The 72,089-nt window shown below is 37.0% G+C and overlaps 2 protein-coding genes and 1 pseudogene across 4 annotated transcripts; 1 reads left to right on the top strand and 2 right to left on the bottom strand.

Annotated features, from left to right (window-relative positions):
* Positions 1–21,962: 21,962 nt before the first annotated feature.
* LOC145063197 (septum-promoting GTP-binding protein 1-like) lies at positions 21,963–24,135 on the bottom strand. Its single transcript, XM_079010783.1, has 6 exons — positions 23,679–24,135; positions 23,369–23,507; positions 23,171–23,264; positions 23,048–23,087; positions 22,884–22,967; positions 21,963–22,416 (listed from the first exon to the last, which is right to left on the bottom strand). The coding sequence occupies exons 1-6, from the start codon at positions 24,030–24,032 to the stop codon at positions 22,252–22,254; spliced, it is 876 nt and encodes a 291-aa protein (XP_078866909.1). The 5' UTR covers positions 24,033–24,135; the 3' UTR covers positions 21,963–22,251.
* A 12,553-nt stretch (positions 24,136–36,688) lies between these two features.
* On the bottom strand, positions 36,689–42,804 carry LOC145063613 (glutamate receptor 3.5-like). 3 transcript variants are annotated; one of them, XM_079011210.1, is made up of 6 exons: positions 42,699–42,804; positions 41,905–42,288; positions 40,457–41,799; positions 40,002–40,311; positions 38,721–39,130; positions 36,689–37,368 (listed from the first exon to the last, which is right to left on the bottom strand). In XM_079011210.1, the coding sequence occupies exons 2-6, from the start codon at positions 42,212–42,214 to the stop codon at positions 36,928–36,930; spliced, it is 2,814 nt and encodes a 937-aa protein (XP_078867336.1). In that variant the 5' UTR covers positions 42,215–42,288; positions 42,699–42,804; the 3' UTR covers positions 36,689–36,927. The 3 variants fall into 3 exon arrangements, with proteins under 3 accessions (XP_078867336.1, XP_078867337.1, XP_078867338.1); XM_079011211.1 differs by having other exon boundaries at positions 41,905–42,356; positions 42,699–42,783; XM_079011212.1 differs by lacking the exon at positions 42,699–42,804 and adding an exon at positions 42,390–42,605.
* A 1,936-nt stretch (positions 42,805–44,740) lies between these two features.
* On the top strand, positions 44,741–44,853 carry LOC145065234 (small nucleolar RNA R71; annotated as a pseudogene).
* Positions 44,854–72,089: the final 27,236 nt, after the last annotated feature.

Genomic DNA, 72,089 nt, shown 5'->3' on the forward strand with positions numbered 1-72,089 from the left:
GGTGAGGTGTGCTCTGAACCTGTTGAGGCTCGGGGCGAAGGATTGGTGGAGATTGACCACGGGGTCATATTCAGATGCGCAGAGGGCTGCGGTATCATGGGATCAGTTCCGAGAGATGTTCATCACTCGCTATGTTCCGCAGGATGAGAGGGAGAGATTGGCTCAGGAGTTTCTCGAGCTGAAGCAGGATTCAGAGTCGGTGACTGAGATCACCAGGATGTTCACTGAGAGGGCGATGTTTTGCCCTGAGTTCGCTTCAGAGCAGGCTCAGATGTCCCGATATCTGAGCACGCTCAAGGAGGATATCAGACATTTCGTGTCCGCGCAGAGGTGCGAGATCTTGTTGGAGTTGCAGGAGGCCGCCATGCGGCGTGAGTTAGAGGTTGAGTTGTAGTTGCGTGAGCTGAGGCAGGCTCCGATGCAGTCGCAGCCGGCGTCGAAACGGTCCAGGACCGTTGATGTTAGAGTGAGGGATCTGAGCGGCCACACTTGTGGGAAGTGTGGGAGGGGTCACGCCGGAGTTTGTTGGTCCGGTGGTGCATGCCGCAAGTGCGGAAAGGAGGGGCGTTACAAGTTTTGTGAAACAAAGACATGATACAATGACATTTTATGTATTTTGATATTGGGAGATGTTTTGTGAAACAAAGATATGATACAATGACATTTTATGAATGAATGAGTTTGTAGGAATGTGTTTGAAAATGCGAAAAATTGTTTTAATTTTTACGGCGTTACAAGTTGGTATCAGAGCCTTGGTTTGAGGGATTCGGGTGCACCTTCAGGCACATTTGAACTCAAACTGAGGATTTGAGGAAATTTTGATAATAAAATAAGTTTTCAAAAGAAGAACTTACGAGACAAACAGAGCAGAGTCATGTGTACGAACAGCCAGCGCCCGAACGGTGACTTCCCAAAATACCATTACGATAAGTGTTATAAGATATCATGTGATATGTTATATGATGAGCTATGCTACGCATGCTAGAGTAGAATAGGTATTCTTATTAGGACTAGAGTGGCCTGATATGTGATGCCTGAGTCTAGGAGTCTTGCTGCTAGGAATACTTCAGAGTGTTTAGGTAGCAGCGAGGAGGTTACGAGAGATCTGCTAGCGAGTATCATATGATTAGAGAGAGTAGAGTACTTGGGATTTGGGACTCTGGGAGGAGGACTTGGGGTGAATGCTGATGCGGCGTGGACGGTAGTATTGGGCCCATACTACTGAAGACACCGGGTCAGTGCACAGTCCAAGTAAGAATCCTTGGAGTACCAAGGGACAAGTAGGGTGGAGTGTTAGAGTGTGAGCATACTCGAGCGAGTCCCTGATAATTATTCTTGTGTTGTATTTCAGAGAGACGGAGATCATGGTTGGGACGCGCCACACACCAGGGACCAGCGGTACGAGTGATGAGGAGATCCGTAGGATCATCGAGGAGGAGGTGGCTGCGACCATCAGGGCAGAGATACCAGAGATGTTCGGGTCTATCAAGACCACGCTGATAGAGACATTTGATGAGAAGTACGCTGATCTTTCTGAGGCTGCTGTTGCTGCGGCCACTGCAGCTATAGCTGCGATTAGGCCGCAGGGTGGTGATGTGTTGCTATTCCGAGAGTTCAGCAACACAAAACCACCGGAGTTTGACGGGACCCAGGATCCAATTGCGGCGATGAGGTGGATTTCAGATATAGAGGGGTGTTTCTTTACTTGCTCATCTCCAGAGCATTTGAGAGTTCGGTTCGCGCTGAACCAACTTCCCTTGGGAGCGAAGGATTGATGGAAGTTTGTGACGGCACACTATACGCCTGCTGAGCTTGCTGCAGTGACCTGGGAGAGGTTCACTGCTATGTTCCGAGATGAGTACGTTCCCCAGGTGGAGAGGGAGCGTTTGGCCCAGGAGTTTCTGACCCTCAAGCAGGGTATTGAGTCTGTTACGGTGATTACGAGGATGTTTCATGACGGACGATGTTCTGCCCAGAGCACGTGTCCTCCGAGCAGGCACGTATGAGCCGATATCTAAGCATTTTGAGGAGGGATATACGAGAGTTCGTGGCGAACTCGACGTACCAGACATTTGCCGAGCTTCAGGAAAATGCTCGGAAGAGGGAGATAGAGCTGGAGACCCACGCTAGGGAGGAGGCTGAGTCTCAGGGGAGGGATCGACGACCGGTACAGTCTTAGCCGGTAGCCAAGCGGGCCAAGCCCGCTGATTCGAGATCAGGGAACCAGAGGGGCCGCACTTGTGGCAAGTGCGGCAAGAGCCACGATGGGGTGTGCAGAGCAGGGTCTTGCTAGAAATGTGGCAGGGAGGGGAATATGGCCAAGGATTGCCCTAAGGGGTTTGCAGTATGTTTTCACTGCAACCAGACCAGACACCAGAAGGCAGAGTGTCCACAGCTGCGGGGATCAGCACAGGGAGCCTCTCAGGGATCTACCCCTGCTACTATAAGAGCTACTGAGAGCCGGCCAGTGAAGGCCGAGGCACCGAAGGCACGAGGGAGAGCCTTTCAGTTGACCGCGGAGGAGGTCCGCGCAGCGTCCGATGTCGTGGCTGGTATGTATTCTTTCGTGTATTTATTTTGATGTTGAGATATTGTGTTTATATTATGTTATGTGTAGGTACTTTTCTTGTTAGTTCTGTACCTGCCTTGGTGTTATTTGACTCGGGTGCGAGTCGGTCTTTTGTATCTTTGGCTTTTAGTCAGCACATCAGTGTTAGTCGTGAGGCGTTGAGTCGACCTTTGAGAGTTTCCATAGCTGATGAGAGGGCAGTATATGCCACAGAGGTGATCCGAGGGTGTGTACTCGAGATTTTCGGTGTTGAGTTACCGATTGATTTAGTTCCTATTATGATGGGAGATGTCTGTGTCATCGTGGGCATGGACTGGTTGAACAAATTCAGAGCGGTTATCGACTGCGAGCGACAATTGGTGACCGTACGAGACCCTAGTGGGGGAGTTCTTACGGTGTACGGAGAGGGTACACGTTCTGGGTCAGCATTTTGTTCGGCCGCTAGAGCGAGACAGTGTCTACAGCAGGGCTGTAAGGGCTTTGTAGCGTATGTGATGGATACGCGGGTTGATTCAGAGAGACCGAGGTCATTTGATAAGGTTCCGATAGTGCGTGAGTTCCCGGACGTATTTCCAGAGGAGTTGTCGGGCGTGCCTCCTGTGAGGCAAGTGGAGTTCAGTATCGATTTGGTTTCGGGGGCCGCGCCTATCGCCAAGGTGCCCTATCGCCTTGCACCTCCAGAGATGCGGGAGTTATCTTCGCAGCTTCAGGAGTTGCTAGGGAAGGGATTTATTCAGCCGAGCAGCTCGCCGTGGGGAGCGCCTATCCTTTTTGTCAAGAAAAAGGACGGTTCACACCGGATGTGCATTGATTACTGGGAGTTGAACAAGCTGACGGTCAAGAACCGTTACCCATTGCCGAGGATCGACGATTTGTTTGATCATTTGCAGGGAGCATCTTGGTTCTCCAAGATTAATTTGAGGTCTGGGTATCATCAGGTAAGGGTGCGACATGAGGACATCCAGAAGACAGCGTTCAGGACTCGTTATGGGCATTACGAGTTAGTGGTGATGCCCTTCGGACTCACTAATGCCCCGACAGTGTTCATGGATCTCATGAACAGAGTGTGCAGGCCGATGTTGGATCGCTCGGTGATCGTATTCATCGACGACATTTTGGTGTATTCGAGATCTAGAAAGCAGCATGAGGAGCATTTGAGGGAGATCCTTGGAGTTCTGAGATCGGAGAGGCTTTATGCCAAATTCTCCAAGTGTGATTTTTGGTTGCGAGAGGTCCAGTTCCAAGGGCACCTCGTTAACCATAAAGGGATATTGGTTGACCCGGCCAAAGTTGAGGCAGTGATGAGTTGGGAGGTGCCGAGGTCACCCACCGAGATCAGGAGTTTCTTAGGGCTGGCAGGCTATTACCGGAGATTTATCAGGGATTTCTCCAAGATCATCGTGCCACTCACCAGGTTGACCCGGAAGGGTGTTGCTTTTTCTTGGGGCCCAGAGCAGCAAGCCTCCTTCGAGACACTTCGCCAGAGACTATGCGAAGCCCCGGTGTTAGCCCTTCCGGAGGGAATGGAGGGCTTTGTGTTGTATTGTGATGCATCAATATCAGGGTTGGGAGCGGTGTTGATGCAGATAGGGCATGTGATAGCATACGCATCGAGGCAGCTGAAGCCTCATGAGACGAGGTATCCCACCCACGATCTAGAGTTGGGGGCAGTGGTGTTCGCCCTCAAGATCTAGCGTCACTATTTGTATGGGGTTCGGTGTACCATATAGACAGACCACAAGAGCTTGAAATACTTGATGGATCAGTCCAACCTGAATATGCGCCAGAGGAGATTGTTGGATGTGGTAAAGGATTACGACTGCGAGATCCTGTATCACCCGGGTAAAGCTAATGTTGTAGCCGATGCACTGAGCCGAAGGGCGGAGAGCGCCCCGATGCGAGATGTTTGTTTGAGATTGACAGTGATGAATCCGGTGTTGGACACCATTTGTGGGGCCCAGGCTGAGGCTGTGAGATCAGAAAAACAGAAGAGAGAGCTAGTTGTCGGGTTGGTATTGGAGTTCGTTACCGATAGTCGGGGGCTTATGACATTTTAGGGTCGTATCTGGGTACTGTTTGTCGGCGGGACGCGTACCATTTTGATGGAAGAGGCTCATCGGTCTAAGTTCTCGATCCATCCGGGGCCACTAAGATGTATTTGGACCTGAAGAGGGAGTATTGGTGGCCCTGTATGAAGAGGGATGTCGCGTGGTTTGTTGAGAGGTGCTTAACCTGTCGTAGGGTTAAGGCCGAGCACCAGAGACCGCATGGTAAGTTGCAGTCGTTGGAGGTTCCCGAGTAGAAGTGGGAACAAATTACCATGGATTTTATCACCAAATTGCCAAGGACTGCTAGGGGAGTCGATGCAATTTGGGTGATTGTGGACAGGTTGACAAAGAGCGCCCACTTCCTTGCTATCAGTGAGAGCTCTTCCACGGAGAAGTTGGCATAGATGTACGTGCGGGAGGTGGTATCGCGGCATGGAGTGCCGATCTCGATTGTCTCAGACCGAGATGTGCGTTTCACTTCCAGATTCTGGAAGAAATTTCATGAGGAATTGGGTACTAAGCTACATTTTAGTATCGCATACCACCCCCACACTGACGGACAGAGCGAGCGGACGATTCAGACACTCAAGGATATGCTCTGGGCATGTGTGTTGGATTTCGGCGGAAGTTGGGACACGTATTTGCCCTTGGCAGAGTTTTCCTACAACAACAGCCATCATTTAAGCATTGGTATGCCACCCTTTGAGCTGTTGTATGGGAGAAGGTGTCAAACCCCCATTTGCTGGGGAGAGGTCGGGCAGCGTGTTATGGGTAGTATCGAGATCGTGCTTCAGACGAATGAGTAGATACAGCAGTTCAGGCAGAGGTTATTGACCGCTCAGAGTCGTCAGAAGAGTTATGCGGACAGGCGCCGGTCTGAGCTCGAGTTCCAGGTCGGCGACTTTGTACTCCTGAAGGTCTCTCCTTGGAAAGGAGTGATCTGATTCAGGAAGAGGGGCAAGTTGGGGCCCCGATATATCGGTCCTTTTCGGGTGATCGCGAGGGGAGGCATGGTAGCCTACCGGTTGGAGCTACCTGCAGATCTAGGTCAGATTCATGACACTTTCCATGTGTCGCAGTTGCGAAAGTGTGTAGCCGATGAGTCGGCAGTAGTGCCATTAGAGGATATTCAGGTGGATGTGGGCCTGAACTACATTGAGAGACCGGTGGCTATTCGGGATCGAAAGATCAAGGTTTCGAGGAACAAGGAGGTGCCTCTGGTGCAGGTCCAGTGGCAACACCGGAAAGGGTCAGAGCTTACTTGGGAGCCGGAGCGTGAGATGCGTGAGCAGCATCCGGAGTTGTTTCCAGAGTGAGACTTCGAGGGCGAAGTCTGATTCTAGTGGGGAGAATTGTAACATCCTGATTTCCCAGGTACATTATTTTATTTAATTATTTTGGAGTTTGTGGAGGAACTCGGCGAGTTGGAGCCAAGACTCGCCGAGTAGGGTCGCGGATGTTCATCCGGGTTCACGTCCGGACTCAGCGAGTCCATTAGTGGACTCAGCGAGTCCACGCTATTTAATGAAACCCTAATCCCCCGGGTTTGGAGCCTATTTAAGGGCACTTATAGCCTCCTATTGCGGCTACCAATCCCTTGAGAGAACCCTAAGTGAGCCAAATCGCTGTGAGGAAGAAGAAGTCACTTTTGATCCTTGTATCTTTGGTTTAGCAAGAAGGAGGTGACCAAGAGCAAAGAGGGGGTGTGATTCTAGCAGTTCCAGACTTTAGAGACTTCATTTTGAGGTAATAGTTCGAACCTCCTTCAATTTTGGTGTTGATCATTAGAGTTAGGGTTTTCTAACCCCCTTTGGAGAGTGATTATGTGGAGCAAATGGTCCCTCTTCGAGTTTGTGCCTTGGATCTGGACTCAAAGAGGTCCAGAGACCTTAACCCTTGGAGCTTTATGGACCCGTTTGGGGTTATTGGGCTTAGGTTGCCTTTTTGGGACTAAATCTCCTTTTGATGCCTTGTTGTGGTTATACAAGCATCAAGTTTCGGACTTTACGTGACATTCATGCTTGGGGAGGCCAGATCTATGGTTTGGGGAAACAGATCTGACCTCAAGAGGTCAGTAGAGTTTGTGCATGGCATGAACTCGCCGAGTTGTTCTTGTGACTCGGCGAGTAGGGTTAGGGTTTCACGTAAATTGCTCAGTGAGTAAACTTGCCGAGTTAGGGGATGACTCAGTGAGTCAGTAGGGGGTTAAAGTACTGGAGTTCAAGGAGGTACTCGCCGAGTTGTTCTTGAGACTCAGCGAGTTGAGTCGGGGTGGCCCCGCGATTCGTGCCTGGTATGACTCGTCGAGCATAGGGAGGGACTCGGCGTGCCAAGCGGGACAAAGAGTTAGAGGACATGTGTGAACTCACCGAGTCACCAGAGTGCACTCGGCGAGTAGGGTCAAAGTGTGACCGTTGACTTTTGTTGACTTTTAGGGTTTGGTCAACAATGGAGTACTTGTGTCAAGAGGGGGGTAAAATAGTATTTTACCATTCTGAGGGTGCCAATGGTAGGTTGAGTCTAGTCTCGAGGGTTATATTTATAAGAGTATTTATTTATGTGAATAGGCGGAGGCTAGGCAATATCTTCCACCGAGTCAGAGATTTACCGAGACGCCTGAGGTGAGTCTTCTCACTATACTTTACCTAGTGTGGTAACAGAGTTATGTGATAGAGTACTATAGAGTTATATGCCAGTGTATTTGCATGTTATTTATGTGTTGTGATTTATTGTGATATGTGATATGCATGATTCAGAGTTACATAGTTGGGACTTTCGGGTCCATAGAGTTAGGGCTAGAGGGCCCACAGAGAGTTGGGGCTGGAGGGCCCCACTGAGACACATTGACCAGAGGGTCGACAGAGTTACAACATCGAGTGGCTATTATGTGTTAGAGTGGTATTTTAGGGAACTCACTAAGCTTATGCTTACAGTGTTACGTGTTATGTGTTTCAGGTACCGGTGATGACCGCGGGAAGGCGCCGACTTGATTCGTACACACACATGGGATTTTATGTATTTTGATATCGGGAGATGTTTTGTGAAACAAAGACATGATACAATGACATTTTATGTATGAATGAGTTTGTAAGAATGTGTTTGAAAATGCGAAAAATTGTTTTAATTTTTACAGCGTTACAGATTTCCTCCACGCGAGAGGGCGGAGGGTCCTAGGCACTACTCGTCGGTAACGGGGTGGACGAAGTGCCTGAGTAGTGCGAACATCTTCAGCAACTACTCTTCCGAAGGTTCTGAGTTTTCTCGATCAAGGTCAAATATAGTGAGTATAGGGTTCCATCACTCGGAACTTTAATCTCCTCATCCACTCTTCTCAGGGTTTAGCTTATCGTGGGTTCCAGGGTTCCGAGATATTCGCTGAGATGCCCAATTCGTGGGGTTAAGCGTGAGTGGATGGTCGTAGTCAATGTCCTTGACTCTTATCACTCAGATTTCTTTACCAACTGAGGGTGTTAGCTACTATGTTGGCTTAACCGGGATGACAACAAACTTCAGATTTGTGGTCATTATAGTAGCTCAACCCGCAGGGATTCTCTTGACTCTAGCTCCTATTCCGCGGGGTAGGATGAAGGGTTTTACTATGAGGTTCGTGGTAGAGCTCATACTTGGCTTAACCACTAATACTTGGTGTATGCAAGCCGTATATAATTGAGTTCGGCAGGATGTTCAGTTGTGCGACTCCTCCCCAGACCCACAACCCAACGAGGAACAGGGAGTAGGGAGGAAGCACACATTTTAAATATTTTTGATCTCAATTATATACCACCCTTATGCATATACTCAATTATAGTGGTCAGTCCCATGAGTTCTATCCTCTTGATTCACGAACCTGATTGCGAGGTGCGAAGGGTCTTTCTGGGGGATCTACAGAGTATGCTACGGGTGGTTATCGTCTTCTGGAATACCTGCAGTGTCTTTCACTTCGGTTTCTATCTGTCTAAGAAGGGTTGGTTAACAGCGCGCGGTACCCTTCTCCTGGGTACTTCGGAAGGTTTGAAATAAGAGTGACGACTGAAGGATCGCATTAGTCTTTATTATATTTTATTATGTTTAGGTTCGGAAGAACCTTTATTTGCCGAAATGGCTACGGTGAAAGTTCTTTTTACACAGCACTAAGGGTTTACACATGGTTGCACGAAGTCGAACCATGATTGATAGAGGCGTCGAAGTTGGCATACTTCGACATGACATAGAATGAGGGTCGATAGAGTCATGTGCCGAACGGGCACACAAGTTCTAGGTGTCTCGGGTTTCGTCCAGTGTATCACTGTCGCGGATACTTGGACCGATAGAGTCGACGCGGAACTATAGAGGGTCCTGAGTGTTTCTGAGTAAAGTACCTTTTCATGAATGGATTCTCACGAGGCATTTCTATAATCGCCTAATATATACTAGTCATGTATAATTAAGGTGGGGAGGACTGTTGACTGAGCGACTCTGCCCTAAATCCACAACCAAACGAGGAACAGGAAATAAGGCGACATTCACTCATTCTAGGTCTATCCATCTCAATTATACATGGCCGTAACGTATATATTTAGCCATTATAGTTTTACCTGATGAAATTTTAAATTTTATAACCGTGCTGCGACTTTCGCCTTAACGGGGAAGTAATTACATTTTGAATTAGCCTTTTAATGTTTTTGGTTAGTTATCTGAGATTAAGAGACGTACCAAAAATCTACCGAGTTCCTTGATGCTTCTCCCTAAGCATTAGAGTTAGACTCCTCCTGTGTCCTTGTCTTTTCTTTCCGTTGGGTAATCTCGCTTTAGGTGCCCAATCTCACCACATAGGCGGCAAACTGTATTGATCGCCACATTGGTGGTTGATGTAATAAACTCGACCGGGGTTCTGCAGACGCGAGCAATATGCCCATTCATGTGGAACCTAGCACAATAGAGTTCTCGATAGATACCATGATGATGGTAGCTACATTTGCTGTAGTGGGGAAGGTTTCCTAGGTATGATCTTCTTGAAGTCGGGATGTAGGGGCTGGCAGGGGTATTGACTGTCTCAGCTCGTTGCCCTTCGGAAGGTCCTTGAGCTGAGGTACTTCCCTCCTCGTTCTTGAACTTTCTCTTAAGTGGATTTGGTTGAGGTTCTTGGGTGGCTGGGTACACAGAGTTTGGTTGCTGCTGTCCATTACTTGGATCGGAATTCTCGATAGGGCTCTTGCTAACCTTGGCGTTGTTAGCATTCAGTTGAGCCATGACAGCTGCTACGGCTTCCGAGACTACAACTTGGAACGTAGCTTCATCGAATAGGAGAGTCGGTTTCTTGCCAGTGGATTGGTTACGCTTCTTCGGAGGCATGGTTTTCCTACACGGACAAGAATCACAGCTGGTGAGAGACGATGGTTAACCCTTAGACGTATCTATCCTTACTATATTAGGCATAAATTTTTCCCGTGCTTCAGATATTGGTTGTCTGAGTGTCGACCTACATCCCTATGATGTAGTCCGGGTATTCAAGGTAGAACTATGAGTATCGGAAAAGCCATAAGATGGGATTCGTTCCTACTAAGTTACCTTTATACTGGGAAAGGTTCACTCTCCGACTTGGAAAGATCTGAGAACAGTTCGGAACGAAGACCGCGGGAAGAAAGGCTCATGAAGACTTATGGCTAAACACTCTCAATAGAGGTGTGGGGATCCACTCTAATTGTATTACTTGCAACGGGAAAAGACGATTTACCTAACACATAGCGTGAGTAGTGTAATCACTAACTCACTAAATTGTATTATTTTATAGGCGTATTAGCATGACGAAAACGGGGAAAAGACACTTCTCGGGTTCCATGTACTGGCTCCCTCTGTCTACCTCATATCCTTGACTGGGACCGGCGTTGGTTTCCTTCGGGTAGTTACCTAGGGTTTTCTTCTCCTATAGACATATTGAATTTCTACTCCGCCTTACTTCCGAATCCGACTCTGGGTGTCGTCACTTCATGATGGATGACTGGAAATCTCGGAAGTTTAGGCGAATTTCTCACCGATGCCCCTAAAAAGATATAGGCACTTGGTGATTTCAATAGTCTAGACCTAGTTCATTTATTTCCGACTGGAAATCTTCTCAATGAACCTCTTCGGGGTCTGAATCAACTCTTATGTCGAGTATTGAAGTGGATAGGGTTTTCTACAGGGTTCGTGCGAGAATGGAAATGTATAAAGAATCCTAAGAGATTATTAACATTTCATTGGGTGATCCATATCGAGTCCTGCTACGATTACATAGGGTATACAAATCATATATAGCTTAGATCCGATAGGCCTTCGAATATGTGATACTACTCTATATCCACATCCCAATGAGGAAAAGGAAGTAGAGCGAAACCACACATTCTTAGCCTATGGGATCCTTATTATATATAACCTTGAGAGTATACCCTCTTGTAATTGTAGGTATATCAATAAGGATCTTTTTAGTTCTTCACACATGGTTATCTATGGTTCCTAAAATACCCCTATGGTTTTTTTTTTATTTCTTGTTTGTTTCTTATCTTCTGAATATGATTATGGGATTAATGTGAGTCTTTTAGTATTCCAAAATACTCCCATAGTATTTTAATCTTTATGCTTGGCTCTAACATTCCTAGTTGGTAAGTTTCAGACCTGTTGCAACACCACTATCACTCCCAAGCACACGTTCATCGCATCTCGAATAAATGTAGTTGATCAGGTTACATTTATTCCAGCTTACGATTACATAACTGCCCAGGTTTGACGGTAATGCTCAACATCCTAAGACTTTTATTCTTGTTCTTCTTGTGATACTTTTGTTCGAGTGTTTAGATTCTAGATGTTCTTATACTTTGGTAAAATATGGTTATATTTTAAAGTATAATTCTTGGTCAGAGTGTTTTATCCCTATGTATTTATAGGCTGTATATCTTTTATGAATTGACATACTTAGCTCACTATAAACAATGCTCCGATACCAATCTGTCACACCCCAAAACCGGAACGGCGGAAACGTTCTAGGGTGGATGACGTCATGTCAAGTATCACAACATATGCAGTATAATAATCAAAGTACAACAACCATTGCATTAATAGTAATAGTTTTACATGGTTTACATTTCATAGAGACATTAAAGTAATACAAGTAATAATATAGGTGCAGCTTGGTACTAACTGTCTTCACCAAAAGCTCCTGGGATGTACCTGTCTATTGCTGACCTGAGTATACAAGTTATTTTGAAAGCGAGTATCAGCATTATTATAAATGCTGGTGAGTTCATAAGTATTTAGTGTCATTTGTGTAAGTAAGCATTTTATTCAAAATAACTTTATAAAAGTAGTAGTTTAGAGTCTACAGTGTATTAGAGTCCTTTCCAGAAAATCTTATATTTTCTAATTAAAAGTAGTCTTCTACCAAGACTCGACAGTGTTATGTTTTAAAGAGAAATTTTCCCTGAAATACTATCATTACCCAAAATACGGTATTTGACTTTAAAGAAAGTAGGATAATATCACTAGTAAAATACAAGGGAAAATAACATATTCCTCAGCAGAAAATACTGCTGACTAAGGCAAAGAAATCATAGACTCCAGGAGAGTATCAAGTGAACGACACGCCTGGCTCAGTCTAACAAAAGGAGACACAGACCCCAGACGGTATCAAATGTACGATACGGCTAGCAAGGTCTAAAACAAAGAAACACAGACCCCAGACAATATCAAATGAAAGATACCGCTAGCAAGGTCTAAAACAAAGAGAAATTCTAAGAGTGTGTTCCCAGCATACAGTGTTAATTACTGTTACCTTAAGGCCATGAATTATAAGGTAAACATGGATATACTTGTAACCAGACTGATCGACACTAGATTACTTGACGCCCTGCAAGCGTCGATGTAAATATGACATTTGTCACCCTTTAGCTTGGTAGGCTATGGACTGTAGCTAGCAGTCAGGGTGCGGGAGTGTCAGTCCCGTATAGATCTATACACACAATGCCCGCTCTCCCTACAGGAGACTTTGGTTACCAACTCGATGACAGGGAGATCCGTGTCTTGAAGATGCATCTCGTAATCTGAATTCTATTAGAGGCACTGGAGAGATGATATAGACTCGCGTGTGAGCTGACCCTTATAAACCTTTATGTCTATACATGTACACATGATATATAATTAATGTTTAAACAACCCTCGGACGGATATCCGATACCCACCAGACCACATCCCAACGAGGAAAAGGAAATAGGGCGAACTAGCCTTCCTAAGTCCTTTAAACATCATTTATATAACTATACAGGTACAGGCATGCATTTAACGACATAGTAGCATTTAAATAAGTAGAAGCGTTTAACGAAGTAAAAGCGTTAACAAAGTAGAAGCGTTAACAACAAAGTAGAAGCATTTCACGAAGTAGAAGCGTTAACAAAGTAGAAGCGTTTCACGAAGTAGAAGCGTTTAACGAAGTAGTAGCATTTAACGAAGTAGAGGCATAACGAAGTAGTAGTATCTAACGAAGTAGAAGTATAAAAACATGGAAGAAAACTTTGGAAAACCTTTACACTTAAGAAAATCATGACTTGGTATTCTTTGGTAAAATAAGTTTGAAAACCTTTAGAAACCCTTGAAAATCTTTCATAAACAAGTTTTGATTATAACTTTGATAAAACAATATAAGTAAAGAAAACCTTTGTTTAAAATACTGCTATAACTGAATTTGAAGTAAAACATACAGCGCGAGAGACAATTTGAGAAAAAAATTTGAACAAGTAAAGACGTTTTGGAAAACCATTTACAGTATCATACTTGGTAAAACAATTGACAGTGTAATAAATCCTTGTGCATGCGGGTTATCAATCACATGTGATTGATATGATAACTGGCATGTTTTAACTGATGGGTTTTAGCCATAAGAACTTTCCTATGTGCGCATGCAAAACCCTAATGCTTGGATCTAGGTTTCTCTAATTAAACATGCTTTGAATCCAAGACTTCTAATAACTAATTAGGTATAAGAACAATACAAAATCAGATCTAGAAGTTTACCTTTGAATCTCTTGTTTGATCTTGTTGTCTTGGAGCTCTAGAGTCACAATTGTCACTCCTCTAATGGCTTACAAACACCAACTAGCAAAGAGGATGATTTGAGAGAGAGGTTAGGAAGAAATCGGCTAGGGGTTCTCTTTTTTTGAAGTGATGCCGATTTCCCTTGCTCAAGGGATCTATTTATACTTGTAGACTCCTTAGGGTTTCACCTTTAAACCCTAGTTGGATAATATTTCCTTAAAGCAAACCAAATCCTTACCTTAGATAAGCCTTGGACGATTTTGAGCTATCCTAAGCCCTAGAATCCGTCCATCCCTTATCCCTTAAGGATTTACAGTCTAAAGTGTAACTATCAAACAATTGACAGTTTATACCCTCTTATTTAATTAATCTTTTTAAGTCACCAAATTAATACTAATTAATTTATGACTTATATTAATCAAATAACAATATTATTATTCCTTATATTATTCTCATAATATATTAATAATATTTATTCTCTCATAATAAATCATCCTGTCAAGTTGCTATGGTGAAGGCAACCCAAAAGGACCATGCACAATCGGATCAAATACTTGCCTAATATAGTTGCAGCCTTAGACACTATTCCAACATTAACTTGTATTCCCCCTCCCATAAAAGCATGTAAAAACATTTAAAAGGTTAATTCAGGGGCATGAACTCACCTGTTGTAAGCGGATCGAACGAAAGTGCCGGTTGGGTGCTCGGTGTCAAGTAAAGACTTGAACACACTTAGTGACTTATTAACATATGATGACATATGTTTACATACAATTAGTAAATATAATACTAATTAAACACGTATACGCATCCTAAAATGCGGACAACACTTTGGTCAAGTGCTAGGAGTGTCCCGGGTAACATCTAAGGATGTGCATGGCCTAGTTAGGGAGTTTACTCTTCAAGAGTAAACTCTTTATAGAGTTTAAAATCTTTAAGACCTTATACCCATGAGTTTACGGCCGTAAAATCATGGATGGTGTGTTCTTTGATGCATTAAGGTCTTATAACACTTGTGGAACTAGGCTAGGTTCAATTCTAGGGATTATGAAAGGTTTAAGGCTTCAAAATGGACCATTTAAGGAGTTTACGGCCCATGACTACCCCTTGAGGAGTTTAAAACCGTAAACACATGAGTTTACGGTAGTAAACTCATGTTGGTCCATTTCTTTTGTTGTTTGGTGGTTCTAACTCATGCATGTAAGGTTCTAGTCACTTTTAGGAGCTTAGGAAGGTGTTTAGGGCACTTAAACACCTTGGAAAGGTGTCTACGGTCTAAGAAGATGTTCTTGGGGAGTTTACTACCTTAAACACATGAGTTTACGGTAGTAAACTCATTTTTTCCGTGAATCCTATGTTTTGGTGGTTGTAGGTTAAGCATACAAAGTTCTAGTTCCAATTCCAAGCCATACAAAGTGTTAAGGGCACTTTAACACCCTTTGGGGGTGTTTATGGTCTAAGAATAGGTGTTTACGGTCCAAGAACCTTCTTGGGCCGTAAACTCAAGTGTGACATGTTTTTGTATGCTTTGGTGCATATCATGAAGGAAAATAAGGTTCTATGCACTCAAGGAAGTTCATGGAAGCTCTTAGGGGTGTTTGAGGGGTAGTTTAACACTTAAACAAGTGTTTATGGTCCATGCATATGGGTTTACGGTCTAAGGATGTTCTTAGACCGTAAACTCATGTTTACTCCCCATTTGGTCCGATTTTGGTGTTCTAAGTCCTTTCGTGTAAGCCTCTACGCCATTGCTAAGCATGAGAAGTGTTTGGGAGGGTTTTTGGGCATCAAACCCACTTCCAAAGGGGTTTACGGTTTTGGGAGGCTCCCAAGACCGTAAACTCATGTTCTTGAGGTTTTTGGATGATTAGGTCACAAATTTGCAAGCTAGATAAGTTAGATAACAAGCTAGGAAGGTTTACTTACCGATTTGAGGCTCGGAGGGGTGATTTTTGACCAAAACCCGTTTGTAGAGAGAGAAAGTAGAGAGAGAGAGAGAGAGAGTTTAAGGTGGGAAAAGGCTTCTAAGGAGTGTCCACCCACCCTTATATAGGGCTTGGATGTTGTACCCGGTATACGACTACCCGATACTTATGTTTAACGAGGTTTAAAATTTTACCCGGTTAAATGGCCGCAAATATAAATAAACTTTTTCCAAATAAATGGAAAGATAATTTACGTGTTTTTATTTTCGCTTGACGAATATTAATTTAAATATTCCAACGGGTTTAAATCTGGTCAAAAATATTTTCGGGATAAATTTGGCTAATTTTTGACGTAATTAATTTCGACGTTAAAACTAACGGAAATTTTTGGGTTGTCACAAAAGCCCCTTGCTCCAAGCCTGTTAATCTTCAAAGATCTCCTCAACAAACACTCCTTCAAGATCCAAATGCTCTCTAATTCTCTCACAAACGAATATTAGGGTTTCTGGACTTCAAGGGAGAGCAAAGAGGTTGGGGAAAGGGTATTATGTTCTTTATATAGGGCTCAACCCCCGGGATTAGGGTCTTCTCCATACAACACCAACTCGCCGAGTCTAGCCACCGACTCACCGAGTTGGCCACTTAACACGCGACCAGAATCACGACCCTACTCGCCGAGTTGACCATCCACATTTTCACTTTGAACCCTTAACTTGCACTCCTGAACTCGGGATGTTACAAAAATAGAAAACCCTAGCTAGATCTAGTGATTAAGATGGAAAGGTTCAAACTTTATACCTCCAGAAGCTCCTTAAGGTCGACAATATGTAGATTCTTGAAGCCAAAAGACACTCCAAGCTTCCTTGACAACTTCTCCTTCTTGAATGAACTCTAAAATGACCACAAAACCCACTCCTTAAGCTCAAAAAAACCTCTCACACAATATCTCAGCTGTAGGTGGACGAAATGAGGCTAGAGAGGCTGATAGGGTTTGGTCCAAGAGGCTAAATGGTTTTTAAATAGGGTTCAAATATGATATTTAGGGTTTTAGCCCTGTGTTGCGTACGACCGACATACCCTTACGTACGCCCCGCGTACACAAGGCTCCTTCACGACCCTTTTCCCATAGTATGTTAAGCGTACCCTTAGGTACGCCCAACATACGAGAGGGACCATTTTTCCAGTTAATTCATTTTCAAGGGTTTCAAAGGTGTACCTGATTTAGAGTGTTACACCCATAACTATAAATGGGATGTACTTAACCCGATAGTAGCATTGTCCTTTTGGGTTGCCTTCACACCGGTGATTGGACAGGATGACTGTTGAGGAGAGAGGCTGATTTATTATTAAGAATAATAAATTGGGGTATAAATATGATTTTTTTAATATATTATATGAATAATATATTAATTTGGAATCATATTATTAATTAGTATTTAATCAGAAATTAATTTGGAATTAATTTTGGGATTAAAGGAATTGATTAAAAGTACAGGGGTTGTTTTGTAGTTATTTGATAGTTGAGGCTTTCGGCCATTGGATCCCCCTTATTAGGGCTAGTCCGAAAATCCTAGAAGGATCTAGGAGGTTTCGTCCAAGGCCTAATGCAAGGAGGTCCATGGACTTGCTTAGGCCCTAAGCTAAGGGATTAGGGTTTCCACCCCGAAACCCTAGCTGTCCTCAACTATAAATAGGACCCATATGCTTAAGAATTCGTCCCACCCCCTTGAGAATCTCTAGAAGAGACGATTTCTAGTGCTAGTTACATTCCATCCTCTCTGTCATATTTATCCTTTCACTCTTGTGTGTTTGTGAGCCATTAGAGGTACTACATTTGTGGTACTTGTTCTCAAGAGCAAAGGAACTTCAAGATTTAGTTGTTATTACTATATAGCAACAAAGGTATGTATTCTAATCCCTTTTGTTTTTGATTTTCGAAATATTAGATGCATGCTAGCGTTTCCTTTTTGTGTTCATTTCTTGTATGTCTAATAGTGAAAACATAGATCCAAATTAGGGTTGCATGCACACATATGATTGTTTGTATAAAACCCAACAGTTATGAAAACATTTGCTTTAGCCGATTCTATAGCTAGTATAAACTTGATGCTCTATTCGTTTTATTAGAAGCTCAACCTTCCAGAATTGAATGCTACTAGAATGACAATTGATATGGCTAATCGTTCAGTGACTCATCCTCGACGCATAGCTGAGGATATTTTGGTAAAAATTGGGAAATTTATTTTTCCAATAAACTTTGTGGTACTTGATATGAAGGAGGATAAAGATGTACCAATCATCCTTGGACGTCCTTTACTCAATACCGCATGAGCCTTGGTTGATATACGCGAGTCTAAACATACCTTACGAGTGGAAGATGATGAAATGACTTTTGGAGTGGAAGATGGATTCAAGAAAGACTATGCTCAAAGTGAAGTATTTTTCATGAATGAAGAAAACGAACTTGATGAGTTGGAGAAATTGATGGAAGAAGAAATTCAAATAATAGAAAAGTTGAACGTACTAAGCCTAGATGTGTAACCTAGATGCTTGAGCCTAGTGGTTTGGAATTGCATGTAAGGAATGATTAGCCACTCCTGAGATAGTTGATATAGAATATATTTTACCTTGACTTTTGAAATGTTTTAGCATCTATTGGAGATTTCCGCACATAATAACTTTAAACATTACTCTGATAAATGTTTTTGAATCAAATGGTTTATTCATATCTTTGAAGTTGTAATTTGAATAAATATTTTTATTTTTAAATGAAAATTTTGATTTGAAATTTGAGACGTTACAATTTTTTTTTTTGCATTAACATTTACTTTTTTTTGTCAAAACTATATTTACTTCCCTCTGAACTTATTTTATAGTATATAAATACCAATTTTATGTATAACAATATCTCTCCTCTAGTTGTTTATAATAAAAATTTTAGTTCATATATATATGTAATTTAATAGTTTTTTTTAAAGTTTTTTGCCATAGCTCCAAATATGTTTGGGGTAGGAGTGAGATCAACACAAAACATTCCAATTTAAACGAATAAGATTGACATGATATTTAAATCGGTTGTAAGAGAGATAAATTGAATCTCATCCACCGTCTTTAAAGAGAGCACCTAAGCTTTCTAAAAATAAGAGGATTCATGGCTTTCCAAATCGACCATACAAGTGAATAAGTGAGACCAAGTTTCATCTTTTTTTAGTTTTTTTATTAAACCCATTACAATTCAACTTCGATAGCAGGTCTAATATGCATGCCGGTGGGGAGGGCAAGTAGCCTTACCATTTACCTTTTATAGAACCATCTTCAAATATCCATATAAAAATAACAACTAAAGAAAAGGACATGACGTAGAAGCAAGATTGACTCCCCTCTTAGCAAGGTTTACCACAACAAGAATATTGTTTATCGACACACGTTACATTAGTTTTTAAGTTAATTTGACAAATAGGGCTAATGCCATCTCCAACGATGTTCTATTTTAAATTGAAAAGCAGACTTAAGAGGTGCTCCTTGATTGGATAGAACTATCTTGAAGTTTTATGTATTTATATAAATTTCTCATATTCATACAAAAAATTTTAGATGATGATTTTTTCTGTTTTAGTTTGTATTAATGATTCGATCTATTAAAATAAAACTTGTCGTTGTTGTTTATTTATTTTTATTTTTTGTTTTGGTTTCAAGATCTTAAATGAAAAAAATTCTTTTGCTGTTGAAGAAATTAAAATCACAAAGATCATACTTGTAAAGAAAAATATTAGAGAATGAACCTATGTTTATTTTTAAAACAAATGGAACATTTGCGTAATTTTGTGATTTTATCTAAAATAAAGGATAAATATGTTGATTTTGTTTAAAAACAAAACAAAAGAAAATTTCATCGAATATGATATTTTTTATATTAATATATGATTCTTTATCTAAGCATTATTTAATGTAATGTCTGCTTATTTTTTTCGGCCCTTAAATTCTGTGTGCATTATGCATATACATTTTTTATCATTATTCTGCCTTTAGTAAATATAATGTTTTTATCTAGATAATACCAAATATCATGTTGATTTAACGATTTCAGTTAAAAACGATATAGTATGTTAACTACCTGGTTTTATTTTATTTTTATTGATAATTTTTGGTGTAAAAATTCCCGTTAACAACTTAATTTGTTTTAGATACAACTTTTTTAATTTTTTAATTGGGATCAAAGTAGAAAAAACAAAAAGAAAAGAAAACCAGAAATCCTTCTTAACAAATAAAAATAATTTTGCCATCTTTTATGCATTATGCCATATGACTCTTTCTTATTATTTTCATTTTTTTTCTACATGTCATTTTATGGTTTTTTCATTTTATTAAATTCACATAATATATAAATATAATAATAAATGTATATTAAAGTCTTATTAGTTTCCTTTATTTATTTATCTAAATTATTTGTTTAAATATAAAAGAAAAAACACTGTAATTTAAATAATTCAATATTTTTCTTATTTTTTTATATAAATTCAAACTTCAAATGTTTATATATATATATATATATATATATATATATATATATATATATATATATAATAAACCAATGTAATATACGGGTCTTACAACTTACAACTAGTTACGGTGGAGACTACACTAAAATGGATTCATGAAATTCCATTGAAGGTAACCTGTTTCATGTGGAGGGCAAAATTGGAAAGAATCCCAACTGCTTGTGCTCTACTCAAACGCGGTATCCAGATCACTTCCCCAATTTGTTCTTATTGCGAGAATGAAGAAGAGGATACAACCCATGTGCTCTTTCGATGCTCTATGGTTGTAAGGGTATGGGAATGGGTGCTTAGCTGGTGTGACCTCCCAAATATTCACTTTGAATCCGTTGAAGAGATGTTGGCATTCACAGCGCAGTGGGGATCATGTGAGATGAAAATGAGAGTTTTAATTAGTATTTGCTATGGGACTACATGGTTTCTTTGGAAGGCAAGGTGTGATTGAGTGTTCAAAAAATTAAGAACATCCCCTGCCAAAGTGGTTGACTCGATAAAGTCCACGGTGTTTCTTTGGATGAAATATAGGAGAAAACATTGCACTTTTCAATGGATTGATTGGTGTATCAATCCTTTTATTTGAATGTAAATTTTCTTCTTCTTGTACTCTTTGCCCCTCCTAGCGTCTTGCTAGGGTGGTGGTTTTTTAATAATATTTGCCGGTTCCAAAAAAGTTAAATAAAAATATAACTTTATAATTTGTTAGAGAAAACGATAGGCGATAGCTATAAATTATTTATTTAACTATTTAAAACTTAAATGTATATCCTAAAGACCTAAACTACATTATTTTTAGATAAATGAATTGAAAGATTCCCAACTTCGGCTCTATTACTTACATATGCGACAAAAGCAGCCCATAGATGCTCATTTATGAGCTTAAAAGGGCATGGATCATGCCAAAAGCCCATTTCAAACTGTACGAGAGGACCAACCGACCAAGTTATAATTCAATTTCAAATGAAAGCACGTCTTCGGGAGTCATCTTAAGTAATCTACCAACTTGACTAGTTTTGTAATTTGAATTTAGGTCTATGTTAGGATTGAAAATTACGACATATATTTTATTATGATGTGTTGAAAGGGGAAAACATAAATAAAGCTATAAAAGAAACGAGTTGAAATACTCGAAAATCATAGATATTTGTGTTAAACTTTTTACCAGATTTGTTTGTGATCTCAAGGTGATATTTAGAGCATTGGGTATTGGCATATGACATGCCACATCACCCATAATGTTATAACATCATTGTAAGAAATTATCTCCATATTATAACACCCACTAATTATTATTTTTCCTTTTTAAAACCATTCCAATTCAATAGTAAAAAAACCAAAAGTCAATCACATTCCTCGTTATTGATCTTCATCGTTACAATGAATTGTGCCTTAACACCCCCTTAACGAGAAAGGGGGATGGTGTTCCTCGTGTTATGACCTTGTTATGAGGTGTCATCTTAACAATAACATCACTTCTTGTTGCTCACACCACATCCTCTTATACTTGAAGAAAATGTCTAATGTTCGAGTCTCAACGGTTATTGTTTAAGAATTTCAAATATTAATGATATCTACAAGTTGCTGATATAAGATTTTACGTTAATCGCCTAGTGGATTGTTGTGTGATGATCCAAAGGCGGAAATGTATGGAATGAATCTAAGTTGGTGTTGACTTCTTTAGGATTGTTATCGATTTCACAAAATATTTCAAACAAATTATAAAGAAAATAATAGATAAGTTTCAATGTTTCATTTTTCATCGTGCCATACAAGATTCATCAGTTAGAACATGAATCAAGTCGACATCACACTATGTAAAGAAATGTGCTTTAACCAATTTTGAAATCAATTCACTAACAAGAAAATACAGGTTTTACATGAAGACAGGGAAGCCTCGATACCTCCACCAAGCTCTCCAGTAAAAAAACAATAAAAAGAACTGAAAACCCTTGAAATCTCACTTAACTAGAAAACAAAGAACGAAGATGCAATAACTGACTATACGATCGATCGACCACTTCCTCCCCATATTTCTTTTCTATATTTACATCACAAACTTAAAGACGGAGGAGGGTGTGAATACTGAATACTGAATCCATGAATAACGAATACTGACATCAGAAATCAATAATAGGCTCGCCAATTGTAAGATTTCGCTCCAAAGTCCATGGCAAGTCAAAGAGCTTCGCAGTTACGAACTTGAAGATTTTATTTACATTTATATTGTAAGATGCACTCGAGAAGAACAATGTCGCGTTTATAGCCTTTGCATATGCTCTTGCCTGTACAATTATAGATTAATATTAAGACATATATAATATATATGTATATCATAATTTTAAATATATTATAAAATGTATTTTGAGGCAAAAGGTGTTAAGTGTGAACTTTCCTCTTTTGATGGGACTTGTGTGACATAATTCAAGTTTGGAGGTGGGCAGAAGAAACATTCTTTTAGAAGTTAGTGATGGGTTATCCCATCATTTTCATCATGAAAAGGTCAAACTTGTTGGCTACAAAATTTGACTTTAAAGGTGCAAAGTCCTTTTTTATTTTATTTAGATTTTTATTGGTAATGCGTGTAAGTATGTATATTTTTATTAATTTAATAGCATCAAATTCATTTTTATGTATAAGCACTTATATAAAAATCGATCATATTTTTTTATCAATAACATAAAATAATAATCAATTTTATATCTGGTAAGCACGAATTATGAGACTTTTGTCAAAAAAAACTGAATATTACCTGACTTGCAATTGTCCACTGTAAATCCAATGGAAGCTGAACGAATTCGTCGAACTTGCTACCAACCATAACATGAATCGCACTCTAAAATCATTCAAACAAATAATTAATTAAAAATCAATAAAAAAATGTTTTCACAAAAATGTAATATAATTTATATTCACCTGATTATAAGTCCTAGCTTGTTGATGCCAATTGATAACACTGAACAAAAAAATATATATAATTAATATTTTCTGACAAAAAGAAAATTCAAGAATCAAATTATGATATAAAGTAAATAGTACCTATTAAGTGTACAACGACTTGTTAAATCAAACATGAACAACAATGCTACCGAATCTTTACAAGCAGCAGGAATCGATGTTTTCAAATCGGCATCTACATATGAATTATGAAAACAAAATTTTAATTTAAATAATTAGAATCAAATTCTTCTAGAATTAAAAAAGAACTATTAATCAAATAAAATATTAATTAATTACCTTGACAAAATGCATCACAACCCACTTCCCAAATGGTGTAGGAAATCCTGGCTCCTTTAACACACAATGTTTTATCCATCTGATTTATGCCTTTAACTTTTAATTCTTCTTGATTCTTTTCTTTCCCAACGTATTTTGCCTTCAATTAAATTATATAGTTTAATTTTAAACATTAAATAAGAAAATAGCAAATGGGTAATTTGGGTATTCAAGAAAAAACACAATTAAAATTGGGTATTTCATTTTTCAAGATTTCTTGAAAATATAATCTGAATAAAAAAGGAAACGAATTTAATTATTAAATACTAACCAAGAAGCTCGTTTTTCCGATATGATGATCACCCAAAAGACTAATCTTCAACGTCACCAAATCAGAAGTATCTTGATCATGATCGGAGCCACCAGAGGACGACGACATTTCGCCGCTGGACGCCGGAAACTGGTGGCTCACGGTGGCTGGGTCGATCGTCGTTGTCGGAGAACGACGAGACGTCGGAATCAAAGGACCGGAGTGCAACAATTGTCGGTACCGGACAGATTTTCCGATCCAACAAGCAAGAATTTGGTGCCAGAGAGATCTAGCACATCGCCGGAGAAGAGCTACACGCCATAGAATCGTTCTTTTTAGGTCTAATCTGTACATTTTTCTGCTAATCTGAGTCATTTTTATAGAATTTCTTTCTAATTTTTCGAGAAGATAAAAATGTATTGGGGAAGAGATAGAGGGGCCTCTCAAGAACTGTGTTTTATGTGCCTCTCAACTCAAGTAGTGGTATGAGAGTTTAGGGTATTTTCATTTTTATATTTTTTTTTGAGAATTATTTAATATTTTTTTTTGGTGTTTAAAAAAGTAATTAAAATTAGGATTTTTAACAACCGTTAGATTGACGACGTCGACCGTGTAATAGGGACAGCTGACCTGTTTTTCAGGAAGGCAAAGATCCGATATCAAAATCAAAACCTCCTTTCCCCCTTCATTTGTGTAATATTTTATTTTATATTAAGATTAATATTATAAAATTTAAATATCTTTTGTTAATTTTGATAAAAAAATAATATATACCTATACATTTTGTTTTTGTCTATTATCTTTGACTTATGCTACCCTTGTTTTAAAGTCATTTATGTGACACGATTATTCTATATTTGATGATGCATTACTACTTACATCTATCTCTCTACCTCAGTTATCGTTATTGTTGTTGCTATAAAAGATATAGACTATTAGTTCATTATATCAATTATCTACAAAATAATGTTAATAAAATATAAATCAAAGTTTTCGAATATTACAATGAGACATAAATAAGCAAGAAAGGACTTTAGGTCAGTGAGATCATATGTGATCAATAATTGCAGTCCTCATGAGGGTAATTATGTCTTATGAAAAAAGTATAATAATTAAATTAGGTATGTTAGAAAAAAATCGGGTTATTGGAAAGGTGGCCACTTAAAAAATTAAGTTAGTTTGGAAGTTAGCATTGTAGTATAGACCAAATGTTGGGCATGTGGCAAACCTTCATCAAAAGACATTTATTAATGAAACTACTGGTACATAAGTAATCAAAGCATGGTTAGGTTGTCACAACTCACAATGATACTTCCTAGTGTTTTAAAGCGATTTTATTTTTTTATTTGTGAAAATAATTGAACATCGTATTATGTAATAAAATATCAAAATATCAAAGGCAAGAATCAAGCTTTGCTTTTGCTTGGAAGGCCCAAGAGAAGAGCAAAAAGATATGCTGTTAGATAAAGTAAGAGACATAGATACTTTATTTGACATGGGGCTGCAAATGAAAACATAGCTTTGGAAAGAAAGAAAACTTTTTGAAAAATTGGGAAACTTGAAGAAATTGAAATTTGTGACTTGTTGCAAAAAATCGAAGATTAAATGAAGAATTGATGGTGATAAACAGGAAGCCACGAACAAAGGGCTATTAATAGAATTATGGATGATGGTATTTGGGGTTCACGAATCCAATTCATGTAAGAAGAGAAGAGTTTTTCTTGATTTAAAAAAAAAAAAAAAATCTTGAAGCATTATTGGGCAGAATTCAAATGTGATATTTTCGATTTTGTTGATCTTTTTATGGGACTAGTTCCATTCCGAATGGTTGCAATTTTTTTTTTTCTTATAACGCTCATTCCTAAAGTGGATAATTTGATGTTCATAAAAGAGTTTAGACCAATTAGTTTAATTGGTATGCAATATTAAAATTATGGCTAAAATTTTGGCATACATATCGGCCAAGACGATAGACATTTTTTGTGAACGAGTTGTCAAATTCTAGATGATCCATTGATAGTTAATGATGTGATAAACTAGTATAAGAAAAATAAATTAAAGAAGAATTTGATGATTTTAAAGGTTGACTACGAGTTGGCTTACGGTTTATTAAAATAGAAATACTTATAACAAACAATGGAGTTTAAGGGTTTCGAGAAAATATGGATTCGTTGGATTACGAATTATTCACAATCGGGCATAACTTTTGTGTTGGTTATTGGAAGCAGGGGCGACCCTACATACATTCAAAGGGTGTCCTTGGACACCCCTTACTTTCAAATTTTATTTACATAGTATATAAGACTTTCTCTAAGGACACCCTTGAATATTTTGGAATGACACCCATGAAATTTTTAACCAAACCAAATCAATAACAATAATCCATATATAATTGTAATATATTATAAAAATTTATCACATGGAAACGGTGAGAAAAAATAGGAAACGGAAAGTGAGAAAAAATATAAATAACAACCAAACAACCGAATAATTTCACTATCTCACTAATTTTTCATATAAATCGAGTTTCCCGGATCGTACACCACCACTGCCCGCCGTCCTTGACCTCCACAATCAACCACTATCTTGCTCTCCGGTGCTCGCCGCCACATCCCGTCGCTGTCCTATTTACCTCTCTATAGTCTCATTCGTCTACTAACATATGCTTCAACACCCTTCTCCGCCTCTCCGGCCAGTGGTGCTTGTTCTACAGGATGGAGTAGTATTTCTTCTCTTGGAAATCTTGCAAGTGGATTTTGAGTGAGGAGTGAACAAGATTTGAAAAGCATTTTTCCTGTAAATTGGAAACTGTGAGAAAAAGCATGTTGTCCGACAATTGATAAAGGTACTATACTTTTACTGTAGGGTTTAATATTTCCTATTATTTTACTATGTCCCATATTTTTATTAGATAATTTAAAAGTTTTTGATGTAAAGAATATAAAGATTTAAACCGAAACTAAATTTAAGTTTAGACCAAATTATTTATAAATCTCAACTCAATGACATATTCGAAATAAGAAGTGATGTTAATTCATGTTAATAACTTATATCAAATTTTATAAATATGAGTATTAATACATAATTTAAAAACATAGAATATTTTAAATGTGATGTTAGGTCATTAGTTTTTTTATTTAATACAAATGTTTGTATATAGTTAATAATTGTTACCGATATTTGTTTTATCATTAACTTTGATATTTGGTAATAACCAAGGTATTACGGACAACCCGATCCAATAAAATATATATTTTTTTCAATTTTTTTGTCACTCTATTTGAATTGGACACCCTTTAGTTCAAGTCCTAGATTCGCCACTGATTGGAAGCCCCACATCCGCGTTTTAGTGGAAAAGAAGTCTTAACCAAGGTGATTGTCTCATTTTCTTTTCATTATGGTTATGGAAGGGTTGCATGTAATGGTAGCAAACACAATTTCTAATGGTATTTTTAGAGTTGGTATGGTTAGGAATGAGGGTACTAGATTGACTCATTTTTTATACTAATGATGCGATACGTATCGATGATTGGGATGAAGAGAATATTAATAACATCGTGTGTGTATGTGTGTTAAGATGGTTTTTTAGCATTGGGATCGAAGATTAATCTTCCTAAATTCCAACTTGTATGGAGTTGGTATAGATATCAACGTCGTTCTAAATATGCCGAACTTACCATGTGTGCATGTCTACTTTGCTTTCTAATATTTTTAAGAATAAAAGTCTTAAGTCTTCCTCAACGTTCATGATAGGGGAATGGCATGTAAAGAAGAAATTGCATAGTAAAAAGAAAGGCAAAAGGCAAAGGCGTTTCTCATAAGGATGTCACTCAATCTAAGAAGAAACATCTTGCGAAATATGCCAAATGTTTTCTATCTGGTAAGAAAGTCCATTGGAGGAGGAATTGAATATTCTACCGTGAATAGGTGAAGAAAGGAAAAGTTGGTGAAATATACACCTATATGGTACGATTTTACACTTTATAAAATTCTTGGTTATATGATAGTGACATCAATTGTTATGTGTAGGAACGGAGAACAAGTGAAGAAGTGATGATGAATTAGAAGCTCCTAGCTAAATTACTAAGTTTATCTTTTAACTAGGTAAATGTTCGCGCTGCGCAGAAACATCTATATACTTGAAGTCTTTACAAATATATGTTTTTTTAAAATATAACAATAATGTTGTTGTTAAATTTGATATAATAATTCGTATACTAAATTGATATAATATATTGATTATTTTGAACTATATGATAATATATACATCTATTATAACTGCATTATCTCAATCGTTTGGATGGCTTCTATCTGCGAGTTACACATGAATAAAATTAAATATAATATATGACTTAATGTTATTTATAGTTATTGTTATTGTTAATAAAGTTTTTAAAATTTATTTGCTTAATGTTTTAATTTCTATTATTATAATTATTTAAAACATCAAATATTGTTTTCTGATTTTAAAGATAACAATATAATCATTTATATATAGTTATTTTTAACTATTGTTATTGTAAGTTATTTTTAACTACTTATTTGAAAAGTTTTAATGATTATAAAAATATATTTAGGAAATATTTTAGTTAAATTGATATTACAATTTAGTTTTTGCATTTATCAATACAATTTATCGCTTTTAACTGTTTACAAAATATTCTTTGGTTTTTTTAAGTGGAACTGAAATTTATATTTAAGTTGACACTGTAATGTTATATTTAAATTAACAATTTAAGTATTTTGTTTAAACTGTTCAAAAGTTGTAGCTTTAAACTGATAATGGTTTACATACAATAACATGTTAAATCTAATAAATTAAATATAATATGTTAAAAGTTAAAGACATAACTTTATAAGTATAAGTAAAGATATTATTTTAAAACTGAAATTTATTTTATTTATGATTATACTTTAGGTTTGATATTTATTTAACTTTATTAACCAACTTATAATAATTATTAGAAAGACACTACAATTTATCACTTTTAACTATTTACAAAATATTTTTTGGGTTGTTTAAGGTAAACTAAAATTTATATCTAAGTTGACCCTATAATGTTATATTTAAATTAATAATTTAACTATTTTATACAAATTGTTCCAAAATTGTATCTTTAAAATGATAATCGTTTACATCCAACAATATATTAAAACTAATAAATTAAGTATAATATGTTAAAAGTTAAAAACATAACTTATTAAAGTATAAGTAAATATATTATTTTAATATTGGAATTTAGTTTATATATGATTACACTTTAGGTCTGATATTTATTTAACCTTATAATTAACCAACTTATATTTATTATTAGAAAGAAATTGAAAAGTCATGAGAGTTCCAAATGCATGTGGTGAAAGGAAAATGCATGGGAGTTTAAAATGCATGAGGTTTAAGGAAAAATGCTAGCTTTATAAGATACTAGGCGAATGCCCGCGCGTTGCGCAGAAGCATATATATAGCTGAAATCTTTACAAATATATGTTTTTCTCAATATAACAATAATATCGTTAAATTTGATATAATAATTCGTATACTAAGTTGATATAGTATATTGATTATTCTGTTCAAAAGTTGTAGCTTTAAAATGATAATGGTTTACATACAACAATATATTAGACCTAATAAATTAAGTATAATATGTTAAAAGTTAAAAACATAACTTTATAAGTAGAAGAAAATATATTCTTTTAATATTGAAATTTAGTTTATATATGATTACACTTTAGGTTTTATATTTATTTAACCTTATTAACCAACTTATAATCATTATTAGAAAGAAATTGAAAAGTCATGGGAGTTTCAAATGAATGTGGTGAAAGGAAAAATGAACGAGAGTTTCAAATTAATGTGGTGAAAGGAAAAATGCTAGCTTTATAAGTAAACTAGGCGAACGCCCGCGCGTTGCGCAGAAACAACTACATAGTTGAAGTCTTTACAAATATATGTTTTTTTTAAATATAACAATAATGATGTTGTTAAATTTGATATAATAACTTGTATATATACTAAATTGATATAATTTATTGATTATTTTGAATTATATAATAATATATACATCTATTATAACTTCATAATCTCAATCGTTTGAATGACTTCTACCCGCGAGTTACACATTAATAAAATTAAATATAATATATGATTTGATGTTATTTATAGTTGTTTTTATTGTTAATTAATTTTTTAAAATTTATTTGCTTAATGTTTTAATTTCTATCATTATAATTATTTAAAACATCAAACATTGTTTTTTTATTTTAAAGCTAAAAATATAATCATTTATATAGAGTTATTTTTAACTATTGTTATTGTAAGTTATTTTAAGCTACTTATTTGAAAACTTTTAAAGATTATAAAAATATATTTAGGAAATATTTTAGTTAAATTGAGATTACAATTTAGTTTTTATATTTATCACTACAATTTATCACTTTTAACTATTTACAAAATATTCTTTAGTTTTTTAAATGGAACTGAAATATATATATTTGAGTTGACATTGTAATGCGCAGTAACACCTATATAATTGAAGTCTTTACAAATATATGTTTTTTTAAATATAACACTAACGTTGTTGTTAAATTTGATATAATAATTCGTATATTAATTTGATATAATATATTGCTTATTTTTAATTATATGATAATATATACATCTATTATAACGTCATAACCTCAATCGTTTGAATGACTTCTACTCGCGAGTTACACATCAATAAAATTAAATATTATATATGATTTAATATTATTTATAGATTTTGTTATTGTTAACTAGTTTTTTAAAATTTATTTGTTTAATGTTTTAATTTCTATCATTATAATTATTTAAAAGATCAAACATTATTTTTTGATTTTAAAGGTAAAATATAATCATTTATATAGAGTTATTTTTAACTATTGTTATTGTAAGTTATTTTAAGCTACTTATTCGAAATTTTTTAACGATTATAAAAATATATTTAGGAAATATTTTAGTTAAATTGATATTATAATTTATTTTTTGCATTTATCACTATAATTTACCACTTTTAACTATTTACAAAACATTCTTTGGTTTTTTTAGTGGAACTAAAATTTATATTTAAGTTGACACTGTAATGTTATATTTAAATTAACAATTTAAGTATTATGTCCAAACTGTTCAGTAGTTGTAGTTTTAAATTGATAGTGGGTTACATATAATAACATATTAAATCAAATAAATTAAGTATAATATGTTAAAATTTAAAGACATTACTTTATAAATAGAAGTAAATATATTATTTTAAAATTGAAATTTAGTCTATTTATGATTACACTTTAGGTTTGGTATTTATTGAACCTTATTAACCAACTTATAATCATTATTAGAATGATACTACAATTTATCACTTTTAACTTTTTATAAAATAGTATTTGGGTTGTTTAAGTTAAATAAAATTTATATTTAAGTTGTGCCTGTAATGTTATATTTTAATTAATAATTTAATTATTTTATACAAATTGTTCAAAAATTATACCTTTAAAATGATAATGGTTTACATCCAATAATATATTAAAACTAATAAATTAAGTATAATATGTTAAAAGTTTAAAAAACATAATTTTATCAGTAGAAGTAAATATATTATTTTAATATTGAAATTTAGTTTACATATGATTACACTTTAGGTGTTATATTTATTTAACCTAATTACCAAATTATAATAATTATTATTATTATAAAGAAATTGAAAAGTCATGGGAGTTTCAAATGAATGTGGTGAAAGGAAAAAGAATGGGGGTTTCAAATGCATGAGATTCAAGAAAAAATGCTAGCTTTATAAGTATGTATGATAATGATAATGATAATGATATAGATATAGATAGATATAAATAGATTTTGAATTATTTACAATTTTACCAAAATTTGAAACATGCTTGGATATGGAAACAACCTTATATTTTGATGTACATTTTCACTACTGATTATATATCACTGAGTTTCCCTTTATTGAATGTCCCTATCTCGGTGTTGTCTCTTTTAACATAGATTTTTAAAGTTATGTGCATGTTGTCACTTTTACTATAATCTTTGTGAATTTAGGTGCATGATGTTGTTTCAAATACTTATACCCATGACATAATTCATATGGTACTTGAATCATACTCATTTATGACATTGTCTTCATTGTCATATGAATCTAAACGTGTAGCAAAATTCCAATGGGCAGGAATTTTGACATCATCTGAGAGTTGTTTGATTTATATGTTTCATGTTATAAAAGGATAATCATGCATCCTTTCGCTGATTGGAAGAAACACCAAAGTTCCATATATGTAGTCCTTATAGAACTATGTCCAGAGATCTACAAAGTTTCCTTAATATACATCTTTTGAGAAGTAATGTATTTAAATGATTCCAAACTAAATAAGATAATCAAGAACCATAGTGTTGTTGCATGGGAAGGTTCCTTAAGTTATCATGATTGCGAATATGGAATTGCAAATATTACACATAATGTATGTCTTATGCAAATTAGAATATGAAACTATAAAATGTTTTTTATGGGAAAATGCTTTTTACAAACCCACCAAGAACAAAATGTGTTTTTTTCTTGAATTCATGAGTAATTAGAGAGAGAGGGAGAGAGAGATAGCTATCTTATATAATTATTGGAGTAAACTGCGGACCACAAAATACAACACCTTATATAGTCACAAGTAGATAATATGTTAGGCAATTTGAAACACCCCTCTTTTGATTTTATGTTTTAAAACGATTCAATATACTTTTTAAAAAATAATAAGCATCTTTTGCAGAAATTTGGTTCCAATATCTCAACGATCTAACATAAAGTAGTTTTAGTTTATAAGAGGTATTAGAGGAGAGTTGTCAATCCAAATATCATTATACAAGATAAGTTACCACTACATAATAATGACCTTCAAAATATCCCACAGTCATGTAAGCCTCAAACTATACTAGCACCTTAATACATGTTAAGTATGATGGATTTTGAGCCTCATTAGATCAAATATAGGGAAATAGAAATGATAAACAGTTTTGATCTAAACTCTAAATCTAAAGAATCTAAACTCTCTAGTCTATGCAACTAAGTAGAACTCTAAAGAAAACATACCTTTGATTTCTTAGTTGGTTTATTCTTTTGTTGAGCCAGTGAATTGAACTAAAGAACCCAAAGGAGAGTTCCTCTTCTGTTATCGCACCCAAGATGCAAACAAGAACTAGATCCAAGCCATCCTCGAACTTCGAACTCAAACAAAATTGAAACCTCGATTTTGTTCTTCGGCCACAACGTGACAATTAGACGGTCATGACGTGAAGACGACTATTTGGGATTCTCTTAGGGTTTGAGTATTTTGAACTTTTGTAGCTTAGAGGTGTATATCTTATATATCTAAACCATAATTAAAGCCCTCTACTTTTTTTTTTGAAAGAGTAGATCTTTCTAATTATATATAAGTGATTTGAAACCCTAGAGATAAATACCAAATATAACTATAATTATCTAAGGTATTGAAATCATTCTGAAATATTCCACATTCCATTTATTTGTTGTTAATTAGTTAATTTATTAATTAATTAACAGAACAAGCTCCTCAAATAAATATCTTTACAGATCTGCTTCTTTTTGTTCTTACGTGTAACCCAAAAGGACATTGTTATTTATAATAATTTTATCGGACTTTGTTATGGTTATAGGCACTAATCTCTATCAGCTCCTACTTACACTTAGACATCAACAACAAATACGTCTAATGCTTACTAGGAACACCAATTAGTGACAGTTCAATGCAACTACTGTACTTATAGCAACTTTGCTATAAACAACCCTAAGACTAATAACTTCAAATTCCTTTGATCTTCATGATATCTTATTATGAACTAGACACATGAATCAACAGTCAATCTCATGGTTCAAGATTATGTTTCCCAATTTTGACTTGTGGTGACCTTTCAGACTGACTATTGAATCTATTCAACTTAGTCTCAACTTGGCCAAACATTTGTTGTCAACACCAAATCAACGAGGGGCCCAATGATATCCACTTCTCCTTTTTTTGACAGAAGGATCAAATAAACTTTGACTACATGCACTACAACAAAAATGACTTACGAACACACTTTTTAAGGCCTAAAAAATGTGACCGTATTCTATGGACACACTTATTTTTTTCTTCAAAAGTGTGACCGTATGTCGTGACACCACAGGTGTCTTATGGCCACATTGAAATTCATCATATAAGTGTGTCTATAATCTACCTTTTAGTCACATATATAAGCGTGTCTATAATCTACCTTTTAGATGATTTGGTATCAACCATGGTTACTTTATAATCTACCTTTTAGTCACATATATAAGTGTGTCTATAATCTACCTTTTAGACGATTTGGTTTCAACCATGGTTACTTTATATTTGACGTGACTATCGTTTACCCTTTGTCACATTTATTTATGTTAAATCGTGACGTATAATATCATTTAATCACATAAAAAACTTTTAAAGAAAATAATGTGACCATTGGTTGGGTATTGGTGATATATAATTGTGAAAAGAATCGTTGAATAATACTTATAGCAACACTTATTTTCTAAATGATGTGGCCATTTGGTACCATTTAGTGACATTAATTTATGGTAAAGTGTGACCTATGAAATCCTTTAGTCATAGGATCAAATAACATAACGGAAACAAATGTGACCATTGTTTGCTTTTCGTCATACATATTTGTTAAAACCATCGCTGAATGATACGTATAGCCACATCTTTTTCTAACTCATGTGGCTATTAGTTACCCTTTAGTGACATTTATTTACGTTATACTATGACATATGATATCATTTAGCCACATAAAGAAAACTTATAAACATATGAATGTGACCATTGGTTGCTTTTGGTCACACTTTATTGTTAAAACCATCGTCGAATAGTATGTATAACAATACATTTTTCTAACTCATGTGACTATCATGTAAAAAAGTTTTTTAAAATAAAAGTGTTCATGGACACCTTGAAATATACTTAGATTTAACTAACATAATCATACATGACATATTATTATTCATAAAAACAATTTTTATACTGTTATAAATAGTTTTTATATTATTATAGATACTGATATAAATTTATCTCAATCTTACATATACCATAAATGACATATAATTGGTCATAAAATCAAAATTTTTATACTGTTATAAAGTATTTTTATATTGCTATAATATTTCTTTTTGACTTATATTAAACTGCTGAAATATAAAGTTTTTTAGAGGTTGAAATCTACAAAAAATTTAATAAACTATATATTATATTAATATTATCCGATTTCAAAACTAAGCAAATCATTGTAATATTTTCTAGAGGTCCTCCATGGTGACATCATGTCATCACCTAGTTTTAGGGTGTGTTTGGCAAAAATAGCTGTTAGTTGGAAGCGGGTAGCAGGTAGCAGGTAGCGTGTAGCGGGAAGCTGTAACTTTTATTTGATATATGAGTGTTTAGCAAAAGTAGCTGGAAGCTTGTGAAATATATAAAATTACATAAAAGAACAATTGATTAAAAAATAAATAAATATGTAAATATATTTAAGGGTAATTATGGAAATTGATTTCAAAAGCTCAGTAGCGTTTTGTTTTAACTAAAAACTAAACACCCGTATTACCAAACGAAATTTTTTGCTTAAACTAGAGCGTTTTGTCAAAAGATAAAAGCTAGAAGCTCCCAAATGCTTTCAAAAGCTCTGTGCCAAACACACCTTAATATAAGGATTTTAAGTCGGTCCTTCCATAAGGTTATACAACATGGTGCCCTCAAAGCGGTTTGGTGAGAGCTCGGTGTTTGGGTGTTGTTTGGCTACACCGCACCCCAAGTAGGACTGTTACAAGACCATGAAAAGTTCCAGTAGACGTGACCGTTCTTGTTCTCTTCCTTTATCTCTCCTGTTTTATTTCTTGGGGTGCTAGGCATAATCAGCGGCGGATGCAGCCACTTTAAGTGGGGTGCGTCACCCCACTTAAAAGTGTGTACCACCATATATTATAGGGCAAAAAATAGTTTTTTTAAACATATTTGGTTAACACTTTAACATTTTTGGAACCTAGTTTGCTTAAAAATCTAAAATAACCTTTGAAAGTTAATGTATAATTACTGTTATTTTTTTATTAATTAATTTTTATATAAAATGGTTTTCTCTACATCATAGTTTTGGATCCGTCACTCGGCATAATATGCTAAGGTGTTGTTTGTTTTTTTTTTTGTAAAAAACCTATTCAGACCTCTTATCGCTGTGTGACGCAGCACAGACACAACACTTTTAATCTTGCAGTTGTTTGTTTTTTAGAAGTCTTCGGAGTCAAAAACCTATGCACGTGTTCTGTTTGGTGCAACACTTGTATTGTCTCTTCCAGCCTCTTCTAGCCTTTTTTTTTTCTTGCTGAAATCCTGATTATATGTTGCTGAAATCTTATTTTTTACCTTTTTTTTTTGTTTATTCTTGTTGATTTTTTTTTCGATTTTTTATATTAAATAATGATAATTTCTTGTTGAAATATCATTATTTTTTTGCTAAAATATCATTATTTTTAACTGAAATATCATAAATTCTTGTTGAAATGTCATATATTATTAATTTTTCGGTATTAAAAAACTATATCGGTTTATAAAGTCAGTTTATTTTAATTTTTTAATATCTGCAGCAACATCCAAATGTTAAAAAAACAAACAAGCTTTTTATTACAGTATGCATCCGTTTAGTCCACCTCTTCTACTGCAAAAGGTTGCAGAGATGGTCCGTAGACTTCATAAATTTTTGCTCCAAAAAAAACAATCAGCATCTAAATGTATAAAATGTATAGATGATAGCACCTAAGTGTATAGATGATGTGAAGTAGTAAGCTGTAAGGATAGTAAGCTAGATACCCTAAGTAAATTTAACGTTACCCTATGGTACATTTTATAACACCCAAGTATAACACCCAAGCCCAGCCTTATAGCCCAATAACCTATTAATCAACTTAAAATCATAACTCACAACTCAAAACACATAAAAAAAAAAAAAGTCAGAATTTTTACTTTTGATTTATGTGTTACGAGTTATCAGTTCTAAAGTTGTGTAGTATCAACCTTCATATAAACAATGCAACAAAATTCTAACTATGCCCTAATATCTAGCATCATAATAATGATTTCTTGTAAGAAAGTATACTTCACTCAAACTCATAAACAATATACATAAATCTTTCCAAATTAGGAAAGTCAACCATTCAACACAAGACCAAAATTCCCGATTTCATAAAGGCGAATCATTATGCCCATTAACCTGCCTTCTATTCCTCTTCAACATTTCCTTAATCTCAGCCTCTTTCTTGTCATAAAAGTCGATCAAATCCTTAAAACTCGTGGACCGGAATGTCCGTCTCTCACTCCGCCTTGCTGATTCCGGTTCCGGAAGCTCGTGTGGCTCTTCTTCATCGGGATTGAATCTCCGGTATTGACATAACACCCGACAAAAGTAAATACTAAGTGAAATGAAACATGCGACCCCACAAATCAGGAATAGACCCCAAAAACTGCTTAATGAAAGACTGCTGACATCGATTTCTGTAACTTTTGATGAACATGAACTTGATGCGAGCCATTTGTCATGGATTCTTTGTAATTCCCCGTTTTCTGATAGTTGGAGAATTGCGGTTGATAAGTCGAGTGCTAATGGAGAATCCCTTTGGAATGCCTAAAAGCATTAGTGGAGTCAGAAAATCTATAATTAAAGTTTGGTTCAAATTTTAATTTTGGGTTGGGAAGGAAGCGAAAATGTTATTTTTCTTTATTTTTTATATTATTGTGAGTAAATCACATTTTTGGTCCCGGTGCATAGGTGAGTTTTGAAAATTTTGTCATTATTTGAGGTTCTAGTAATGTTTTTGATTCATGATTCAAGTAAAATGACTATGTTTTGTCCCTTAGAAATTTTGGTACAAAAAGTATAGTTTTTTTTTTTTACTTGTAACAGGAACCAAAAACATTACATCAACCTCAAATAAGGAGCCAAATTGCAAGAGAATTCTTTTGGATCAAAATTGAAAAATTAAGTTAAACTTAGGGACCAAGAATTCCACAAGTTGAGTGAAATTTTAATTTAGGTTTGCAGGAAGGTGGAAAAAAATGTTCTTTATATTTATTGTTAAGAGTAAATTACATTATTGGTCTCAAAAAGTTTCACTTGCAATTTTGATCATTATTTGAGGTTTTTGTAACGTTTTTGGTCATTGTTACAAGTAATATGACTATATTCATATGACAAATTTAAAAAAATCACCTATTCTCAAGAGACAAAAAATGGTCATTTCTTTTAACACCGACCAAAAACGTTACAAAAACCTCAAACAAGGACCAAAAATGAAAAAGAAAACTTATGGGGACCAAAATTGCGAAAATCAACTTTACTCACGGACCAAATATGGAATTTACTCTCATTTTAATATCTTTGGTCGGTGGACGATTGCACCTACTAAATCAAGAAGCGATGCGCAATGTCGAAAAATAGAAATCAAGTTTGACTTTTGAGGTCGGAAGAATAGTTTTCCCACTGTGTGAAATTCATGGGAATTTGTTTCAAAAACCAATCAAACTCTACAAATGAATGCTATAAATAGAAAGATGGCAGTGTGTAAATAGAAGCACTATTCTCACTATTCCCATGAGGTGTAGTTTGACTTTTGAGGTCAAACGTACCGGTTTTCAACTACGAAATTGGCATTAAATTATTAAAAAAATATTAGATAAATTTGATGAGTAATCAAATTTCACAACCAATAGTACAAATATAGATATTTTGCTGTTAAATTTGTAACAAGTCAAACTACAATTTGACTTTTGGGGTCAAACTCTTCAGTTTTAAACAACACCGATTCTTTAAAATTTTCGTAAATCTTCGATAAATAATCAAACTTCAAGAGAATGGTCCAAATATTTCAGATTTCTATGTTTAATTAGTGACAAAATCAATAACAAAATTGCTTTTGAAAAGTTAAAAGTTTGACCCAAGAAGTCAAATACAAAACGTAAAAGTTGAAAGAAACTTACAAATCCCCATCCGCTTTTGGTGAACTCCTGTCCAACAATCCTGAACTCACACTTCGTATAACTCATAAAAAGCTCAATATAAGGAAGCTCATCAACAATGGCAGCCACACCACCAAGTTTTGGTCCAAGTCTAAGGGCATTTAGGTAATCTTCACTATCTTTCAACGATCTAATCCTCGATTCTGCAACATTGAGTTCTTGAATCAAATAATTATACGCAAAAGAGCCATCTTGAACTCCAATCGGTTCGTTACTTGCAAGCATGCCATCTAAACCCTCGATTCCAGAAGTCAACTGTTGAACGGTCAAGATCGAAGTCAAACTAGCTGTGTAACTTGAATTGATGATCAACACCACGAAAAGCCATAACAGTAGAACTAATCGCCCCAACGTGCTAACCGTGTTCTCCCCTGCACGTTACAAAGAATTTCACTTCGTAAAATTTTACAGTTGTTGCGGACAAAAGGGTAAAATGGTTATTTACAGGTTTTCTAAAAAGAAACAATAATTGATAAAAAAAAAAAGTTAAATATGTGTGTTTTTTGACTTAATAGATGATAAACGGCTTAATAGAAAAAGGTGGGGAGATAATCCTTTCTCCATCGTGTCATAACTTTTCACAAATTTGTTTCATTTATTTTGAGTAAATTACAAAAATGGTCCCTGTTTTTTCCAAAATTTACCTTGTTTAATCAAAAATTTAAACTTTTTTCAGTTTTGGTTCTTATTTCAAGGTTTCATATCGACTTTCTAATTTTGGTCATTATTTTCAAGGTTCAGAGACCAAAATCGATATGAAACCTTGAATTAAGGACCAAAACTAGAAAATGTTTCAATTTTCGACTAAACTAGAAAATGTTTCATATTAACCTTGTATGGTTAGTTTTTTTTTATTTAACGAAGAAATTAATAGAAAAAATCAGGGAAATGAGGTTTTCTCAAAAAAAAAAAAAGTCCCTAACTTTTCACAAACTTGTCATTGTTTACTTAAGTAAATTACAAGAAAGGTCCTTGTGCTTTATGATTTTATCGAGTTTAGATCAAAATTGAAACATTTTCGTCCCAAGAACTTTCTGAATTTGGTCCTTATTTGAAGGTTCCAAGGAACAAAATAGACATGAAACCTCTAAATAAGTACCCAAACTGAGAAACGTTTCAATTTTGGACTAAACACGGTAAAAATCAGAAAACACAAGGACCTTTTTGTATGTTTCCCCAAGTATGTCCTCATTTTCCCAAATACTTTTTAAACATCATTTATCCAGACAATACAATACTTACTGTGTGAAAAGAACATGGTTGAGAAACTAAACCAAAAGATCGTAATGATTTGCTGGCTTGGGGGCCCACGAAACTCGTGATTTAAACGATGTTCTAGAATCCAAACAACAAACCCAACAAGTAGAAAGAAGCCACCTGTCACAAGCCACATTTCAATGGTGAATGGCTGAAGAAAAGCCAATGGACTTGTTTTTGACTTTTTGACCGGAACAACAATAACAAGCCCAGATTCCATGTAAGGCTGAGTAAAGTCAACTATTCTTGTTCGGTTTGTGATAATTGTAACATCTCCAACTGCTGCATCATATATCTGTATAAAAATCGCAAGTCAAATTTGCAGACTTTGACTTTTGAGGTCAAAATTAAGAGCTCAAAAACTTAAAAATTGATATGGTTCCAAATCCAAGTTGAAAACAGGAATCAAAAGTATGTTGCTATTTCAAGAAAGAACTTACATTTTCAGCAACAGCAGCCACAAGATTGCTATAACTCGGGTTCCTTACACCATCTCCATATAGAATATACTTCCTTGGCACAGGGTAAGGTAGTAAATTCACAGCAGCATCAAAAACATCAATACTATACCCTCTCACACCTTCCGGAGACCTAACATCTTTTGTAACAACCTCTTTATAACTATGTCTATAAGGTACCACAATCCTTAAAGGCTTCCCATTGTTTGGGAACACCCATCCACGTGGCTTCACACTTGTTTCACCAGGCCAAATCACACTATAAAGCCTTTGAGCACTCGTAGAACTATTCGCCGGCTTTTTATATAAAGTCTCCGGAGAGTTGACCGATAAACCTGAGTAGTTTGACCAGTAACCGATCGTGCGGATCCCGGTCCCACCCATGTTTAAAACATCGTATGCCGGGTGGACTAGGTTCTTGTCCGGGTCGAACCGGATTTCGCCGGTTAGACCCGTGTAGTTTGTTGAGAGAAGTGTTTCTAGAAGCTTTTGACCTTGGTCAAACGTTTGAAGAGCCGATAACTGAAGGTGGGACCCGTTGTTGTTTTTAAGTTTTGGGTCGGAAGAAAATGTGATTTCTTGGTTTGATTTCAAGAATGTATCGATCGCGTGTGCGAGGAAAAATACGGAATCATACGCGTAAAGCGCGTATGAATTGAAACTATTTGTTTCCTTTTCTTTGATGTTTTTCCATTTTGTGATGAAAGTTTTTTTGTAATTTGAATTTGGAGTGTGCTGACGCAGGGACAGGACACCCTGGACCAGTCCCATAGCGTCAGGATTTGGCGGTTCTTGCGAATCAAGAACCGCCAGAAGCCAGTCGGTAGTGATCCAAACGTAATCACTTGTCATCATATTGAGCTTTTTCGCAATGGAAAAAATCTGGAGACCCGAATCCGGGTTTACATGAACAACATAAACACGAGACTCCATTAAATTAATTTCTGTTAATAGCTCGCTTATGTCTGTTTCCGATGCGCCTGGTGTAAACGCTGCTTTGTAAGAAATCTTGGCTCGGTTCTTGGCGAGGGAATCGCCTAACGATGAAATCCCATTTCTGCCATAATCATCGTCGACAAAAATGGCGATTACTTCTTTGTATTCGAAGTATTCTACGAGGTCGGCTATGGCGGACATCTGGTAGTAATCGCTTTGTGTCATACGAAGGAAGTAAGGGTATTGGAGAGCTGCGAGGGTCGGGTCGGTTGCTCCGAATGAAATGAGAGGTACTTGAAGCTCGTTGACGACATGTGAGATGACGTGTGCGATAGTTGATGATTGTGGTCCAATTGCAGCCACCACTTCTTTTTCCATTAGCTCCAAAGCTATATATCGAAATAGCGATTGGATTTTATGTGTTAATGGTATAAAAGAATAAAAAGGTATCGAATTTACCCTAGAAAACGAAGAACAGAGCATTAATTAATTACCTTCAATGGTGCCGATAAACCCACTGCAATTTGTGTCGTGTAAGATGAGATTCAAATGGGTTTCTCCAAGAATGGATGGATTGGAGTTTATATCATCAACTGCAGCTATGATAGCAGGCTTCACAGACCTTCCGATAACTGAATTTACTGTTAATAAAGCTCCGATATTCACAACTTTAGGCCTTCTTGATGATGACGATGATGATGTATTTACAGTTATACCCTTGTCTGCCATGGCCACCACCATAACCCACAAACCAAAAATCAAGAAAAGCATATTTGTTTTCATGATAGGCTTATCAAGCTCCATTTTTGAAGATACCCTTTTGAAATTTGAGTCAACTGGAGTTGGTCAGCTCACATCTGGACCTGAAGGAACAGCTTCTGCAAGACATGAATGGCAAAATCTTGAAGTTTGGAAGAAAAATCAAGATTTTCAAGAACAATCGAACCTAAGCCAAAGGAATTAGGAGATAAAATATTACTTTTTTGGGACAAGAAACTTAATCCAGCAAAGGGTGGGTGCTAGATATGGATACCCACAATGGAAACCAGAGAATTTATAATTAAAAAAAGAGGAAGATATTATATAAGTTATATGACTTGAAAAGGATACAGCCATATGATGCAGATTCTTTCCGATGAAGAAGTCAAATATCAAAATGAGGGTTTTAAAAACCATGAAAAATTAATATCAAATACTCAAACAAGTGAGATTAAATGAATTTGAAATTTTTTTAATAAAAAGATTATTAAATTATGAAGAAAGTGATGCTGGCGACATGGAGATCTACCTGGAGGTCTTGAGCAAATAATAGGAGAAAGGGAGTGGAGTGAGACAGAGGACGGGGGAGAGAGAAATGTTTTTTTGACGATGAAACCCGCCTTCATGGTTCCCACCAACTCCTAAAGTTATAGTTTATACCCTATTTTGATTTGATATTTTAGATGAAATTATTTATGAGAATTATCCTTTTTCTAGTTCTAAATTCTAAATAATAATATTATTAAATTATTTTTGAAATCTTTATAAGTTATTAGAACATAATGGTTTTTTTTTCAAGTTAAAAAGCTTTTGAAAATAAAAATAAAAATTGTAAGAATTTTTCAAATAACTTGTTAATTAAAAAAATTATTTAAATTTCTTTTAATTAACATGATAGGTTTTATAATCTTCCCACAAACTAAAAATATACAAGTATACAAACACAACATAAATAATCAAATTTAACAACTTTGTAATTATGAAGATACATGTAGCCTTTTCAGTTCAAGTTGTTTAATTAAAACAATAAAATAAAAAAAAAATTCTCTTTGTGGGGCTCGGCAGATTTAATTTAATTTTCGCAAATCACTATTTATGATAGTTTCATGATCATTACTTAATAAAGTTCGATAATGGTTTGTAAAACATTTTTCTTTCTCGCGAGTATTAATGTTTTGATCGTTTCAGATGTAACATTCAACCATGCATACATTAGTCATAGTTTTGATTCGCTAAAGACCCGTGATGTTACATGTTTTCATATATGTATGGGTTATGGAGGTTATATCCTTGACTAATTATCTAATTCTGCAATATGATTTTTGGGGCCCTTTAAATTGTTGGTCACTCTTTATAATCTCGATTCGATTGCGTTTTCTACAACACATGAGTTTCTCATCTCCAACATATCACTTTCATTATTATTATATGTATTTAAGATTAATGATAACAAAGAAAAAGACAAACATGCAACTTATAATGATATCTAAACAAAAGGGAATAGAAAGAAAAACTATAATGTTGCAAAGAATGCACATTAAGAAGCATTAAGGTTTAATTCATTGAAAAAAAAGGCAAAGAACACGATAAAAAATAGGAGCAACTATGTTGTTCTAATAAACTCTCCTCCAGTGTGATCACATTTAAAATATATATAAGTTTACCATATGTTAAGAACAAAATAGGTTAGATCGTATTGTTGGTTCGTTATTAAATAATTAATAGTCATCTAGCTAATATAATATTTGTATTCCTTAATAGATGTATTATTGGTCATAATTTAGTAATTACCAACCATCTCATGTTAACTTATAAATGATTGCTTTAATATATAATAGATTACTAGAGATTGAATTATTAAATTACATTTCTTTGAATTATTAAATATTTAAATTACATTTCACAAATAACCAAATAGATAGTCTAATAATAATATAACTGCAAAGATGCACTACGTCGATTCATAAAATTATGAAAAGTGAAAACACAAGCATCTCCACCTCTTACTAATTACTATATAGATTTAAAAAAAATGATAAACCATCAACATAGTCAGGATATTCAAAATTTTATCCTAAACACTCATAATGTATGAAATACTTATTGACATTGTTGTGATGATATTGTTATAAGTAATACCATCAGAGAGTGTGTGTTGCATGTTATTGAACACTTTAAATCCCTATCTTATTCTTTTCCCTTTAGAGATCCTTTTAATCTATGTTTTTTTTCTCAAGATCACTAGATAAAAGAAAGTACAAAATATATGAATATCATTGTCTTCATGATTGGCTATGTCTGGTGATATGTTTGTTGATAATCCAAGATACGAGATGATGAGCTTCGTCATCACCACTGCTAAGCTATTGTTTCCTCATTCTCCACTTCCTTTACCTCTTATAATGTCTTTCAGGAGGGTTGTGGTATTCTCTAGAATATTTTGCAAATTCTTCTATTAATTCCTTGATTGTAGCAGGATTCTTTTTCGTCATGGGTCCTTGAGAATCAAGGAGTTGCCTTGTGGTCACATTTACCCCATCATAGAATATAGATACTTCTTGTTGCACATTAAGATCGTGTTGAGGGAAATTTCTCAAAAATTTCATGTATCTCTCCCAAGCTTCGTATAAAGATTTGTCATCGTTTTGTTGGAAGTTTGATATATTCTTCTTCTTCTTGAGTTTGACTATCTTTGAGGGATGGTTGAATTGTTCTATGAAAGCCTTATGAAGATTGGTCCACGTTCTAATCGTTCCTTGTGCCAATGACTTTAACCAAATTTTGGCATCTCCTGTAAATGTCACCAGTAGCATCCTTAGTAGTATCACATATCTTGAAACATTTGGAACATTGAAAGTGTTTGCAATGTCCAACACTTCGTCAATATGTTTAAAAGCATCTTCATAGTCTTTCCTGGAAAATGGAATATTCTTGAGCATCGAAAGGATATGTCCCTTGAGCTCAAAATTCGTTACAGCTAGAATTTCTTGTGAAACGAGACCGGGACCGTTGTTGTTACGCATCCGCTACTTGTATTCCTCCATCGCCATATTTGTTATGTCTGCCATCTCTTCTACTTCGCTTTTGACTTCATATTCTAAATTGCTTTCTGTTCATGGCTCGTATCCGGTGCCCTTCTTTTCGGGAGTTTTCTCAAAGCTTTCGAACTTGTCCACATGAAAACTACTACTTGATTTGTCGACCTTTCTATCTTTCTTCTTGCGGAATGCGGATTCTAGATCTTCAGGTGGTGGAACGATAGGAAACTGAGACCCCTGGTCATATATTACTAAAAAAAACCAAAACAAAACCATAAAAACAAACTATAGAGTAAATAAACAAAACAAACTGGAAAATTCAGTTTCATGTAGTGACAGAGGAGCTGTCACGTTGTGAACACTATAAAACAGAAAAACTAATTTAAACAAAAATTTAACTTTTTGCGGTTATTACCCCACAAAAAGGATCAATTAATTAATAGTAATTAAATTAAAAACCGAAATAAGTCGTTCCCCGACAAGGACACCAAAAACTTGATGTGCACAGATATATATATACCGGTTTTAATTTTTAAATTATTAACCTAACAAAACTTATCTGCTAATGCAGTTACAGGTCGTGGACCTAGTTAGTTAATAGTAAAGAAAAGTAAGTCGGGTGTCGATATCATGGAATGTTATTTACCTAATAAAATAACTACTAAAAATTAATCTAATAGCAAAAACAATTTTTTTTAGGGGGGGGGGAATCCGATTTTGCAAGTTCAGATTAACGTAATTACTTTAACTAACACATATAACTAACTAAAAATGATTGTAATAACGAGAATAAAGACACTTTCATTTAACTTTGAATCCCCCTTTTTACTTTGGTTAGTTTCAAGACATTGATTAATTCAGTTGGTTACCAATGTAAAAGTTATTAGATGTATTGGTCCGATCTCCTAACGTTTTCACTAATTCATGAACTACTATACAATGGTTATACACAAGTGGACACAGAATTGTTTATTTAAGATGTCTTGGTCCGATCTCCTAACATTTTCACCAATTCATGAACTATTATACAATGATCATACATAAGTGGACACTAAATTGATTATTTAAGATTATTGGGATATGTAAGATATATATGAGATTAATTATCAATAATCAAGACAAATAACCAAACACAATTATCAAATTATGTTCTCTAACACAGTTAAAGTTGTTGTCTTTATTACATACTCTAGGATTTGGTCCATCACTAACTCTAGCAATTTAATGTTCATAAACAACTAGGTAAACAAATGCATGCAATTAAAGTGATCATTCAACTACACTAAACTTGAATTCTAAGCAGAAAGATTAAAACTCTTAACATGCTAGGTATTGATAAATCAAACACAAGATAAACCAACTTCATAAATCCATGAAAAGTAGAAACTAACACTTAGTATTGGGGTTCATCATTTCTATATGAAAACCTAATGATTTAGCTCATAATTGCATAAAAGAAACACATAAACACATAAGAAAGCAAACTAGACATGATCAAATCTAAGCAAACCGAATGTATGATGTGAACGCTTGCTACAATCTTCTAAACTCTTGATCCTCAATCTTCTAAACTCTTGATCCTCAATCTTCTCCTCCTTCCAAAGGTTAATTTTTGTAGGATTTCTGTCTAGAAGTCGTATAAAACTTCACATTCTGAAAGATCTAGTATGCTCAAGAATCATATTAAAATGATATTGTTCATTAACATATGATACTAAAGGGTCGCACTAACAACAACTTGATATAATTGATTGTTTATTAGAAATTGATTTTAATAAATATTCAATAAACTCTTATTATTAAATTGGAAATTATTTATTTCTAGGAAATAATAATTTTCATTAGCAAGTAACATTCTATATAATTTATATGGTATGAATGAATAAGTCACGCATAACATTTTGGACTAGATAAATTCTTTTGTCTTTTACCAAAAGGTTAAAGTTTATATTTTAATTATAAACTTGGTTTATAAAATATAAAAGGCTTTTGTCTTCTTTTGCCTTCATATTTTAGAAATATGGCTAGACAAAAGAGTATGAGCTTTTCATTTGTTTAATGAAAAAAACACTCATCTAAAAGGACAAACATGAACAAAAGGATTAAAATAAGGAGTGATGGTCTTTTGACTAATTTATTCAAAAGAAAGGCATGGCTTGAAGCATAGGGGACACATAGACTTTAGGGCATGGGTTCTTAAAGTGTTAAGGACTTATGGACCAAATATTTTCTATATAAAGTGAGGATTTCATTCTCTTGTCTTAACCCATGCAAAAGTTCAAAATTTTTTCTCTTCATCCCACTCTCTCTAGTTTTGTTAAGAACACATGATGTTTACTTGCTTCATGATGCTCTCTTTATGTTCTTATTTTGATAAGAACATAAAGCTTAAGAGTCTTAAGAATTTTATACAAAAGAACTAGCATTCTACATCAAGTTGAGCCATTGTTGGTGTCTCTTAAGTTCATCATTGTAACATTCATAAAATTCATGAAAATTTAAAACTTTTCCAAGCATCCAAAAACCATTATTTATTACAAAATGTTTCAAAATAGTTTCTTATCAGAGTATCCCAAAAATCAAAATCATAAAATGCGAGGAGGTGCACGATCAAGTCTTCTCCTTCCCGCGATCATCCGAAGTACCTGAAACAAAATCCAAAACTATAAGCCCGAAGTTTAGTGAGTTCCCCCAAAATACCAATGTCGTACAACCAAAACAATATCATAACAAACAACATGCATATAGAGTCTGCAATATGACTGGATCGCCCTCACCAGGCCTTCAGTCTATCTGGCCCACTCTCGGGGCCTTCGGTCTATCTGGACCGTTCTCCGGGCCTTCGGCCTGACTCGTACGCCCCATCGGGCCTTCAGTCTATCCGGTACGCCCTGGGTATGTTGGTTTACAACACAAACCAGGACCGCCTCAACCCACCCCAAGCATACAATCATTACATAGATAACAAATGCTAGCTAGCATGTACAAACAGTCATACGGATCTAATAGATCACTAATCATAACATCAACTATATACCAGGATACCGACCTAACAGGTCACTAGACATAGCATCATCCTATATACCAGGATACAAATCTAACAGATCACTAAGCATATCATCATGCGATAACTAAGATAACAATCCAAAAAGGGTCGACATTGGTGCCTTCGACCCTATTAGTATAGTGAGGAAAACTCACCTCACAAGTAGTGTTGAATCAAGAAGATCAAATCCCAACTCTCAGCTCCAAAATCAACTACTTGTAACCACCATATGATTAATTCCATTAGAATCCTAAATTACCAAAATACCCTTAGAAGTCAAACTTGGTCAACCAGTGGTCAAAGTCAAAGTCAACGGTCAAGGTCAACAGTCCACGTTGACCCAACTCGTCGAGTTCCTTCAGAACTCAGAAACCGAAAACTTGAGTCAACTCGCCGAGTTACCTGAGTAACTCGTCGAGTTCTTCAGTGTCCAGAAGACCGGGAAAACTCTAATCAACTCACCGAGTCATTTCATCCACTCACCGAATTCACTCAGAATCCAGAAGTCGGGTAAACCCTATCCAACTCGTCGAGTTCCTTTAGCCCTTTTCTCATTCAGACGCTTTTAAGCGAAACCAAGGCTCCAAACTGTAGATCTAGCCTCCTATGGTGTAGTTACCAAGTAAAGTTGGCAACTTTACATGCATGCAAGGCCTCAAGAGGCTAAAACACCCAAAACTAGTCTTAGGAAGAGGTTTAGGGCACGGAGAAAGGCCAAGACTAGATAAAGTCGATAACTTTATGACTATGGGGCCTAGACGTGTCCAGATCTGAAGTTACAACTTCAAATCATTCTCAACTTCCAAAAATGGATCCAAAGTGGGCTAAAAAGGCCCTAAACTCTTGAATGGAGAGATCTAATAAGAAAATGATCAAGGTAACGACTTTTTACCTTCAAAAGGTTGCTTCAACTGAGTAGATGTCAGATCTATAAGCTCCTTCTCGTTGCAAGCTCCTAAACCTTCAAGTTTCTCCAAGAAATGCACCAAACACACACTCTTTAGCCTTGTACACACTCAAAATGGAAGGTTAGCTCGTTTAGGGTTTTCTTCTGGATGATAGAGTGGTAAGAGGGGCTGGATAGAGGACTTAAGGTCCTTTGAATAGGGTGCAAACCCTAAAAATTAGGTTTTTCATGCACAACCTCAACTCGTCGAGTTGGGGTCCTCCAACTCGTCGAGTAGGCTTCATAATCTCCGCGACAGAATTAGTTTCTACACGACGAGTTGGGGCAGCCAACTCGTCGAGTAGGTCTAAAAGTATGAATATAAAAGCTTCAAATTTATACCTGGGAGTCAGGATGTAACAATCATTCTTCATCAACTTCCAAGCCTCCCAAGAGGACCCAAAGAACTACAAAGGTTGTCTTTTTCTTCATCTCTTCTTTGGTTGGTCTTATTTTCTTTCCAAACTTTGCAAGAAGATCCTTGGTGGGTATAAACTTGTTTTATGTTATTCAAAATATAAAGTCTTCCATTGCTAAATCTTATGTTTTTGAAACTAATTTTTGAATAAATACCCTACACATCCCTCCCTCAAATTGATATAATTTCCGATATAGATAGTTTCCTTAAAATCACTCTTCAATTCGTGACCATAAGGGTGTCACGACGTGAAATCAATGTCTATCCCATATTCGCCAAGGAAATCGAGCTTCTCCGTGTAGGAATCTTCTAGGACACATGGTCACGTCGTAAGCTTTATCTTTATGAATAGTACCGAGATTCTTCTAATTGTCACTCCATGGGAATCATTACTCTAAGTCATGGAGATGTATATAACTCAAAATTTTCTCCTTTGAACTCCTTGCTTCAGCTCCAGCCCTCCAAGTATCCAACTTTTTTTTGGTTTCAACCCTTTTTCTTCAAGAATGTCTTTTTTGGCTACAAAATACAATTTAACTTAATAAGTACCAAATATCTTTGCAATTTACCAAACTATAACTTTAAATGTATTAAAATAATGCCTTGAAATGTGTATAAATATGGCAATATAAATGCTCGTTTCCAGCACTCTAACTTCCAGCTCAACATTTTAGCTCATTTTATCTCGAGAATGTCTCCGTTGCTACAAAACGAAATATAAACATATTAAGTATCAATTATCACAATTAATGACTAAAATGCAGCTAAAAATACTAAGATATCACCTAAAATGTATGACTAAATACAGTGATATCAATAGGTTTGTAGATGAGGTCCGTAGACTGCAAACATTTTGTCTCTGAAAAAACAAACAACACCTAAGTAATGACAAGAGGGGGAGATGGAGCGCAAACAATCAACATCGACTAAGGAAAAAACATACTCAAAATATGTTGTTGTATCAAAACACAATACAAAAAGATGATAAGGAGACCAAGGATCATATTGGAATAATTAGACAATCACATGAATATATTGGAACATCCATAAAAATCACAAGAAATTTAAACTTTTAAACAACCCCAAATCATAGAATGTATACAAAATCATTGTTTTCAAAACCTTGTTCTATATCAGAGTATCCCATAGATCAAAAGTACATAAAACAGTGGATGTGTACGGTCACGCCTTCGCCTTCCCGCGATCATCAGAAGTACCTGAAACAATAACTAAAAATCGTAAGCCAAAGCTTAGTGAGTTCCCCCAAAGTACCAACACATAAACATATAACATCTACAACAACATGTCAGGTTCAATCAACCATTGGGTTGGAATACCCTAAGCCCAGTTACCATTCGGGTCCAATCATCCTTGAGATGGAATACCCCAGGTGGAATGCCAATATACAATGGGTCTAGTTAACCATCGGGTTGGAATACCTCTGGCCCAATAAACCATCGGGTTGGAATACCAATATACAATAGGTCCAATCATTCTCGAGATGGAATACCCTCAGGCCCAATCAACCATCGGGTTGAAATGCTCCCGGTTTGTTGACCCGTGCACATAGTAGTAAAGCCTCAACCACCAACCAAAATATATGCACATATAACAGATAAACACATAACCAGTCAACAGACAATCAAGCAGATCTACAGATCACTAAGAATGATAACATACTATCAGAAAACAAGAATCTAATCCAATGGGCCGACCTTGGTGCCTTCGACCCGTAATTACAACGAAGAAAACTCACCTCTACTGATGATAGCTGAAACAACACTCAATCCAAAGCAAACATAGCTCCTCACGCTAAACCAAAACAAGAAACAAACCCAATCAATAATTAGGGTTTAACCAAAACCCATGGTCTAGTCCATTCCTCATCATGATGAGGGAAAAAACCATTTTGCCCTTTATGTACAAGCCTAACTAAACTAAGACCAAAAACGCTAATGGCCCAAGGCCCAAATTTGACCCATTGGGCTTCTGCATAGAATGTCAGGCGTTCTCCCTATGACGCCGAGTGTTCACATGCAAACGCCTGACGTTTGCTCGTTGCTCACCAACTTCCAAACCTATGATTTAATGGCTTAAGATATCAAGTCCAAACTTCAGATCCATAACTATTAGAACGTCTAAAGCTATAAAGTTGCTAACTTTATGGCCATGCATGGCTACAATGAGCCCAAAGGCTAAAACTCCAACTCCTTAGCCTGTTAAGACACCTTAAAACTTGCATGGAGTGAAAGGAAAACTCACCTCTACTGATGATAACTAAAACAACATTCGATCCGCGACGAACACAACTCCTCACACTAAATTAAAACCAGAAAAAATCTATAATCAGGGTTTAACCTAAACCCATGGTCTAGTCCATTCCTCTTCATGATGAGGGCAAAGACCATTTTTCCCTTTATATACAAACCCAACTAACCTAAGCCCAAAACCCCTAATGGCCCAAGGCCCAAATTTAACTCAATGGGCTTCTGCACAGGACGTCAGGCGTTCCTCCCTACGACGCCTGACGTCTGAACGTCGAGCGTTCACATGCAAACGCTTGACGTTTGCTCGATACTCACCAACGTCCAAACCAATGACTTAATGGCTTAAGATATCAAGTCCAAAATTCAGATCCATAACTATTAGAACGTCTAAAGCCATAAAGTTGATAACTTTATGGCCATGCATGGCTACAATGAGCCCAAAGGCTAAAACTCCAACTCCTTAACTCATTAAGACACCTCAAAACTTGCATGGAGTGAAAGGAAGGTGCAAGATCACATTTTTATCACTTAATCTACCCTAAAACGTCCAATAGGACAACTCCTTTGGTCTAAGGTAGCTCCTACCTAAAAAGACCAAGAAAATGGGGCTAATAAGCATAAATTTCTAACATAACCAAGATCTACAGATATGATGATCAAGTTCATAACTTCATCAAACGGAACCACTGCCTCACTGTCCAGTGTACACTTCTACAACTAAGAGACATGGAAAGTGTTGTGGATCTGACTGAGCTCGCTCGGTAATTCCAATCTGTAAGCTACCTTGTCAACCCTGGCAATCACCCGGAAAGGTCCAATATACCGGGGGCCCAATTTCCCCCTCTTCCTGAAGCGTATCACATCTTTCCAAGGTGAGACCTTCAGTAATACCATATCGCCGACCTGTAACTCCAACTCATATCGGCGTTGTTCACCATAGCTCTTCTGCCCACTCTGAGCCTTCTGCAGTCTCTGCCTGATCTGTTGAATAAGCTTTGTGGTCTGAAGGACTACTTCGGTCCTCCCTATTACCCGATGACCAACCTCTCCCCAACACACCATGGTGCGACATCTCCGACCATACAAGAGCTCAAAAGTTGGGGCACCAATGCTGGAGTGATAACTGTTGTTGTAGGAGAACTCTGCAAGAGGTAGGTAGGAATCCCAACTCCCACCAAAATTAATGACACATGCCTGCAACATATCCTCAAGGGTCTGGATGGTCCGCTCGCTCTAATCGTCTGTCTGCGGATGATAATCAGCCTTGAAATGTAACCTCGTGCCCAGTTCCTTGTGGAAATTTTGCCAGAATCGAGATGTGAACCGAACATGTCGGTCAGAAACAATAGATATCGGAACCCCATAACGAGAAACGATCTCCTGGACATAAATATCGACCAATTTTTCGGCTGAAGAGCTCTCCCGGATGGCCAAAAAATAGGCACTCTTGGTCAATCGAACCACGATGACCCATATAACATCCAATCCCTTGGCCGTCTTTGGATAATTGGTGATAAAATCCATGGTGATTTGTTCCCACTTCCACATGGGAACCTCCAAAGATTGCAACTTCCCATGCGGTCTTTGATGCTCGTCCTTGACCATCCTACAGGTTAAAGCACCGCTCAACGTACCAGGCTATCTCCCTCTTCATACACGACCGCCAGTAACTCAATATCAGATCCCGATACATCTTGGTGGCTCCCGGGTGTATAGAAAAATGAGACTTATGAGCCTCCCCCAACACAATCTGCCCGATCCTTCCAGAAATTGGGACCCAAACTCAACTGCATCGAGTCAACAACCCTCAACTATCAGTGACAAACCTGTCGATCTTGCCCCTGATTCTCTCCTGTTTCCAAATCTCCTTTCGAACTCCCTCTTCCTGAGCCTCTCTAATTAATCTCAAAAGTAGAGAATCAATAGATATCCTCATACACACCTCCCTAATGGAAGGCCCAACTGACTTGCGGCTCAAAGTATCCGCTACCACATTCGCTTTACCCAGATAGTAAAGGATCTCGCAGTCATAATCCTTGACCACGTCCAGCCACCTGTTCTGCCTCATGTTTAGGTTCGGCTAATCCATAAGACATCTCAAACTCTTATGATCTGTGTAGATAGTACAATGGATACCATAAAGATAATTCCTCTAAATCTTGAAGGAAAACACTACCCCCCAACTCTAGGTCATGAGTAGGATATCGTGTCTTATGCAGTTTCAGCTACCACGAAACATAAGCAATCACTCGTCCCCTCTGCATAAGGATGCCACTAACCCAGTGATGGATTCATCACAGAATACCACAAAATCCTCCACTCCCTTCGGAAGGGTCAATACCAAGGCCTCACATAACCTCCGTCGAAAAATCTCGAATGCTGATTGCTGCTCAGGGCCCCACCGGAAATCCACTCCCTTCCTCGTTAGACAAGTTATGGGTACTGCAATCTTGTAGAAATCCTGAATAAATCTACGATAATACCCTACCAAACCCAAGAAACTCCTTATCTCTGAGAGAGATTTCGGAACCTCCCACTGCATCACAACCTCGATCTTGGCCAGATCGACCAAAATCCCATCCTGATTAACGAGGTGCCCCAGGAATTGGACCTCTCGTAACCATAACTCATACTTCAAGAACTTGGCATAAAGGCGTTCCTGCCTCAATACTCCCAGAAGCTCTCAAAGGTGCTCCTCATGCTGCTCTCTGGTCTTGGAATACACCAAGATATCATCAATAAACACAATGATAGATCGGTCGAGCATCGACCTGCATACCCGATTCATCAAATCCATGAACACCACAGGCGAATTGGTGAGCCTAAATGGAATCACCACGAACTCGTAATGCCCATAACGAGTCTGAAATGTGGTATTCTCTACGTCCTACTCTCTCACTCTCACCTGATGACACCCAAACCTCAGATTGATCTTGGAGAACAAAGATTCACCCTGCAACTAATCAAAAAGGTCATCAATCTGCAGGAGGGGATAACGGTTTTTCACCGTTAACTTGTTCAACTCCTTGTAATCTATGCACATCCGGTGTAACCATCCTTCTTCTTGACAAACAGTATTGGTGATCCCCATGGAGAACTCCTTGGTCTAATGAACTACTTTTCCTAATAGCTCCTGAAGTTGAGAGGACAACTCGTACATCTCATGCGGTGCCAAGCAGTACGGCGCCTTGGCAATCAGAGTCGCACCTGGCACTAGATCAATCCTGAACTCAACCTGCCTCCTGGTAGGCACACCCAATAACTCCTCCGGGAAAACATCAACAAACTCCCTGACCACTGGCACATCAGAAACTAAGGTCTGCTCCCCTACCCAAGTATTAACCATATAAGCCAGATAACCCACACTCCCATGCTGAATATACCGCCGAGCCCTGGCTGCTAAACAAAACCCCGAACCAACCCTAGTGCCCTCTCCATAGATAACCAGTTCTCCCCCACTTGGGGTTCAAATTACCACTCGCTGGACCTCACAATCGATCATGGCACCAAACCCGCTCAACTAGTCCATACCCATTATCATACATACATACCCCATGGGGATAGGAATCAGATCAATCGGATAAGGCAACCCGAAGATCTCCAATACACAACCCTGATACACACTGGATGCAGAACCCCATGTTCATTGGCGATATAAACCCCAACGGACACTCTAACTCCCCAATAGGCATATTGAACTCCCTACTGAATCATCGAGACACAAAGGACCGAATCACGCCCGATTCAAAAAACACAAGAGCAGGTAAAGAGTTCACTAAAAACGTACATATTATATATATATATATATATATATATATATATATATATATATATATATATGAGCATACCATAACATATAATCAACAGAAAAATAAAAAAAACATACCGGTCACGACGTCTGGTACCGCCCTGGCCACCTCTACTTTGAGCTGGAAAACGCGACCTCGAGTCCTCGAGAGCTCCGCTCTTCCCTAACTCCCATCTATGATCCTCAGAGTAGTCGACGCTGGAGCTTGTGTGTAGCACCCGGTTCCTGGTACGTAAATGTTATTTGAGTATTTCCTTTCTTTTAGCCTTGGACTCGGCGAGTCATGGGTCCGACTCGCCGAGTGGATGCGGGACCCGGGACACGTTTAAGTTGGCGACTCGGCGAGTCCATATCCTGGACTCGGCGAGTCATAGCTGTCGGATGAAACCCTAAGTTTCAGGGGTTTGCACCCTATTTAAAGGACTTATCAGCCCCAAGCCGGCCCCCATTGACCCTTAAAGCCCTGTATCTCTCGTTCTAAGCTATTCTTTGAGAGTTTGAGGTTAGTGTGTGTGTTTTTGAAGGTTTAGAAGGAGGAAGGAAGTAGATCCAGAAGAAGGGAAGCCATCCAGGCATTATTTGTGTTCTTCCAGCAGTTCCTTTGAGGTATAACCCGTTTTCCCCTTGATTCTATGCTTAAAACTTCATTTGGGTCCTTCTTGGTTAAATCCCCAAGCTTGTATGTGCATTGTATGTCGTAATAAGATGTTTGGCCTCTGGATCTAGGCAAGATTGAGCTCCAGGAGCTCAGATCTGTTAGCTTTATGGCCCCATGTTGCTTGTTAGCCCTAGATCTACCCTTTTGAGACATTTTGAGCCCTAAAATCCATATTGGTGAATATCCACACGTAAAGTTGGAAACTTTACGTGTGATTCGTGTCCTAGAAGTCCAGATCTGTGAATGGCATGGACTGGAATCGAGCAAATCTGTGTATTTAGTGGATGCATGGCAACGACTCGGCGAGTCTGTTCGCGAGTCTCCGAGTTTGTCCCCTTTTCGTAGTGTCGAGTGAGCAGTGAGTCACGGGGTGTGGCTCAGTGAGTCGGAAGCTTAACTCATCTATGGAGGTACTCGGCGAGTCAATGCCCTGACTCGGCGAGTTCAAGGCAATCTCCTTAGATCAAGAACAGACTCGGCGAGTTGTTCATACAACTCGGCGAGTCTCAGCATAAGTGTTCTTCGGATGAAGATGGACTCGACGAGTTGTTCATACAAATCGGCGAGTCTTAGCATCAGTGTTCATCGGATGAAGATGAAATCGACGAGTTGTTCATACAACTCGGCGAGTAGGATGAAGGACTTGAATATTGGTTAAGAAGGTAAACCCGTCGAGTCGTCGCCTAACTCGACGGGTAGGACCGGGATTCAGGGAAGTCGTCTGGATAGGGACTCGGCGAGTTGGAAAGCCAACTCGGCGAGTCGGGTCAACTGAAAGTTGACTCTGACTTTGGCTTAGGGCATGGTCAGGGGTAAAATGGTCTTTTTACCCAAAGGTCAGTGCGCAGTGTTTGATTGGGTATATTGTGGGAATTGCAGCCGGAGGATTTCTGGAGCAGCAGCAGTAGCAGCAGTAGGCAGTCTGTTCCCGATCAGATCAGCAACTACTTCGAGGTGAGTTACCTTCCAGTAGCGGTGGGTATAAGGCCACAACGCCGACCCACCAGTAGGAGACATATGGTAGATGATTGTCTTTGTGATATCATCTAGGTTTACTACTACCTGATATGTTATATGCTAGCATGATACGTTGTATGTGATAGTAGTCGAGTTCGGTTGTTAGGACCGACGGGTAGTCAGACACCCCAGATACGTCTGACAGTATATGATGATATGTTTGCATGCTGGCTTGTTATGTTATATGCGATAGAGGTAGTATGAGGGGACCAGTCCCTGTGGTCGGTTGTTAGGACCGACGGGTAGTCAGCACCCCAGAATGGCTTGACATGGGTAGTCAGCACCCCAGAATGGCTTGACACGGGTAGGACGGCACCCCAGAACGGCCGTACCGGGTAGTCAGGCACCCCAGAATAGCCTGGCAGTATGTATGTTACGTGTTTGTATGGTATGTGGTACGACGGGGGAACTCACTAAGCTTTGTGCTTACAGTCTTCAGTTTTGGTTTCAGGTACCTCCTCAGCTAGGGGAAAGGAGCCGGAGCGGTAGCAGCATGTCACACACACACTCTCCGGTTTTCGCATTTACGAGCTTCACTGGGATTTGTACTCTGATATTTTGATTGAATGTATGAATTGGCTTTTAGACATGGTTCACTTGTGTTATGATTTGATCAGACAATGTTTTTAGCTTTTAATATTTTCTAAAGTAATGTTTTTAAAACGAAATTTTTGGTCATGAAAATTGGGTCGTTACAAGTTGGTATCAGAGCCCTGGTTTGAGGGATTCGGACACACCTTCGGGAGTGTCTGAACTCAAATCGAGGGATTAAAAGATTTTCTAAAAGAAAATGTTTTCTAAAATTGAGAAAAGAGTTTTGAGAAAGAACGAAGTGTGTGATGTGCGCGACCGGCCGAGCTCAAGTAAGTATCCCCAAAGTACCCATACAAGTTTATGTTATGTTTATCAGCTTTTGTAGAACACCATGCTAGAATAGGACTAAGGATCTAGGAATGATGCCTTATGTGCCTGCTTAATGTGTTTCAGTTGTATGAGAACTTGCATGCTAGTTATTGAGTAGATAGTAAGTAGGATAGCCTGATTAGGTTATGCCTGGTAGTATGAGCTTAGCACTTTATGCTAGCTCAGTTCCTGAAAGTGGATAGAGTTAATTGAGATTGTTACCCTTATCTGAATGCTGCTTGCTTCGTGCTTCGTGGGACTCTGAATAATGGGAGTTAGCCATTAGGCGAATGCGTCACGTCACATGTGATCAGGGTTGAATAATCTTAGAGTGCCGGATTTGATCCTACTACGCAGCTCTTGTTTGAGTCCAACCGTTGTAGGGACGAGTCCGATACTCGAAGGATTATCTGAGCCTCGTCACATGTGATGGTATTCGGGTAATGGCTAACTGGCATTACAAGGAGGCCTGCAGCAGCTGAGGACTGGTTAGAGTGGAACTAAAGATTTCCCTAGGGCAAGCCTAGGATGAGTATAGCAGTAATCAGCAGTAGTGAAAGGGATCTGGTGGAGTCGAGGCATTCCTTGAAGAAGGTACAGATAGATGTGGAAGGTAGTATGGGCCCGTACTACTGAAAGCAGAGGATCCGTACCCGAACCAAGGATGGCCAAGATAATACCAGGGAACTTGTAAGTAGATGTGATCCCTCAGAGAGTATCAGTATCACTAATGATTGTTGTGATGTATTGCAGAATGGTGGTACTTTGATCGAGGCCGGTAGATGGCGGTTCAGGAGAGGGGTCAGGTTCGGGATCAGGTTCCGAGCCGGTTGATGAGGGACTACGCGAGTTCATCGCGTCAGAGATTACCAGGGGTATCCTTGAGTCGACTCCCATTATCTTCGGGTCGATCAAGGAAGGGATCATCGAGTTGATGGAGGATCGCCTCAGGGCGTTCAGGAGCGACATGGCATCTGGCCAGTCGGGGTCTCGCACACTGTCCTTTAAGGACTTCAGGGGCAGTGGTGCGCCGGATTTCCATGGGGTGAAAGACCCCATTGCTGCCAGGCGATGGATTGCAGACATCGAGTCTGCCCAGTTGACTAGCTTCTGCCCCGAGGGGTCGAAGGTGAGGTATGCAGCAGGATGTTTACGGGACCGAGCCCGGGATTGGTGGGAGTCAGTGGGTGACTCGTTGGGAGCCTCAGCTATCGAGGCCATGACCTGGTCGGACTTTGTGACCAGGTTTAGGGCAGAGTTTGCGCCGGCGGTTGAGCTTCAGCAGCTGGCCAGAGAGTTTCTTGACATGAGACAGACAACGGAGACTGTGGCGGAGATCACCGCCAAGTCCCTTTCAATATGGTCCTGCTTGCCACATTTGCGACATCCCAAAGAAGATCGACAAGCTCCATCATGAACCTTGTCACACGTTCTGCAAGTGCGACCCTTATGACTCCAAGATCTACCATCATCAACCATGAACCGCTTTGACGCAGGCTGTGACTGTGTCAGGGTCTGTCTCTGCTCCATTTTCTGGAGCTCCATCTCGATCTCCCGCCGCCTAGCGGCCTACTGCAAATGTACCAAAGAACCATAGCGTTTCATGGACACAAACTGTCGGATGCCCATCTTGAGCATGCTCAAGTACCGGATTATCTGAGCTTGCTCAGAAGCAGCAAACTCAGGGAAAAACATGGCTCTCTCCGTAAATATCTTGGTGATCTCCGTCACCGACTCAGTCCCCTGTCTCAAATCCAGGTACTCCTGGCTAACCTCTCTCGCTCCAACAGTGGAACATATCTAGAATGGAACATCTCATAGCACTTATCCCAAGTCATGAAAACCCTTTGCGTAGGAGAATACGACCTAGTAACACGTCTCCACCAATTCTTCCCTTCGGACCTAAGAAGGTTCAGAGCACACTTGACCTTCTGGCCAGCTGGGCAAGAGCAAGTGAAGAAACATCCCTCAACGTCAAACAACCACCTCATGGATATGATCGGATCCTGAACTCCATCAAATACCAAGGGCTTCGTATTGTCGAAGTCCCGGTACTGAAAGGCTCTTCCAACGCCAATCCCAACAACAACAACGACTGCGGTGGCTGTAGCAGCAACAGTCTCAGAAAGTGCAGCGTATCGCTTATCAAAGTACTCCACCATAGCGGTCTTAATAGACCAAACATCTCCAGTAACTGCGCCTGAAAAAGGGAAACAACCTCTTCTTGAATGATCTCCCTAACCAGATCCCCAGTCAATGTTGTCCCATTCTATCCACCACCTCCTGATCATGATCCGGATCTTGCCTCAAATCGTATCATAATCGCCATACTGAAAATAAACCTCGGAGATATCAGATAAATGCATATCATACCATGGGAACAAACTCCAAACAAAACCATAGGGGTTGTGGCTTCCCTGCTACGCGTACGGGTCCTATGCTTCAAGTAGTACATGCCTATACTACCTTCCACACCTACCCATATTTGTCTCAGAGGATCATAACAACAACCCCAACAATACTCACTAGAATACGTATACACTGTACCCTTACTTCCTAGACGAAGGCTAGACATTACGCAACTGGCCGGCTGACCCTACACAACTCATCCATGAAACTTTCACCAACCCTGCAACACTTAGTGCATGCTAATCATACATAACACTGGATCTTATAGACAGTCGAATACTTGATTCTACCCTTAGCCCACGACCCGACAAAGAATAAGAAATAAGTCTAAATAAAACATTCTCAGGGTATAAAATCTTAGTTATGTACAACTATGATGCATACACTAAGCAACTACAAATATGATGTCAATTCCATATAAGAAAGAAACCCTAGGCTACCAGGCATCATATAATCAGACAATTTTATCATGCAATTCCTAAATATACCTAGCCTATCACTAGCATGTTGTTCTAACATATCACAATATCAAATAGCAGTGTGGTAATTTGGGGTGTACATATTGGCTATAGCTAATCGTACACATCACATCCTCTTTTTATTATTTTGAAAACAACTTTGAAAATCATTTTTAAAACCTTTTCCTTTGTTTGAGACTGGATTCATACGAATGTTCCTCCAATTCACTAAAACCAAGGCTTTGATACCAACTTGTAACATCCATAAAAATCACAAGAAATTTAAACTTTTTAAAACAACCCCAAATCATAGAATGTTTAAAAAAATCATTGTTTTCAAAGTATTCTTCCATATCAGAGTATCCCATAGATCAAAATTACATAAAATAGTGGATGTGTATGATTACACCTTCGACTTCCCATGGTCATCAGAAGTACCTGAAACAATAACTAAAAACCGTAAGCCAAAGCTTAGTGAGTTTCCCCAAAGTAAGAACACATAAACAGATAACATACACAACAACATGTCGGGTCCAATCAACCACCGGGTCGGAATAACCCAGGCCCAGTCACCCTTCGGGTCCAGTCATCCTCGGGATGGAATACCCCAAGTGGAATGCCAATATATAATGGGTCCAGTCAACCGTTGGGTTGGAATGCAAATATACAACGTGTCCAGTCATCCTCAAGATGGAATACCCTCGGGCCCAATCAACCATCAGGTTGGAATGCTCCCGGTCTTTTGGCCCACACACATAACAGTAAAGCCTCAACCACTACCAAAATATGTGCACATATAACAGATAAACACATAATCAGTCAACAGACAATCAGACAGGTCTACAGATCACTAAGCATGATGACATACTATCACAAAATAGGATATCTAATCCAATGGCCGACCTTGGTGCCTTCGACCAGTAAGTATAGTGAGGAAAACTCACCTCTATTGATGATAACTAAAACAACACTTGATCCGCGACGAATACAACTCCTCACGCTAAACCAAAACCAGAAACAAACCTAATCAATAATTAGGGTTTAACCCAAACCCATGGTCTAGTCCATTCCTCTTCATGATGAGGGAAAAGACCATTTTTCCCTTTATATACAAACCCAACTAAATGATGGGTTTTGAGCAAAAAAAATCAGCAATCCTACGGTGCACATGCAAAACCCTAAAACTTTGGATCTAGGTTTATCTAATTGTACATGCAAATTATCCAAAGCTCATAAACCCTAGATCTAGCATACTATAATCGAAATCATATATGTAAATAGGGTTTAGGTTTTACCTTGATTTTTATGTAGTAATAACAATCAATTCCTTGCTTTGATTAGCTTCAGAAAGCTTAGAGTCACAAGTGTCACTCCTCTAATGGCCCACAAACACCAAGAGCAAGAGGATGAAGAAGGAGAGGATGAGAGACACCCAAAAACAGATGGAAACCCTAAGAAAACTCTTAGCCCCGTTTTTGGTGCCCTAGGGGTCCTTAAATAGTGGGGCTATTAGGGTTATCTAACAAGGAAACCCTAATTTGACTGCTTAGGCCCTAAGCAGCCCATGGACTCCCTCCTTAGAGGCCTTGGACGATTTCTAATGGGTTTCCCCATAGAATTCGTCCACTCCATCCTTTGTGGAGTCCATTAGCCCAATATTCAACTATCACACAATTGACAGTTCTAGTCCCCTTTATTTAATTAATGTCTTTTAGCCACAAAATTAATTCTTAATTAATTATTGACTAATATTAATTAAACAATATGATTTCTCCTTTAATGTATTATTCTCATAATATATTAATAAATCATAATTAATCCTCTCTCTCTCCATGATTCATCCTATCAGTTGGTGAATGCAACCCAAAAGGACCATGCATTATCGGGTCAAGTACATACCAAAATAGTTATAGACTTAGACACTAATCCAACACTAAACTAAGCCCAAAATCCCTAATGACCCAAGGCCCAAATTTGACCCAATGGGCTTCTGCACAGAACGTCGGGCGTTCCTCCCTACGACGCCTGGCGTTTGAACGTCGAGCGTTCACATGCAAACACTTGACATTTACTCGATACTCACCAACGTCCAAACCAATGACTTAATGGCTTAAGATATCAAGTCCAAAATTTAGATCCATAACTATTAGAACGTCTAAAGCCATAAAGTTGCTAACTTTATGGCCATGCATGGCTACAATGAGCCCAAAGGCTAAATATCCAACTCCTTAACCCATTAAGACACCTCAAAACTTGCATGGAGTGAAAGGAAGGTACAAGATCACATTTTTATCACTCAATCTACCATAAAACGTCCAAAAGGACAACTCTTTTAGTCTAAGGTAGCTCCTACCCAAAAGACCAAGAAAATGGGGCTAATAAGCATAAACTTCTAACATAAGCAAGATCTAGAGATATGATGATCAAGTTCAGAACTTTATACTACAAAATGATGCTCCAAGATGCCAAGAGTCCAGATCCACAAGCTTGAGAGCAACACCAACACTCCAATGATGTTCCTTCTCTATCAAGAACACTAAAATGATACCAAAAATATGCACAAGGCTTCAAACTCCCATACACACTTAGGGTTTGTGAAATGAGTATGGAGGCTAGAGTGGTGAAGGGTTTTGAGGCCATAATGTTCTTTAAATAGGATGCAAACCCTAAAATTAGGGTTTGGTCTCTGCGTGCAAATGCTTGGCGTCCATCATAGAATGCCTGGTATTTGAACGCCGAGCGTTCTATGCCAAACGCTTGGCGCTTGGACCAAAATGCCAAAAATTTACACAACAAGGTTAAAAGTGTAAATACCTGGAAACCATGGTGTTCCATATATAATTTTCAAAACCTTAATTAGATGTTAATAGATCACCTTGCCACTCTTTAGTGATAAAAACTTATGTCGACATGGTTAAATTGAATGTCGAACTTGCAAAACATTACTACTTGATAAGAAACAAATGTGCGAGCATGCTTAAGAATTTTATTTGTTACAGTCTTACATATAGTTGAATCGTCTTAAATTATATCCGTGAAGAATAAAGTGTGTCAACGAATGTTTATCGTCCACGTTGTGTGTCAGAAAATGCGTTCACAATAGTTCGTATGCATTTACTCACAATGGTTATGGTTAATTTCTCAACGCTTTTTAAGTCCTCCAAATGCTCGTTCGATATATTTTCCCGCTTTTTCTTGGACTCTAATATCGTGGATCTTACAAAGACATGATAGATCTACAAAATTCGTGAAGACTTTCTCGTGCGGTGTGTGTAAACATCTTAAAACTCTCGTCTAGTGTATAAAGGGGGGGGGGTGGGTTGTGTGACATCCCCATTTTCACGGCCAGAAAAGACCGATTTTGTTTATGCTTTTATAAAAATCAGAGTACCTCTTTTTAATAAAAATGTGTGAAATTTGTTCTTAGTGAAACATGATAAATACGTTATCAGGGCATTTCCGAAATAAAAGTATTTTTTTTCATTTTAAAACATTTGGGATGTCATCGTCAATACAGAAACATAAGCATAAACAGAACTTACGTTCATTATCACTAGTGATTTATATCTCCTTAAACTCTCAGTGTAATGTGACTTCATATCAACACTTGTGATATAAATAAACTAAGTGGGTCAGGTTGGGAAACCTGGTGAGTACATAGAGTTTTCAACCCACAATAATATAATTATTATGTTTAATCATCAAACAGTTAACCCAATTACCCATCCCCATTATATTCTTTACTCTTAAGGATCTACCCTAAGAATCAACTTTTTCTCATTCATTCATTCCTAAGGATTATCCTAAGGAATAGGTACGAAGTCCATCGTTGTCAATGACACGACTGTCAAGCACAACTGCTAGTTCTATCACTTAGGCGCAGCTGCCAGTATTGTCCTACGAGCACAGCTGCTAGGGTTATCTCGTTTATTGACAGTATCGTTTTCGAGAGTCCACTCTCAATACATGTCAATGGGTTTTTAGAGTACACCGGTGAACACATCGTTCACAACACCTACAGGTTGCGAGTCTGCTAGTGTTCCACTGGACTGTCTAGAATAGTGTGTGGTTGTCATCTATACTCTGCTAGATGACGGGGCCAACTTTTGGGAACAAGGCCTCTCACATTGTCCACCTCTCACCCTTACCTCATGGTCTATATCACCTCTCAACTCATCACCGAACTCATATTTCATCTACCCATGTTTTACGCAACATATTATGTAGATATAAATACATATACAGTTTAAATCATATAAAACTTGTATAAAATCGTCCATCCAGCATAGATAGCAAGTATACAGATAATATGCACACATAACACGTAGTTTATATAAAATACTTCATATCTATGTGTAAGATGAAAGGGACCATGCACTCACTTGAAAAGGTGGCGATTCCGAAGTCAGACAACGATTCGCTTCTTAAAAATAATTTCCTTCGACAAAACCTAGTATTATTACCACTAGAGTTTAGTCTATTATTCGTCGAGGCTAATTAATAGTCTAGCTATTATTAATATTATATAAGTGTTAAACAATACTTATATAACTCATAATAATAGCACAAATACTTATTATAAGTTCCTAATAACGTTACTATAATTAAATAAAAGTCATATTAAAAATAACGTAGGCGTAGCTCACTTACAGCGGGTTTTATAGAAAACCATGCTTTGCTTGGAGCAGCGTTTCCGAGCCGAAAAGCTCTTCTTCACGGATCCGTAGAGCACTCCGGGGCTTCCGCCTCGTGCTAGGGAGGTTCCTTAGGCTTTTCGGGGGATTTCGGGGCTAGAGAGAGAGTAAAGAGAAGAAAGAATGGGAAAGGTGTGAAAAAATGAGGGTGGGAGAGGTTCTATTTATAGGGTGAAATATGGCTGATATTGGTGCCACATGTCACCATCTAGTGGCAAGCCTTGGGGAGAAATCAATGACCAAGATTGTGCCACGTCACCCCTTTTGCAGCAGCACTCTGCCGACTTCTAAGCCCCGTAATTTTCGCATACAAGCTCCATTTTCGACGTTCTTTATATCCACATGTAGGTAAAGATAAGATCTACAACTTTCATTTTGACTCCGTAGGCTAATTCTCGACCGATCTTAAATTTAACAATACGATGAGATTATACTGTTAAATGTCCGCGTAAAATTCATAATTTCTACATACGAACTCCGTTTTCGTCTGTCTTTTTACCGTTGAGTTCCTGTTAATGAGATCTTCAATTCTCATTTAGGTCACGTAGGCCAGAAACCGCTCGATCTAAAATTCGAGTTTCGGGGTGTGCACTGTTATGCCAAATCTTAGAAAATTCATAGCTTCCTCATACGAAGTCAGATTTGGGCGTTCTTTTTTTGTATGTTCTCGGTTTAACGTATACTACAAATTTTGTTTAGATCACTAAGGCTAAAAAGTACTTTATCAAAAATTCACTATTTACATCTCCCAGTGTCGTGCCGATTTTGCCATAAAACTTCGACTAGCCATAACTTCTTCATTATAACTCGGATTTTGGCATTCTTTATATGTATGGAACCCTTGAGACATATTCTACAACATGGTTAAGATTAATCCTTCTAAATAATCTTCCATTAAAAACTCATTTTTGACGCTCATTGTCTCTAAATTGGCTAGCCCGGATTTGCGGGCGTTATAGGTTGCCATATGTTAACATACAAAATACAGCAATACACTTTTGAATTTGATCAAAGTCTAATGTACCTCTTACATATGGGCATTGTCGGATATACTAAGACGCTCTATTTATACCTTCGACAATACACATAAACAAATCTTTATGCATCCGGAACCGTCGACAGAAATAATATCGTTGGAAGAGAGCATGCTCATCAAAATAAAGATGCATGAGACGTTGGTGAATTGTTTCACATGTCTTTGGATATATCTTCTTCGTTTGCCTTGTGGAATACTCGCTTCATGGCTGTTAATATTTTGTTTTAGTCTATTACGTACAATGACGATTGACTGTATTACGTTATCAAGAGCATCGTCTAAGGAAGATGACGATGATGATGAAGACGACATTTTTTATAAACCGATGGAGACTTTGAGAGACGTATTGTGATTTATGTGTGCTAAAATGTGAAGGGTTAAGCGTTTATTTATAGCAGTTGGAAGAGATGTAAAAATTTGAATTTTATAAAAGAACAACTATATTTAAAAAAAATGGATGACTTTTTACAAAAAAAAAAAAAAAAAAAAAAAAAAAAAAAAAAAAAAAACTTGGTCAAAAAACGGTTGTTTTCAAATACATATTAATTTTATATATGATATTTATTCTACAAAATATATAATTTTAGTTGGTATTTTTTTTTGTCGATATATACATATTAAATAAAAAAATACAGGTAAAAGTATTATATATTTAGTTTAAAATATATGCTCGTGTTTAACGGTTATGCTTTACGAGGTCACAAGCAAGTGGCACTGTACATTGCATCGCAGTATAAGGTCATATGATATAACAGCGTCTTGTGATCCCAGCAAAGAATCTTTCTTTTCCTATTTACAAATTATTCAACTTTTTCCATGTGTGTTTTATTCTTTAACAAAATCATATTAATATTAATATTAATATTAATGGTTTCTATTTTCTCAACCGAATTTGATCTTTGTATTGTCCATTTGTTAACAATTTCTGATAACCAATTGACCAATAAGATAAATATATGATTTCGACATATGGTGTTGGGTTTGTTCTAAGATTTCATTTCAGCCACACGAATAAACCCTACCTAATAATATTTTTTGTATATATCTTTTCAAATTGTAAATATTTTATTGCATTATTTTCTTTGTAAAAAATGTTTCTAAATTAGCCCTTTCTAAAGTAACCAGTAGTCAAGCGTCGGGTCGGGTGGAGGAACATCTCCCAATCGACGTTAGAGTAGACAGTGAGACCGGTTGTACTCTATGTATGAAAATGTAGACCAAAATCTAATGTCCTCTCGAACGTAACGAAACTATGTTTTAAAGCATGAAAATGAGGTTCCTACTAATTATCCACAAATGATAAATTGGCTTGCATAACATAAGTTTTGGAAAATATAAAGAAACTAGTTTACTTATCCTATTATCCTATATAGGCAGAGGAAGAATATTTTGTAATTGAGTTAATGACCTAGAAAGGTAACGAATTTTGGTCTTTGTCCATATTTAGGTAACCATGTTTTTTTTCGTTAACATTTGACTATTGAACTTGTTTGACCTGTTCAAAATAGGGTAATATGATCGGTAATTAGCGGTAACATTACCCTATTATGAACAGATCAAACAAGTTTACTGGTCAAATGTATACGAAAAAAACACGGTTACCTAAATTTGGACAAAAACCAAAGTTACTTACCTATTTTGGTAATATTGAGGGTTTTTTTTTTTTTTTTTTTTTTTTTTTTTTTTTTTTTTTTTATGTTAAGTGCAAGTAGTCATAAGATCCATTGATGTGAAATGAAATTGGGTTATCCGGTCTTGTGTATGAGGAGATGGTTAAGTCTTGGGCCAACCCAGTTTAGGCCCAACTAGTTAGGGGTTAGGTTGTATATGCTTAAGGGGTTAGGTTGTATGTGTTTTAAAGATCGAGCAACACAGCTTAGCCCATGACTAGCCGTGACTAAATTGGGTTAGACCAAGCCTAACCTAATTGTTCATTGAATGTCGGAGCCTGATCCCAAGGCATTCAGTCCTTAAGACGGTTCTTGTCCAGTATTACCAAAACGGGTAAAAAAACTTTGGTTTTTGTCCGTATTTAGGTAACCATGTTTTTTTCGTACACATTTGACCAATAAACTTGTTTGACCTGTTCATAATAAGGTATTATTACCGTAATTACCGGTCATATTACCCTATTTTGAACAGGTCAAACAAGTTCAATGGTCAAATATGAACGAAAAAAACATGGTTACCTAAATGTAGACAAAGATAAAAGTTCGTTACCTTTCTAGGTCATTAACCTTTTGTAATTTTATAAGACTTTTTTTATCAATAAGCATTCAAAGACTTTAGTGGAGATTAAATGATGGACCAAGCTCACACGTACATCTATTCGGGCCGTGAACATGAGGTTTGTGAAGTGGTGCGATTTACTTTCATTTGACCGACCAAATTACAGTTGACCATGCGTTGCATTATGTGTTTTCTTTATAATCTATTTTTGAGCTCTTTTGTTTGCAGTCATACATACTTTTTTTACTGAAGATTTTTTTTTTATTTTTTTTTTTAACTGCATACCTAAAAAGGTTTGTGTGTCATCTTCTTATAAAGACAAAAAAAATCTTCTAAATGCCACAAACCTTGTAACCCTAAAAAAACCAACCACATTTTTTTTCACGTTTTCTTCTTCAATGATACAAATCATATACACCAATCTTACGATATTGATTCGGATGGATCACTATAAACAACGAACTGACTATACTGCTTTGGGGATTCCCTGACAACAAGCGAGGATCAATAAAGAAAACAAATGAGATGAATAGAGTACACAAATAAGACATTGTTCATTAACACCACAAGACAGTTAAGTCAGGGGTGGTCATCTATACTCTGCTAGATGCCTTAGACATGCCTAACAGTGGTCTGATCACAAGTATTATTGAACATAGTTCTACCCTCGGACGTACCCTATCTAGCTGTCTAGATGGCTCAGACATACCTAGCAGTGATCTAATATAGACATGCCCTGGTAGTCTATGAAGCTCGTCCAATCACTTTGAAGTTCATCTGATCACTTTGTAAATGGAAACGATAACTCACGAAGCTTATCCAAAAAGAAGAGGAAGGGGAATACTAATATAGCACTCCTATACACACCCGTACCCTACCAGATCACAAGTGAACATAGTTTTACTCTCCGGTTTAATCTCACACACACTCTAAATATGATGCTACATAATATCCAAACTTAATTGAATTAAGCATCTCTTTGGGTCTTAGTCTATAACTAGACTAGATTACCATAACCGTCATCAACACATATTTCCTTCCTGTGTAATATCTTTACAATACATGATATAACTAACACTCTTTCAACTTAACTTAAACCCAATGTCGTTGACAAACCTTAATTTGTTACTAGATCGGTTCACTATTCATTGTCAATATAGTCATCGCGATACTATCATGATATACAGTATGAATAATATTATCCAACTCAATTGGATCTAAACATCCTTTGCACACCTTAGTTTAGAAACTAGACTAAACTAAAATCCTTGTAATCAACGTCCAATACTACTCTGTTTAGGCAACACTATCCTAATTTATCTAACACATAATATTAGGTATCAATACACATTTATCTTCTCAGTAATAATACCTATATTATTATCATCATGTAATAATATCATATATACATCTTAGCACATATAGAACCATATCTGCTTCATACAACACATGTCATCAAATATACTTCTAATCACATATTCCAAACAATAAGCATATAATTCTCATATAACTTTCAATAGACATTTAATACTTTTTAATAAATACTTGTATTAAAATCATGTTCATTAAAGTAACTATGCACTCACTTGCTTGAGGTGGAAGATCGTTGGTTAGGCCAACTTCTCACCTAACACTTCAACTTATCTCTTTTAAACATCCTACATATGAATATTACTATGCTTCAGTATTCGTTCGTATTTATAAAATTATTTATGGATTCTTCAATAATCCCAAGAAATACTTTAAGTTCCATCAAATAAGGAACAACCATGTAAGATCATATCGGAGGTAGGATCCATTTGATATACATAGTATACTATTTGGAAAATTCACTTTAAACACCTCACCAAATCTTGCTGACTGCTAAGACATCATTCCTGTAAGTAGATCAATCAATATCATGACTTATCACTGATAAATCTTATTTATAGGTTCATAATAACAACTATGAATATAAAAGTTTGGAAAGTCGCGGACAAAACTTCAACACCAAACACTCCTTTTCTTCGGGGTCTTTGATGCCTCAGAGCCATGCTAAAATGCTCACAAACTCAGAAAATATCGGGATATGGAAGGGGAAAGTTCTATAGAGGAATATTGAGAATTGGAGTGGAAGTTTTGATGAAATGAGGCAAATTCGACATCAATTTATAGGTTTTCAGGTGTAAAAAGCACACCGCACTTCTGACATGGGCGCTCCACACTTTTGCGTAGGCGGCAAGGGATGAATCTGGTGCTGACACGCATCAAATTATGACTGACTCGTGTAGCCTATGCAAGGTAAAACTCCCAATATTCTAAAAATCATATCTTTTGCATACGAGCTCCGTTTTCGACGTTCTTTATATTCATGTATAGTTATTCCCGAGTACTACAACTTTCCTTTAGATCTTAACAACTAGTTCTCATTACTTTTTAAATTTTAAAGTCTATGAAGATTACACTGCAAAAGACCGTGCAAAAATCATAACTTCTCCATACAAACTTCGTTATCGACTGTCTCTATATCTTCAAATTCTTATTTACGAGATCTTCAACTCTTGTTTACATAGTTATGGATAACGATCAACCAATTTTAATTTTGATTTCTATGTCGTACGTTGTCGTACTATGTCGCATCAAAATTTTGAAAAATCATAACTTGCTCATACAAAGTCAGATTTAGACGTTCTTTATATGCATAATTTCGTAATTATGATTACTACGACTTTTGTTTAGATCACTTAGGCTAATAAGCAACCTATCTCAAATTCATCTATTGCAACACACTTAGTCGTATAGGGCTTAACACAAAACTTTGAAGAATCACAACTTATTCATGCGAAACCAGATTTGAGCGTTCTTTATACCCACCAAATTGTCATCGTGGCTACTACACCTTTCACCAAGACTATTTATCCTAAATAGTATTTTTATTTTTTAAACGTTTATTAGCGTAATTCGTTACATTTATAATAATGTTTTATACAAATATTATAAGCCCATAATATTCG

The sequence above is a fragment of the Lactuca serriola genome, chromosome 7 (assembly GCF_051521515.1).
Source record: "Lactuca serriola cultivar US96UC23 chromosome 7, Lser_US96UC23_V15, whole genome shotgun sequence".
Lineage (NCBI taxonomy): Eukaryota > Viridiplantae > Streptophyta > Magnoliopsida > Asterales > Asteraceae > Lactuca > Lactuca serriola.

What these genes read in the sequence shown, in the direction of transcription:
- LOC145063613 (XM_079011210.1), bottom strand. Translation starts at nt 42,214, where the DNA reads ATGGAGCTTGATAAGCCTATCATGAAAACAAATATGCTTTTCTTGATT. An exon ending in TGGCTGCTGTTGCTGAAAAT is followed by an intron (nt 40,312 to 40,456) that starts GTAAGTTCTTTC and finishes ATTTTTATACAG; the next exon opens with ATATATGATGCAGCAGTTGG. An exon ending in CCAAAAGCGGATGGGGATTT is followed by an intron (nt 37,369 to 38,720) that starts GTAAGTTTCTTT and finishes TAATGCTTTTAG; the next exon opens with GCATTCCAAAGGGATTCTCC.
- LOC145063197 (XM_079010783.1), bottom strand. Translation starts at nt 24,032, where the DNA reads ATGACTCAGATTAGCAGAAAAATGTACAGATTAGACCTAAAAAGAACG. An exon ending in TCGGAAAAACGAGCTTCTTG is followed by an intron (nt 23,508 to 23,678) that starts GTTAGTATTTAA and finishes ATTTAATTGAAG; the next exon opens with GCAAAATACGTTGGGAAAGA. An exon ending in AGTGGACAATTGCAAGTCAG is followed by an intron (nt 22,417 to 22,883) that starts GTAATATTCAGT and finishes ATAATTGTACAG; the next exon opens with GCAAGAGCATATGCAAAGGC.